The sequence below is a fragment of the Alligator mississippiensis genome, chromosome 14 (genome assembly GCF_030867095.1).
Source record: "Alligator mississippiensis isolate rAllMis1 chromosome 14, rAllMis1, whole genome shotgun sequence".
NCBI classification, from domain to species: domain Eukaryota; kingdom Metazoa; phylum Chordata; order Crocodylia; family Alligatoridae; genus Alligator; species Alligator mississippiensis.
Window position 1 is genome coordinate 35,208,585 of NC_081837.1, and position 58,347 is coordinate 35,266,931.

Here is a 58,347-nt window from a genome sequence, read left to right on the forward strand (position 1 = left end):
ATATTTATACTGCTGTAAAGGTAGTTTAAGTGAGAAGTAATCAGGCCTGTTACCTTGAACTCTTTCTCAGAGCACTTAAGGATGTTCTGTAACGATGTTTCATTTTATTGTTGCATTCGCTTCTCATCTTGTAAAATGGAAGCTCCCTGTTAGAGACGGTCAACAAGGCCTTTTGAAATATGGAAAGGAAAAAAAAAAAGCAAACAAACACAGATAAAAACCATTTGATCAATTTTCTGAAGACAGATGCGTTGAAGGCCGGCAGCTTTTCACTGCGCTAAGTGGTTTATAGATTTCCTTTAATAGACAAATGGGACTATAGGTGTGGGGGAAGCAAATCTGCCTGTTTGATAGGCATCACTACCTTTCTCATCTCACCCCTTCACAGCCACCAAGTACCACCAACAGTGTGTGGTTTGCAGGGGGTTAAGGAGCTCCCTGCACGTCCTCCTACTGCTGCAGCAGAAGCCCAGCACAATTGCAGAGCTACAGTTTGGGTCTGGCCCATTATTGCAAAACCACTGCGTGCCTTAATGCAATCCAGAGAACTGATCAGCTGTGTTCAAAGAGATGGACTGGAGGGGCTGGGGGAAGGGACTGAGATGCATTGAATGGGACTGAAGGAGTCACTTAGGGTTTGAATCATAGGATGATTCAGATACCTAAGTCCCATCAGTCAAATACTTTTAGTATCTTGCCCTTGATCTCTCTGGGCCTCCATTCCCCATCAGGGATAAGGACATTGCCCTACTATGTGGGGCTGGGAGGAGAAGTACACTAAAAATGTTCCCAGAACTCTTGGATGCTGTGGCAATAGGGCCTCTATTTTGGATAGGACTGGCCTATCTGGGGGGGATACAGGCGGGGGTTGTAGGACTTGGCTTAGCTGTGTAGGGCCCTAGAGTAGAATAAAAGGAGGGGCCAGTAGATCAGGACTAAAATGTGTTGACTGGCAGAGATGAGGGATGAGCAGAGGTGACATTCCTACCCTACTCTAAATAAAGTCTAGGCACACTGGGAAGACCAAAGTTCCCCTTTCCTGAGTAACTCCAGTAAGAAACAATAGAAAATAAATCCTTGTCCCCAAGCACTGCTGCTCTTACAGCAACCTGCCCCTGTTTCCTTCACATGGAGGTCACAGCCTGTCACCCTCTGCTCTCACTGACCTGCCAATGGGACAATGAGCAATGAAACTGGGTCAGCAACTTTATGCAGGCGGCTGATTTCTGCTAAGAGGGGTGGGATGGATTGGCAGCATAGTCCTGCCTCTCCCCCACAGGGCCACTGGCCTTGCTGCTGTGTTGCAGGCATCTTGCATGAACCCCGTACTCACGCAGCCTTTTCCTGCTTGCTTGCCATGAGAGCTGTAACTGGGGGTGGAGGCAGAGCGGCTGCCTTGTGTTGTGCTAAGTGACACTGATGTTATGCTGTCTTTTCTCTGGCTATGGAAGAGTGTGGGTTAGAAATGGGCATCCCCCCACCATGCTCTGCCTGCTACTCTGCAACCCTCCAATAAAATCATCCTGGGTTCTCCTGGGAGCCTAACAGTGCAGCTGTGCTCCCCCCTCCCAGCCACTGCTCTCCTGGCACCTGGGCAGGGGCTGAGCCCCAGCTGCCAGTATTGCCTCTTTAGCTGAAGGAGGCTGTCACCCACTCTCTAGATCACACTGTAGCTCACGCAGTGTGTTGGCGACACACTGGCAGCGTGGGCGAGCAGTCAGCCCGCATCCCACTAATGTGTTTGACAGGAGCTGTTGGGAAATTCTCTCCCCACGGTTGTGTGGAGTCTGTGGGCTCTAAATAGAGGGCTTTCCTCTTCCGTGTCTGCTCTGCGATGTGATGAGCAGCCTCGGGGGTGCATCACCAATCAGTTATTCTGGTTGCTTTCAGGGCTTTTCTTATGCTTAATATTTTATTAATTTTCACATGCTTTCAGGCTTCAAATCACGTAGATATATGTCTACATGCCTGTATATAAATAGGATATATGGTTATAGGTCTATGGATGCACTTAACCTGAATTTATGTATTAAAAGATACTCTGTGTGTGTGTGTGTGTGTGTGTGTGTGTGTGTGTGTTGACAGATACTGTGTGCATGTGTACACACATGCTGGTGTCTATTTTTAGATAGGTATATCTGTGTATGGATATACGTAAATAGAGATGGATATCTGTGTGTATGGAGACAAATAGCTACTGGTGTGTGAGTCTCTGTTTAGACAGGTACATGAGTAGATAGTGTGTGCATAAGTAAGTCAAATGATGAAAACCTCCATTTTGTCTGATGGAGGGTGTGCGCGTGTACACATTGTGTGCCTATCCTTTGGTCTGTTTGAACTGTAGTAAGGGAAAGGGAAGAATCAGAGAAGCCAAACACATTTGCAGCAAGCAAATAATCCAGCTCTGCAAGTGTCTCACCTGGCTAGACTCACATCTGTAGCCAGGGATCCCAACTAGAGCCAAATGATCACTGCAGAGATATGCTCCATAGAGCAGCTTGTAGGATAAGGGTGATGGAGTGCACCATAATGCAGAAGAGCAGCACAGGATCCATTCACTGCTTAAGTTTTATTAAGCCCATGAGACAAAATGTATCTCTGTGGGATGGAGCAGGACAAAGAGAGAAGGATGTAGCTGGTGCATCCCTGTTCCTACCGCAGTGGGGGCTGGTTGTCAGCATGGTGCTTAGTTGCTGCTCCCTTCCCTGATAGCCCATGCTGGGCCTCCAGTAGCAAGGTATCAACAGGTCAGGTCAGCCACCCTAGCTACACACCTTTATTTCTCTGGCCAGTCCCACCTTGGAAGACACCTTGCAGGGGAAGAAGAGGTGCTTGGGCATGCTCAGTAGGGTTGTGGCACAACTGAAGGACACAGTATTGGCCAGTGGATGAATAAAGAGGAGAAAGAATATTAGCACCAAAAGAGAGGGGAAGGAGGGAGCACTGAAGGGAAAGATACCAAACTAATCCCAAGGGGAACTTACCCAGATGCCATCTAGAAGGGCTTTGAAAGGAAAAGTCTACATTTATGCCAACTAACCGCCACACGCAAAGAAGCAGAAGGGCACAGATTGGATTGGATAGAGGGAACTGCCTGCAATCAATTCAGATGTCCATTATTTATACATATGGCAGTGGCAGCAGAAAGGATTTTTGGACAGAATTTGGGGGAGGAAATAAACAAGGCTGGCAATAATTGTTGGAGGAACATCCACTGCATGGGTAATGGGATCGATAAGAAAAGGCCTCTGGAGGGCCATAGAAATCGCTTACTGTCCATTGTGATCTCTCATCCCTTCAGATGTCTGCAGGATGCTCTCCTGGACTAAACAAGGGGTGGCCAAAGCCAAGTGGGCTTGGCAGGATGGGATGAGAAAGAAGAGCATTCACAGTTCACAAGAGAGCTTAGTTCCAGTCTGGTTCACCCTGTAGATGACTGTCTACCTGTGTTGTCCTTGGAGCTTACACTGATACCAGCAGCAGTTCTGCAGGCAGCACAGTGCAGAGGCTTTGTAGCATTGTCCCATGCAAAGAAAAACAGGAAGATGATTTCAGTCTGAACAATCTGTGTTTGATATGTAAGGGAACAACAAACAAGGACACCCCTGGGACACAGGTTATGTGCATCTCCTGTATAGAACTGAACAGAAAATGGTCACTACCTCCTGACACAACCAAAGGCTGGAATCTGCAAAGGTGCCCAGTTCTTGAGTTTCAACAGGGCTTGGCCACCTACATCATTTATGCTCTTTAGTAGATCTCAGCCCTGCTGAAGTCAATAGGGCTTTTTGATTTCATCTCAGAGGCTGTGCATGGACATGTAACTTGATTCTGAGTTCACCACTATATAAATCAGGAGGCACTTTGCAGAACTCACTAGAGGTACACCAATATACATATGGGGTTAGTGACAGAAAGCCCCAGAGTCATAGCAGTGACCCAGCCGAATGTCCCATTCTCTACCTTAATAAGTCTACGCTGCAAAGATTTTGCTGCTGTATGATGGGGGAAGGCTGAGTCAGACACTTAGCTGATGCCATAGACACAGAAGATACAGCACAAGCTGTGAATGGCCTTAGGCCTGTACTACCTAGCTAAGTGATCTCCCAGGGCATTGGTTCATCCGCTTGGCACCAGTCACAGTGCAGAAGCAATGGCTGTCACCCTGGGCTGCAAAGCCTAATGAGAGGTTTCTGGGCACTGATTCAAACGAACAATGATTGCTGGCCCCCCAGGGAAGGGTTCAAATGGGCAGCGGAGTTAAATATATTCCAGTCACTCCCTCTACAAGAAGAAGGCCACACACACGCTCACACAGGTTACTTCCCATGGGCAGGGGAACTGTCCACAGCCACTGTTCCCAAGGAGAGTTTGCCAGCGTTACATGTCCTCATAGCTCTGTCTGCACAGGCCTTGTTTAGGTGCTGCCTTAAAATACCATGGACTAGTCTGTTTGCTGTGAAATTCACTGTTCCTTCCAGCCAGCAGGCTGCTCTTCCACCATCTGTTTGTAATGGGTCTATCAGAACTGGATCACATCGCAAAAACCATATCTACACAATATACAAGAAGGCAATGTTGGCTAGTGGTTTGAACACTGGGGTGCAGCTACATGTGCACATTTACTGCACAGTAATTTAGGTTACTGTGCAGTAATCGAAAATTACCGCACAGCATGGGCATGCACCTATACGTGCACACCTGTACTGTGCAGTAACCATGGCAATGTATGCCATCTTGGCATTCATCATTCAGGTATCAAATTTATGTCTGATTAGTTACTGCACAGTAATGCACATGTAGATGCCTTATTGTGCAGTAACACTGTGTGTGTGTGGACTGACTTGGGACTAACTTTAGTCCCAAGTCAGTCCACACACAGCGTTACTGCACGTTATCAGGTGGGTGTCAATGCCCACCTAAAAGGTGCTTACTGCACAGTAAATGCATGTGTAGATGCACCCAGGCAGTTGGAAGCCCTGGGTTTTATTTCCAGGCTTGCCACTGATTGGCTGCATGCCCTTGGGCAAGTCCCCTTGCCTCTCCACTTACCCAGTTCCTCTCCTACTCTTTTCGGCCTTGTAAGTTCCTTAAGGCACTTCTTTCACTACGATGTGCCAGAGGAGTGGTTAGCACAGCATGGGCTCTCAGTGGAACCATCATACTGTCCTATTGTAGCAGCAGAGGCTTTTCTTAGAAGCGAAGGGCTCGTCATGCATCCAAGGGTGGATCTGATTGAATGAAGATGTCCTGCAGGAGCACCAGCCATACTCATGGTTTCATGTGCTAGGAACTGGCCAAACACAGCCAGAGACAGGCCTAGTCCAGCAAAGCTCATTGTATAAGTGTAGGAGGAAGGCTGGACCATACCTGAATGTACTGGGGGAGGCTGAATGATTTGCATACTGTCTGCTGCAAGTCTGTGGCACAGCAGGGAACTGAATGCAGATCACCTAAGACCTAGTTTAGTATTTGGCCACACAAGCTATCTTTTCCTTTCCAGGTGCAAAGGTTTGAGTTTTCTGCCCACGTCCTCTTGTGACGGTTGTTTGCAAGTGTGTTTTCCTTGAAATTACTCTCCTGATTTCCCTTTGCATACTGAGTTAGCACAGGAGGGACAAGTTCCATTATCTTCTATGGTCCTTCTCCATTGCTACCCACTGTAACCATTGTTCCTTATGGAAATAATGGCTTCTCACAGTAGCAGTGCAACATGCACTGGCTGGAAAGATAAAATGGTGTCACTCAGCCTGGCTACAAAGCTGCCCTTGTTACTCTGCTCATGTGCTTTTAGCTTCTGAACTTGTATGCTCTTATTTTAGAACAGCCGAAGCTGGGAAGCTGCATTGCTGAGAATCAGGCTTGCAGGGCTTGCTCTGTCAGCTGCTCTACTGCAAGGTTTACTGTGTCTTGAGTGGATATATTCATGTGCCTCCTAGGCTGAGTTCCTGCAGGCCCAAGACTTTCTAGTTTCTGTTGAACAAATGCATCCGATAGCTAGCTTAGAAGTTTGCCCGCATATTGCCTGTTTGGCTTACTAAGCAGCAGCAAGGTTAATGGAACGGGGAGGAAGTTGTACAACTGGGAATCCAGCCGATGCATTTGTTTTGCCAGGCATGTACCTTAAGTTGCATGCAGCACTTTGGCTAGGAGTCATGATGAAGTAGGACATCATCTCTTCATCTGTGGTTTGGGCTGCTAACCAGTCAGCCTATTGCCTTTTGAGCTGCCAACGATGTTGGCCTAGTTTTGTCCTGCTAGTAACAGGTTTGTTTGCCTGGCAGGAAGGTCCAGCATTCCTGGGTGTAGCATTTCTGGGAATTCCACCCCATCCCCACGTGACAGTGGCAAATATAGTGGCTGCTTCATAAAAAGAGTGTAAGAAGTGGGACATGCAACCCATTCCCTGTCAAATCCTCCCTGTTATCAGCAGTCGTAGGGTGACTGAGGTTGCACCCCTAATTGCTGTGCTTCCTAGCCCCTGATTAACCTGTCCTCAGGGATATGATGCAGGTGGCTCAGGGTGTCTCTCTAAACTAGTTACTGGCCACATGCCCCAGCTTACAAAAAAGAAAAAATCATAAAGACTTTCTCTCCATGTCCTTTTTGACACATGACTGACTCCACCCAGTTAGCCCACACTGACCCACAACTCTGCCCCATGGCCAGTCATCCCAAACCAGGAGGATGTGCTGTGTGGTCACACTTCTTGCTTTTGACCACCCAGGCTGTTATGAGGCAGCTTGGGATACTGTGAGCCCAAGATCCCAGCTTCTAGTTAACTGCTTGAAGGTGATGTTTCAGCCACCCCCATTCATCAGGCTCCCAGCAGGAAACAGCACCTGGAGTGTTATCCTGGTAGGCCATCGAAACCTTTGTTCCTTTGGGAAGAGCCTGCCTTGGAAACCGCAGCACCAAAAAAGTGGGACTGAGCACAGTGCCATGTTACCAGACAGCTGGGAGTGTGGGCAGCCATCAGGCAGTGCATGAGCATTAAGTGCATATGCTAAAAACATGAGTTCCAGAAGAAAGCATCTAAAGGGGTCTACGGATGCTTTGCAGAGGGCAAGCATGATGGTCTGTGTAGCACCCAGACCATCACGGCTTCTATGATTTCACCCAGAGAGAGGCAACACTACATTCTGGAAAGCAGCAGATACTTCAGGTTCATAGTTCAGGGGAAGATGTCATGATCTGTAGGGACTAGAAGCCACAAAATTAATCTCTGGATTTTTGAAGTCCTAAAGCTCAGAGGTGGGGCTTGCCTCTCACTGCATCCACAGTACAATAAACACAGTTCACTATACTTTGATATAGCATCTGCCCTCGGAGACTCTCAAAGCCCTAGCAGGCCTGAATAGAGATCTCAGGCTTCACATGTGTCCCTCCCATGGCCATGTTAGGAAAGTCTGCAACCTGCAGTTGTTTTAGGATGTTGCTGCTGACTTTGGGGGGTTCTCCAGATTTGGATGAATTTTAGCCACCTCAATTTTTGATGTCCAGCCTGTGACCAGATTTGCTGAAGAGCTTTGAGCCATGCTGTAAAGTGCTTAAAACCCATAATCAGTATCATGACTGATCCCTTTGAAAATCTAGCTGCAGTGAGTTTGTTGGAGTGTGGAGGTTGCTGGCCTCTTCCTCCAGCTCTGGAAGAACTAACACTAGGCTGAGCATCTTTACAAGCCCTTCTTTCAGGGTAGAGTTTATATTTCAAACACAATAAAACATGGCAATGTGCATTCCACACACAAGCCTGGGCTATTCCTCTGAACCACGATCTGCTGCAAGGGCTTCAGGGCCTGAGGCTTTGTATTTCTCTCTCCCTGCTGCCCTAAACATCATTACAAAATCCACTCTGCTTCCTACAGCACCACCTTCAACTGATCTTCCAGCCCTTCATGAACCCCTTAACCTGACTCCTTCTCAGCCCAAGCAGCTGTTGGTCTGGGGTTTTTTTAAGTGTTGATAGGACTTCACTGATCCAGTTCGCATTGTGAGAAGCCCAGCACAGCTATGTGGGGAGGTTTGCATGAGCCTGCCAACACCATGATTGCAATCCTGTCCCTAAAACGCCCACTGAGCTTGATGTCCTTGTTTCACATAGGAAGCATTAAGTGGTTCTCTGTGGTATGACTGTAATGTGCCATGTTACCATATGCCAAGGCTGCAGATATGTTCCCATCACTTTTGGGTCTACACCTTGGGCAGACTTTTGTTACCCTTTGTGCACCTAAACAGGTGACATTATTGCCCCATACACACAGAGCGTGAGCATACATAGGAGGCTAAGCATCATCTAGGCAGATACCCCAATAGCCCAGTGGTTAGGACATTCACCTAGGAAGCAAGGAACCCAGTTTATAACCCTCCCCTCTTGCCTAGAGGAGGTTTAGACCTGCAGCTCTTTGACTTCCCAGGATAGTGTTCTAGCCACTGTGTGTCAGGTATTATCCAGCCACCCTCATCCATGCTCCTTTTGAAGCTGACTCCAAGGTAAGCAAGCTCTCTGACTGCCAGGTTGGGATTGCTACTTGCCATAATTCAACAAGTGAGAAAGGGAGAGGACAGAAGAGGGTGATCGATAGCAAGCTCAAGTTCTTCTGCATCAGCAGTACCTGGAAATATATTTAATATGCTAAAATGTGCTACCCCCATTTTCTATTTATGGCAAATGAGCGTCTAATCCTTCAGTCGTGATTCTGCGTTTTGTGCTGAGCCGGCAGTTCTGCTGGTGCCACTGGGGAGGGAGCTGAGCTCCAGGGCTCGGCAAATTGCAGTGCAAGCTACAAAACAGAGCAGAGCCGCTATTGAGCCCATTCTGAAATCGGGGGAGAATCAGGCAAATCGAAGGCACTGAGACGCTGAAGTCTGGGAGGGCGCGCTGCTCGGTTCCATTTGTAGCTGAGCTGTAACTTGTCCTGCACTTTAAAGTGAAAATCAATGGTTTATTTTTAAAGATGCATTTGTTTCTATTGCTTTGCTTCCCTGGGCCCTTAACAGTTGGACTTATACAGCATAGACTGATCTGTTATCAGCCTTACACAGTAAGCAAAGCCTTCACAGTGAAGAGCTCTTTTAGGCATACAGGTGACCAATACCGGAACCAGTCCGATGTTTCCAGTGGATCTGAAGAGACCACTGAAAGTCAGGCTGCATGCACAGGCACCTGAACAAATACATTTGCCAAAGTTTTGAGTTGCACCTGTGTGTGTCTGAGTTAATACTTGTATACACAAATGAGTGCATGGTTATGTAGGCACATGTCTATATGGTTGACAGCCAGCATTTTAGTCAATACACCAAAAACCGGACTGGAGAAATCTAGAGCTACAACTATAAGCAGCTACAGCTTGAATTCAGTTTACTTACCCAGGGCTGTGCAGACTGAGCACAGAGCAGGGAATCTGTAACAAATGCTTGCCTGTGGGTTAACACATGCATATAGGAGTGTGTGCATATTTATCTTCCCATTCAGGTATACAGTAGTCTAGGTGCCCGTGTGTCTCCCTGTGTGGGAGTGTGTATGTGTGCCTGTGTGTAAGGTTGTGACATATGTGGGTGCTAGAAGAAATGTCTGATAACAGTGAGTGTCCAGCATTGAAAAAGTTAACCGTAGAACATGTGGCTTTTGAAATTCACAGCTACCAGCTTTCCTGGCTCCTTGAAGCCCTTAACACCATGTGCCACAGGGTACATTGCACACAATTGTTGGGTTCTGAATTGTCTACAGATCAGCTGCAGCCTATAGGCAAATCTCCCAGGCCTCTTGGGGCACATCCTCACCAGCATGCACATGTGGTTTGCAGCACTGCAAACCACACGTGCCGCATATGCACACGTTTGCTGCACAGCTAATTAGCAGCGCAACAGGGTTTTTTGACAGCAGGAAATCCCAGTGTCAAAAAAAAACATTGGCAGAAAAAAGCAGATTGTTGCACATGGCTGCAGCATGTGCTGCCCAAAACTGGAGCCTGGCCAGCTACAGCCATGCTCAGACTGCTGGCCAGGCTCTGCACAGCCGGATTTCTGCCACTGCAGCTCTGGGAAGCCCCCAGGATCCCAGGTACGGCTACTGGGGCCAGCACCTGGGCTCCAAGTGGGACCAGCCTCCCCTACCCCACCTGGGGAAACCTGCCATACACCAGAGCGCGTTTGCAGGGGTGTGCCTGGGGACAACTAGCAGCAGCACAAATACGTGGCACTGCTATGTATCCCCAGGAAAATGTACGCTCCTATTCGTGCGGATGCACCCTTGATGTCAGCAGTTTGCCTGTTCCTGTCTATACTGAATGCCTCCGACAGCACAGAGCTCGTGTTATGAATACACCCAGGATGTGATGCAACTAAGACACACACCAGCTGTTTTTTTGCCAAAACAGACCAGACCCACTTCATCACCTTGCAACCAACTCTTCAACATATGGATATTCCAGCCGCAGAGCAGAGGCAAGACTGAACTTGTGCTGGCAAAGGCTGCTTGGCTTTTGCTTGATGTTAAAAGGGGCCAAATTAAAGAAGGTGCTTACTCAGCTGCATGCTACTGTTCCTTGTTATAGCAACTGGTGATTAGCCAAGGCTTCCCTGTGTCTGTTAGCATTCTCCGATTCTCTTCTACCATTATGTGAACTGCAGTTCAGGTTGCCCTGCATTCACAACAAGGACGAAGAATGATGGTGAACCTGTCCTGCGGAGCTTTGCTCACAAGTTCTTTATACCAATCTCTATGTTTTCAATTCCTTGCTTGCCCTCTGATTGAGCACATGAACCTAATTGCTAAAGCACACCAGGCCAAAGGATCAGAGATCCTCCCACCTGAATCTGCCAATGTGACACCTCAGAATGAATAATTGGATGCCTCAGTATCTATTTCCCATACAAAGGTTGGGGCTCAGATAAATGTATAAAGAGGCCAAAATTTCAGGCCAATTCAATCTGTTGTGTTTCTTTAGAGGTAGATGGAGGAGGCTTAAAGACGAGGCTTCTATTAATTAAAACCAGATGTTAACTACAGACAAAGAAAGAGGCTTTTCTGCACAATTTGTGTTCCAGCTATTTACTAGGGACCACATTGAGTCTGGAACCCTGCACAGCACAGAGCCCCCTAGTCACAAGTCTACCTGACGTGACCACTCATTGGGCCAGTGTGGCTAATATACACCCATTTATAGCCAGCAGCACACAAGGAAGAGAAGTGCCTTCTGCCCACCTTCAACTGTTCAGCCCAAAAGATGAGGTGCCCAATTACAGCTGGACCAACCGGGAGTAGCTGCTGGAATAAGTCTAGAGAGGGGTATGAACTTGTGTCTCTGCACCTATGGAAAACCCTTTACAAATACAGCCACTGCACCACAGCAGAGACATTCAGGAGCTGAATGATATCCTGAAAGTCAACATAGAATTATAGTATTTAAGAGATAAATAGAGGAAGCCCTCGAAATGTTCTCAGCTCTGAAAACAGGAAAAGTAGCAATAAAAGCTTCCCCATGCTGTAAGTGTTCTCTGTACTTTGATAATGAAGTTATTGCAAGAGTCTTGGAAGCATCCCTCCTTTGTAATGGAAATCTACTGAAGAGAACCACTATGAGATTTGGGAGTTGCTGTGCATGCCTACTTCTTGCCATCAGCATTTGATACCCCAGAGTTTCGTAGTTTCATAGTCGGTAGTCAGAAGAATTGTTTTGCTCTTAGTGAAAATGTAGACTTTGGGATGAATGCAAGGTGTGATAAACTTTTTTCCATATAGTTACGACAACCAAAAATACATAGTATTTAATATTTGCTAAGTATATTAGGCTTCTTGGATAATACAGTATTCCTACTGTTTTGTTCAGATGGGTTAGGGTTATCTGTCTTTTTAAAAGCTGGAAGGCTTAATATATGAGAATTTAAATATATATATGAGAATTTAAATATATATATATATTAAATATATATATTTAAATTCTCATATATTGAGTATTCCAGCTTTTATAAAGACAGATAACCCTAACCCATCTGAACAAAACAGTAGGAATACTGTATTATCCAAGAAGCCATATATATATATATTTATAATATATATTTTTATATATTTATAATATATACACATATATATAATATTTATAATATATAAATATATATATTTATATATATAATATATAATATTTATATATATATAATATATTTATATATATTTTTTATATATATATGACTAATTTGAGGGTAAAGGAAACAGTAAATTAACTCCACGTGCATATGTGCTTCTTCCAGAGGAAGAATGCCTTGTTCTTTTTTTTTTTCCATTGAGCCCAGGGCTGGACAGAGAACTTGATGGGAGCTGTCCAGCACACAAATACCATCCCTACCTGCCGATCCTTTCATTTACACGTGTAACGATCTTCCACATGGGTTGTCAGCAGGGTTTGAATCTGGGATGTTCAATTTTATAGCAAATTGCTACTACTTGAGTGAAAGGAAATAACATTAAGAAGTAACCGTAATCGGTTCTGATCTTTGAGTGGACCAGTCACCTGAGGGAGAGGCAATACATGGTTGGCCAGTGTGTTTAGAGCATGATGTAGGGCTGGTGGAAGACATCTGGAACCAAGGGAGTCTCCGATGTCCTCGACACAAAGGAGTTCTCTATATCACTGTACTGGGGCTGGGGACACCTCAAGCGTGCCCCACACCCTGGGTCCACAGACACACTCCAAACCTAGGAGTTTACCAGTGAGGCTGCTTCAGGCTTCTCCCAGTACCTGCTTTCAGGCCCACCGCAGACTGAGGGCTTAGATTCATAGATGCTAGGGTCAGAAGGAACCTCAACAGATCATCGAGTCCGACCCCCTGCCTGGGCAGGAAAGTGTGCTGGGGTCAGATGACCCCAGGCAGATGCCTATCTAGCTTTCTCTTAAAGACTTCCGAGGTAGGGGAGAGCACCACCTCCCTTGGAAACCCATTCCAAATTTTGGCTTCCCTAAGTGGCCTGAGAGATGAGCCCAGAGAAGCCTCATGGGTTGGGGGTTTTTTGTTGCAGGGGGTTTTTGGTTTGTTTGTCAGGGTTTTTTTGGATTGGAGTGTGCTTATGAACTTGGTGGGGTAAGGACCAAGGTCCCTGTAATTACAGTTGCTGCAGCAGCTATAGGCTTGTCTACACCAGCAAAGGGCACAACTAGTTTGGGTTAAATCCTGTGCTGATTGAAGGAATTAAGTCAGTGCCTTAAACCCAGAAGCCAGAGCTATGTGTGAGGGGAAGAGCTGACATTACTCCCTAAAGTTGGGAGACTTTACCCACAGAGCAAAGGCTGGTGAGCTCCAAGATGAAAGCTGTCTTGATCTGGACATCTGCAACTGCCATCAAGTATACTCAGCTGCTTTCAAGTTATTAGCGATTGGGCCTGAAAATGCGAATTCTTGTCCAGTGATTTGCTTCTAACAAGCCAAGGGTAAAAGGACATATGGGAGCTAGTGGGAGTTGAGTGGTGAGCCTAGTGGAAAGACGTTACACTTCCAAAATCTGCACCATTAGCATTTTTGCAAGGAGAGGAGGCAGGTGCCGAGTGAAATAAGCTTGTTCTTCCCCCTGGGTAAAACATGTCCTTGGGGGGTCTGATTTTGCTTTAACATGCACAGGTGCATGGAAACCTGAGAGGAGGAAGCAGGGGCGGGTCCACGGTGGAAGGTTGTTGAGAAGGCTGAAGGCCGGCATCTCACTCATGGGGAATTGTTGGGTAAGTTTGTGACGCTCAGCTCCTCTGAGGTTGTAGGCACAGATGACCTTGAGCTGGTGTCTCCTGCTTTGCAGTCCCTGTAGTGTCTATCTTTTCTGAGCTGATTTGTGCCTCGTGAAAGGGGAGGGAAAGGGGTAAAATCATCTGGTTTTGTGATTTAGTGATGTGCATCACCACAGAAAATTCCCTGCAGTATTTTTCTCTCCTGAGATTTTCCTACTGCACCTGCTAATCCAAACTGTGATGTTCAGTGGGTTTAGGTGCCGTGGAGTCCAGCAAACCATTGTCCAAGCAAAGACCCCCTACTTTCTCCGTGTCCCACAGCCACAAAGGCTCAATTCAGCTGTGTTGCACCATTATGGTCAGAGCTAGCAATATTGCCCCTGTGCTGATCTGGGGAGGAGAAATGAATGCACATCTCTACCCAAGGTTGCCCCAAAGGTTTACAAATTGGAGGGGAGAGGGGAACCTTTTGCCAAACATGAACTACATTTCAGGGGGACTCTGAGTCCTGCAGTTCTGAATGTGGTTTTGAAGGGTCACACAGCTGTGCTGCAGTGTACTTGGCATCTTTCTTCATTTCAGTGACTGTGATTTGGCTTGAGACACAGTAGTAAGATGGCATCAGAGGCATTTGTGCATCTAGAAGTCTGGGCTGTGTTCTTGGCTCAGACACAAACTCTCTGAGTGACCTTAGTTGAATCACAGAAGGTGAATTCGGTCCCATCTTTGTGCATCCAAAATAGCAGTTTTCTAGCTGCCTGCCCAGCTGTTTTTGGCACTGGTTTTACATTGTGCATGAGTAAGCTACCATATATAGACAGGTCACGGCAAGTTGGGCTACACGCTAGCCAGGTACATGCAAGCATACCCAAGCATAAGTTCTTGAAAAGCGATGGGAGGAGGACCCTCTCACGTTTTAAACCTGATAGCTGCATGGGTAGGGCACTCACCCAGGAAGCTGGAGACAGAACTGAACAATATCTGACCTGAGGTGTGGTCAGAGAGATGCAGATTTAACCCCCTGATGGGTGAGGATAAGGGGGCTGTATCTTTGTATCCTGGTTCCTGGGTGATTGGCTACATTTTCGTGCCTGGCTGGCTATATTTTCATGCTATGCGCTCAGAATAGGTGTGTGTGTTTGGACACTTACCTGCCCAGCCATGGTTTAGCCTAGTGTACATGTTCATTCTGCGCCTGAACACTCCTGCATTCCCACTGCAAGGGCAGAAGAATTGCTTCCTGTGTGAGTCATTTACACCAGGGGTTGTCAACCTGGGGGCACGCGTACCCCCGGGAGTACTTGGAAAGGCCCCAGGAGGTATGCACAGGTGGGCAGGGAGCTTGCACATGGTGGTCACCACTGCCATTCACCACCCTGTGCCACCGCTGTGCATCGCTTCCCCCGCACCCCACTCTGCATCTGGCTGCCTCCATCCCCTACCCCCACTCTGCGTGCAGCTGAAGGGGTACACTCCTTAAAAAAAGGTTGAAAACTCCTGAGTTATACAGCGAGGAGAATGCTGTTTAGACTCACAAAGGGAAATAAACTCCCACCCTTAATGTCCTTGGTCCCAATTCATGCATGCACAGAAGCACACACTTAAATATCTTCTTGAACAGGGATGGATTTTAACACAAGCCTAAGTGAGTCAGGTCCTTGGGGTCTTCATTTCCAATCTGTAAAATGGGGATATTAGTGTTTCATCTTTCATGCTCTGTGTCTTGTCTTGCTTAGACTCCAGTCCACTCAGGGCCATGCTATTTTGCTGTGCATTGGTAATGCACCTTGCCCGAGGGGTCCTTAAATTGGTCGGTGCCTCCAGGTACTCCTATAAAGTAAAAACAGATGCACTCTGTTTAGACTCTGCAGCAGGCTGTCAACCTCCGCCTGACGTTTCCGTCCTAGTTATGTGGTGCACATCCTGCTGGAGCTCAGTTAAGTAGGCTCTGCCTACTCCTAAAAACAGGTGTTTTCTTGTTGTCTACAAATACAAGGAAGGTAGGAGCCTTTCTGAAGAGAGAGAAGATCTAGGGTATGGGCTGAGTAGGCCTGAGGGAGGGAGTTCCAGATGATCTATATGTTCTCTTGCTGCTAATTTCTATTCTGCAGAGAGGGCTGAGTTTTGCAATCCTATACAGTATGAGGACATTATTTTACAACAGGTTGGGAGAGATCTGTTTACAGGTACCTGAATCAGTGCCCTGATTTTTAGAGCAATCGCAATTCCTATTGACTTCAGTAGGAGATGTAGGCATTCGGAGCCTCTACATTTTCATTTGGGCTACCTAAATATAGTGGGGGTGAGGTGGCATGGGCGCGAAGGCGCGTGGTTGACAGCAAGTTGTGCCCATAGCAGAAGCGTTCGCTGTGTGGCCTGTCAGATTTCAACAAATCTGCGAATTCTGCTAAGTAGCTTCTCACAAGGACATGAAAAAAAGAAGAACCTAAATATAGATTTAGGGAGACATATTTTTGGCGCCCAATTTGCAAAGTTGATACTTGACTTGGACTGAGGCAAGAGGCTGAGTCTTTGGACTACCCCCAGGGATTAATTTGTCCTTTTGTGCATCTACTTCCATTTGGATAATACTTCTATACAATATTAAATCATTAATGCTCTTCATGATCCCTGAATGGATGTCACTAGAGTGAAGCAGAGAGGGATGTGCAATGTGTTTCACTAGTATCCTTGTCAAATTAGCCCACACCATGCACAATTAACTTAATGGCTTTTTATATCCTTCCAAGGCCCATGTTGTTGGAGGTGCTTTAAAGGATCTGGGTGTCCACTTTGCCAAATGGAGGTAGCATCAATAATGAGAAGTCAGGAGAACTAAAAATCCCTGCACGCCCCTTGGGACAGAGATGATGGATCGTAATGGAGCTCTTCCATGCTCTGCTTTTTGGCACAATCCCATTGAGAGGGAGAGTGCTGCCTTAAGTCTGTATGATTCAGAAAAGGAAATAATGAAGCAAGCTGAAGATCAGGCCAGGTTTTCAATGGCTGAGCCTGCCTGAACCCCTGGGAATGGGAACTTAATGCAAAGCTCCAATCAACATGGAACTCCAGCTCCATCAAGACAAAGAGCATGAAGGTTCATCTGGGGTTTGCCTTAGAGGGCTCTTTAATTTATGAACCGGAGTGGGTCTGGGAGGGTTTCATGGAGCTTTGGCTGACAGTGAGGCAGCACTCAGTGAAGAAAGTGCAGGAAAGTAGGTCATTTACCACAAGCCTAACCAGCCAGCCCACACTCAGCAGGGATCAGCTGTTCTCAGCAATCAAGATCATAGGCTCGAAGCAGCCACTGTGTAGCTTGGAGCCAAAAGGCCTTTGCTAAAGTTAAGGGAGCCCTGTGTATGATTGTGCCTAGCTGGCTCTGTCAGAATAATTATTCTACCAATATTATCACCTATTTTGTACTATGTAAATAATGCCAAACAGACTTCTTATCAGAAGGATGTGTACTCCCGCTTGTAGTACCCATGTATTTTAAGCATGCCAGTGCCAATGCAGCTTGCTAATAGTTCAGCAATTTGGAATAGTTACTGTATACGTCTCAGACTCGTTCTGACATTCCTCCTAAGAGATTGTGCCGAACTGGCTGAATTTATTATGTAAACTGCTTGCACCAATTTAGGATTATATATTTATGAGCCCACAATCTAAATGGACACAAGTAATAGAAAGGGCTCAGGGTAGCTGTGGGCATGCTGGATTCTAATGGGCTTAGATCACAGGGATGATGAAAGCCACTGAGGCCAGCTCTGATCTGACTTCCTTTCCCGCTTTCCATCACCGACTGGGAGAATTCTGCCACCGGTTTCAATGTCACCCTGGGTAAACTGGGAAAGGATTTCTAGTATTCAGTGTTATTACTCATTTGTAGATTCAAATTGTTTAGAACTAATCAACCTCAGGTACGGACATCGTTGTAAGGCACTTTGAGATCGCTAGCACCCTTCTATCCATATATCCCCGCCACTGAATGTCATGCACAACTTTATGATGTGTGAGCTCAGGTCTAAGCTTGCAAGTCGGCTAGGAAGCAGAGAAGTCATATTTTTCTTATCCTGTAGATGGGGAAACTGAGGCACAGAAGGGCAGTAAGTGACATGTCTGAGGCTTACACAGCAAGTCAGTGGCAGAAATACAGCTAGACTTCTACAACTGTGCTTTGATGATAAGTTTATCTTTCTTCCCTACCAGAGGCCCTTCAGTATCAGATGATCACTCAGAGCTCTATATACAGGTAAAAAGAGAACACAGCCTATGAGCTGAAAAACTTAAGGTTCACCAGTCACCTTACGCTCTATTTTTTGCAGTGGCTGCACAGTAGCACCCAATGCATTTATTATTTACCTGGTGTTTCCAACAGTTATCACCACAGTATCAAAGCAACTCAGGTGCCTTCATGGATTTTTTCCTCAGCATACTCCCACGAGACAGGGAAATACGGTCACCCCCAATTTTGCAATTCAGAAACTCAGCCGGAGAGATCTGGAGCTGAATCAAAACTCACTGAAGCTCATAGAAAGGGTCCCACTGGTTGCAGTGAGCTTCTGATTAACTATATAGTGAGATCCCCTAGATCCCCATGCTTTATGTACCCAAAGACCCAGGTCTTCATTCAGAGGCAGAGCTTCGTGCATGTAGAGATAAAGTGAAATACGTGAGACTGGGTGCTGAGGTCTACCTACATACCAAGTATAGCAAGACTGGGATAGAGGACTCGTGTCTAGTGAAACAACTGACAATGCCACAATGCAAGTAGCTTGCTGGCAGGACCTCTGCAAGGACTTTTCACAGTAGATCAGTAGCAGCCAGGATTTCTTCAGAGCTGATTTCTCCTTCTGCTCCACCCTCCGGGAAGGCATCTTTATGATCTACCATTTCAAGTTACATCCAAATATATGAACAGAAACAGAGCTGCAGGACCCCAGCTGAGGTCTTGGCACTGCAGCAGGAAGGCTCTAGTCCATACTCTCAACCTACCCCTGTTTCTTTGAAAATAAATACTTAACATCACAAGGAAGAAGCTATATGATTCACCACAAAGACTCTGGAACTGGTTGTGGCAGTCTCCTTCAAGACAGGGGAGGATCTGGACTGGGAATTGTATCATCATGGCAGAGGAATAGATAGAAATAGAGAGCTTCATATAGCTTGGGTTTGATGACTGTTGCATCTACAGTCTATAGCAGTAATTCCTAATGAGGGTGTCATCACACCCTGGGGTGTGTGCGATCCTTTTAAGGTGCTGAAGGGTGCCACATGATTCACAGCATGAACCCAGGAGTTTCAAGTAGGAATCCCTAGGGTCTAAAACACGCTGACCTGTTGTAGTTTCTCTGAGTTCATTACATCAGAAGGATTGCTCTAGTATTTTTCCATAGACAGAAAAAGAGTGAAGGGTAAGACCTGGCATTTTCTGCGAGGTACCTCGATTCTAAAATGATTGAGAACCACTAGTCTATTGTCTTTTCAGTATAAATCCTGTGACCCACAGTCCTGCTTCCACCCTGCAGAGCACACAGCTCTCTCTCTCTCACACACAACCACACACTTGCAAGTTCATGATAATAGAGATTTTCCCTCCCACCTTTGCCCTCAACCTAGGGCCTCCTGCTTCTCTGTCAGGTACTTGGCATACAGGAAAAAATATCTTCATAAGGAGCATGAGATGGATGTAGCTCAATGCATAAGAGCTCAACCAATTATGCAATAGGGATGGTCATTATTCAGCAACCCTAGATTGGCATGCCTGAGCTATTTAGTAAAAAAAATTACCCAGCAGCATGGATTGGATGATGACTAGGCTCCAGTTTATGAAGTTAACTGTTCCTGACAAGTGTGGGAAGTCTGGCTACCTCCAAGGCTCTGGAATTGCTCTGCGGTGGCAGCACAAAGTATTTTGTCTTTGCCAGGGTGTTTATGACAAAATCAACCTCCGACCACGATCCAAACTCCTAACCAGGCCTCAGCCATTCCTGCCTGGTAGCACATCAACTGCAGACAGATTTCAACTGTATCTCATCTTTAAAGAGTCTTTGTAGTCACTAGGATGCCTGTTTTGGGGGAGGGTGGTTTTAAAGAACCCACTAGTCACTCACATTAGGTAACTGATCTGAGTTTTTGCATAATCTGATTTGTGCAAAGTGGTAGTGTTATGGAAGGCTGAGAGCAAAAAAGCGGAGAATTTTGAGTTCGGCTGCTGGCCGTGCTACTGAATCACTGTGTGAGCCTATGTCACTTCACCTACTTTGGCCAAAATTGCCCAATCTGCAAAAAGGAGATTAAATACTCAGTGCACTTGGATCACAATACCAGACACAGTGAATATTAGCGATTGGCTTTGAGATGGTCAACTCCTCAAAGTTTGGGTTGACTAAAACTGGGCCTTTGCTTTGACTTTTTGTTAGAATCTAGCCCAAAACTTTCTAATGCAGAGTGCAGTGGAGGAACATCTATCTTTTTTGTCTCTGTCTTCATGTACTGTTAGTCTGCTACTGACTGCTTGGTCCTTCACATATTGGGTGCCCCACTGGTTGAGGCTCCTGGTAAATGATATCAGGCCATGATAAATAGTAAGTTCACTGGCTACAAAGCTCTGAAAACGCCAAATGATGCCCCTCTTTCTGGAGAAATTTTAATATACACTGAGCAGCCCCAGGGCACCATGGGCAGAAAGGGGAAAAGGCCCTGGGAATCAAGCAGCCATTAAAAATGAACAAATATCTGAAGCTTTCCCCAATAACTCTTGATTTTACTGGCTCACTAGCTCACAAATGACTCTGTGAGCCCAGGATTAAAAGCCTGCTGAATTGTCATTCACAGAAAGCAACGCTTAAATGCTTACATGTTGTACATGCCATTTATGACCTTCCTCGTTAAGAAAAAAAGGGGAAAAAAAACTAGATTTTGTTCCGGATTCCGACCCATAAACAACTGAGAGAATAAGGAATAAATTGGCCGTGGAGAATCCATTTTATAAGATGGTAAAGGCAAGACAGTACTTCCAAGATGGTGAACTGGCATGTTTGTGGGCCAGATCTGGAAGTTTCTGACTCTTTTGTACTCTGTTGAGTTGGTAAAGCTAATGTCAGTGTGTTGGTTTCTACAGCCTCTTTATAAAATAAAAGATCAACTCTTTGAAGGATGTTTCAAATGAAAGAAAGGAGGGGCCAGAAGCTGGAAGTCTAGTCTGGGATTCTGGGGACACTAGTTCAATGTCCTGCCTTGACACACGTGCAAGCCGGTCAGTCACTAATGGGAACATCTGTACTGCAATGACTGTAACTCTGCTACATGCATACGTGCTAACCTTAAAACTAGCTAGCTCAAGTACTGCTAACAGTGACACTGCACCAGTGTGGAAGTCAGCACATATGAGAAAGCCTGCCCAAGGAGCTGGGTAAATACTCAGGCAGTGGGCCCACAGTAGGCTCTGCGCTATCACAGCTACACTGCTAGCAATATATGCACTGCAGTGACAATGTTGTTAATATATCCTTAAGGCTTTCTGCTTTTTGTCAGTAAAATGATCACATTATCCTCACAACCCCCCTGTGGGGTAGGAAATTAAACACTTCAAAATGAGTGTCAATCATATGGCCCAAGGTCCAAATCAGGCCTGCAGAGCTTCTCTATTTGCCCCAGCAGGCTCCTAGGAATTGGGACAGGGGACTTTGGCCCACTGGCTGTGGCCACCAGAGGCAAGCTTAGCTAGCTGCCATGGCTGTCCTCAGACCCTTGCTTCCCCCTCCCCAACCCTGGACCCTGTTTCTATCTCTGGACCTGCCCTTGTCACCTCCAGACACAATGCCACTAGACCTGCCACCACCTCCAGACCTGTGGTCACTGCCTCTGCAGTAGCCACAGCAGCCACCCCTGTGCCCCAGGCTGGATCAGGCCTGTGAGGAGTCCTGTGGTCCAGATCTAGCTTGGGGCCTAAGTAAATATGACATTCCTCATTTAAAAGTTTATAAAGTCCTCAGGCACTAATCTAAGAAGAACCATAAAAGTATCTACCATAGATAAGAATCCAGCCTATAAAGTAATGAAAGGCAGAGCGAGAATTAAAGTTTAATAAATAAGCCTAGTGTTGAAGAATTATTCTCTCTGATTCTACAGAGTGTGGAATAAATGGAAGATGAGCACATTCGCTGCCTCAGGCTGAGTGGTAAAATATCTTTCTCTGTAGTCTTCAGAGCCAAATGTAGTCTGCGTGTGGAAAATGCAGTGGGTCAGGTCTTTAGCTGGTGTAAATCAGCTTAGGTCTCCTAATGCTTACAGAAATATACAATAACCAAGGATCTAGCCCATTGCTTTTATATTTCAAAAAACAGTGAGTAGATTGAAATTTGGTTTGGCTTATAAAGCATTATCTTCACGCCTTGTTCCCCAATAGGTATCACCCTAGGCACTTGCACTAGGGGATCCACTGGGTAAGGGGTCCAATTGGCAGTAGGGGGTCCAACTAGCCACTTGACTAATTAGAGCACTGTGCTTATGATCCAAGCTTCTTCAAAGCCTCTCAGCCAAGATCCACTAAGATACTGAAATCAGTGGGTGGTAGGTGCCAACATATGTGAATCTGAACCCTTGGGATTTTGGATGACCAACACGATACATTATTAAGGAGTCTTGCTTTTCAGAGGCAAAGAGATCAACGCTTTCTGAAAACCAGGTTCCACCAGCCTATCGCAAATGCTCAGTTTTGAGCACTCGGGCTTGCTAAGTGCTTTGGGCAAGCTTAGCCAATGAGTGCTGCATGTCCCCTCTTACACAAATGCCTCTTCTCAAGAGTTTGGAAGCACTGATTGATCCAGATGTCAAGGAGCAAAAGATGCCACTAACAAATTTTATACCAAACTGTGCTAGAAATCTGTCATCCTAACATACTGGAGTTATCACCTCCATCAAAAGGAGGTATGTAAACAGGGATGCAGGTGGCAAAAATGTTGGTACTCAATCCCACTAATCATGGTTGAACCAGCCTGCTGGCCCAGCACATGAGAAGCAAAAACCCATAGGAGTCAAGGGGAGCCTTTACTTAAACTTCAGATGACTCTAATTAGCTCATGGGAAAGGTGATGGGAATGACAGCATATTCCAACCCTCCATCCTTGAAGCATGCAAGATGGAGAACACTGCACATTCAGGCCCTTGAGACGGTGCCTCTGTGAAAGAAGAGTGAAAAACTGATAACATAGATGACATTTTTAATTGCCTCATATACCCCGTTACTGAAGCTGCCAATGCCCACCCCACTCCGATTCATATGAGCACCACCAGCACCCCCCCAATTCATGCAAGCACCACCAGCAGAAATGAGATAGATTACTGACCATTAACTTTTGGCCAAGCATTAAATCATTCAGTATAATGTTTAAACTATGGAACAATTACTTTTGAGGTGTACTCAATTGTTGAACGCATAGTCCATTTGGATCAATCCATTTAACAGCCAAAATCAGCCTAGAGATATATGCAGGCAGACTCCTACTGGAATCAGTGGGACTCCTGGCTGGACTGAGAGTGTAATTTGATGGCTATCATGGCTTCTAGGCTGAAACCTTAATTTTTATGCCCAGATTTTGTCCAGATTGCTGATCAAGGCATATTATTTCCTTTACTCTCTAGGGATGTTCTGAAGACTGCGAAACATTTAACTTAATTATTTGAACACAAGCACACTGAGGTCAGACATACAAGGAGAGCAGCAATCTCTTTTCTGTTTTAATAATAGCAACTGGCATTGATACAGCCAAGGAATTCAACATGTTTTGTAAGTGTTAACAAATTAATCCTCATTGCATCTTTGTGTTAGAAGTCATTACTATCTGAGACACGAGTTTACTAAGGCATTGAGAAATTAAGATCTACGTTTTCAAAAGTTGCCTTGATGTTTGGGAGCTATGGGACACTTAGATCTGGATTTTCAGAGATGCCTGCCAACCATACCTCCCTTTGCCATTTGTCCTGGTTGTGGGTGCTTAGTACCTTTGAAACCGAGTCTTGGGTTTCAGGAAACCCAAAGTGGAGCCCCCTCCCCCCCAAATAAGAGGTCATTCTGAAAGATTTGCACCTAAGTACAAGGACTTAACACACAGCTATGTGTGTGCAGACCCAAGCATAAGTCTCACACAATGAGGAGGAGGAGGGATGGTAAAAGTGGGCAGTGCAGGAGTAAGAGTATTACAACCTGCACATAAGTGCCAAAAATGCCACTCATGCAGCTAAAAAGCTGCCATTGAGAGCACAAAAGGAAATAGAATTACAGCCTGAATACAAAGTACTTGAAAATCTGGCTTTAAGCATGCAGCAGAAAGTTAAGGAAGAAAGGATAACCTCAAGGATATAGACATTAACGGTGACACTATTAAGACATTCATGTGTAATGGTGTCCATCACATGCTCTTCACTGCTTTCTCACGAGCATTAAGGATGCGTTATATCACAACCTTAACTCTGTTTAAACACAGAACTGGAGTTGGGTCTTGATACATTTTTCTTTTAATCTATTGATGAATTACTTGTCAAAATCAACGCTGATGTCATGTACTGAATCAGTTATAAGCAGAGTCAAAGCTAGGAGTGTTGCAGGACTGTTAGGATTCCTGTGAAGGATGCTTAGATTATAGACGGGATGATATTTATAGCATCTATACAAACCAGCAACTTTCCCAGCACAGTGATTTGTTTCCAGGTTTTGAAAATGGAGATTCTAAAAGGTCAGTAAATCTCTATGAGATTTGATATTCCTTCAATAAAACAAAAATAGTCTATTACTATATTGTCAATGTCACCTATAGTGCAGAAGGGATTAATTCTGCTGTGCTGAATGATGCATCCCCAAAAAAGCATAATGTCATCATGCATTTACAATGGCTACTGCAGGCAACTTCTTTTCTCCCAGGGAGGAATCTGTTACAGGTTTACAGATAACACAGATTTGGTTTTGTTTGCACAGCATTACAAATGATACATCTTTTGACTTTGCTGATCCAGTTACCTAAGTTGGATGAAGTTTCTTTTTACAAGGTTCACTGTTGTCTAACTTCCTTATTTAGAAAATATCCCACCCTAGCAGCATTACCTGGTTTAGTAAGAGAGCCGGGCACACTGGAGAGGCTTGTTAGGTTCGAATACAGAGCACAGGTTTCTATTCCCAGCCACCAGCCAGATCAGTGCCTAACACAATTATTTTTTTTAAAGTCAACCCTAACAAAACATTGTCTTCACCTAAGCATGATTTCTTTGCAATTATGTATATGGTTCCTGTATGGTACAAGCAGATGTACTGCAGTGTATCCATCCTGTACAATGAATACTAATAGTCTGTACTTAAATCTTATGTGACATCCCCTGGCCTCAGATGAACTAAATATCATCATCTCCATTTTGTAGCAGGAGAAACTGAGGCCTGGGGGATAGACTTGAGATCACTCAGCAAATCTGTAACAGACTCATGAACAGAAACAAAATTCTTGACTTCCCGGTCTGTGCACTATTAGACACACGACTACCTTTGGCAGGTTAATAGTCTCTGATGGCATTGTTCTCCGATTCTGTTCTGAAATCTTCGCTTAGTGGAAGTTTTGGCTTAGCTTCATGAGAATTAACAGGTAAGAGGGTTAGCGAAGTGTGACCTGACAAAATTCAAACAGGCCTTTCCAATATAGTTATTGGAAAGTGATTTTTTTTGGTAACAGGAAATCATTTGACACCAAGAAATCAATAGAATACTATCAGTTGACACAATAGCAGTGCAGGCATTGTCAAATGGGATTCAACTTGAGGCCCAGCTAAGTCATCATCACCCTGTCTCGAGTGACCAGTGCAAGATACCAGGCATAAGAGCCCTGCCATTAGCAGGCACAGAATAAGCTAAACCACACCTTAACTCTCATTCTGAGCTCTCTTAGGTAGAGACTGCCTGAAGCATAGGCAGCAGCTGAGGATCTGCCCCCAGTCTTTTTTTTTTTTCCAAGTAAGGATCATGCATTTCCAAAATACAATGCAGCAGGGATAAATACTGCTCCATTTCAACCTTGTATGCTGAGTTACTGGAGAGAATTATAGCTCTTTTCATGAAGAGAGTTCATATTCTTCAGTGAATTAATCTTAGCTTCCTACGGACTCTATGGAAAATCATTCAGAGCCTTGCAAGCCTATTAACAGACATTAGTGGGGTCCAGCAGGAACTCACAGTTTATTTTCCCATAGGCAACTCATTGCTAACACAGTCACTTGCTCATTTCTCAAGCGTGTTTCCCAGTCTTCTTGCCAGCCTTTTAAAATAAACACCCCCCCCACCACCCCACACGCATTCTTTTCCCCTAAAGCAAGGCTCCTTAGAAGGGGAATATCAATAATCCAGAGCAAAAATTCCCTTTGCACAGAATATTGAGTGGATACATGGTAACACCCGATACTGACTGAGCTTTGGTCATAGACTGGGAATCCAGGCAGATATCCATGCCATTCCCAGCTTTGCCAAGTGACCTTGGGCAGCTCTTTGTGCTCCGCCCACCCTTTATCTGTCTTGCCCATGAAGCTCAACAGCTGTTTGGTACAGAGAATGGCTCTCACTATGTCTGCAACTTGCAAAGTGACCTAGGGGACCCAGGATCCTGAATTTCAAGGGAATTTAAGCATGCAACTCCTTTAAGCTCTTTTAAAATGTCTGGCTTACGTATCTATATGGAACACAATGACGTGGGTTAGATCTCAGCCAGGGCTTATACAGGCCAATGCAATACAAAGAAATTTCAACAATGTCTTTGAAATATCCCCATACAGCCACACAGGAAAAAAACCCATTATTTCTCCTTTGAGTCCTTTCCAATAAGCAACTCAGCATTTGTCCTAAGATCCCTGTGGTTGTAGAAGGCAATGAGATGCATCCACTGCTTTTCTGTTGCTCTGCTGAAACAATTGGGATTTTCAAAGGTGAGGTTGTTTCATTCCTTAGATTTATGCTATTGTAATTACTATGGATGGACTAGACAACATTTCTCCATCACACAATATGTCTTCCTTCTACATTGTTTGAAAATGAATTAAGTCACGTTCATCCTCTTCAATATTTTTCCTGCAAAAGACCTCTCTGGGAAAATCTCGAAGTGAGAAAATACCTCTGAATTTTTGGTCAGGGAATGTTCAGATCAACAAAAATGACCAGTCTGTCAAAAATTTATTTGCTTTTCTTTTCTTTTTTTCCACACAGAACTGATGTCAAAATAAATCTTCAATAATATACATATTTATTTTCTCTTAATTAGTGCCGATATTTACAAAATCTGTGATACTCTATGAAGAATAAATTATGTACACTCATGATAAACCAGACAGCAAATGTGGATTTGGACTATGTATGTACATGGATATGTATATCTATATACAAGGCTCCAGTCTTATTGACCTGGGATCTCGCAGCTACCAGTGTCCACTCGACACCGAGAACTCCCACAAGATGTCAATAAGAACAATAATGTCTATACACACTGTGCAATTCAGATAAAGCTGGTGTCTAAATTCTTGTCTAGCAAACACATGGTTAAATGACTTGGAATTCCCATGAGTCCTCGAATAACAGTTTATAGGCCTCACTCCATTATTGGTCCCATTTCTCCAGTAACCATGGAGACAAAACGTTCGGTTCCAGCATCATTATTATAAGTCCTTCTTGGATTTCCTCTTCCTATTGATTCTCTCGAATTAGGCAACACATACTTATTTGATCCAACATCCATTTTTGAGCTTCCAGTAATGGTTAGTAATATGACATTGTAAGACAACTGCAAAGTCTTAGGCAATGGGGAAGCAGGTGCAAACTAGTAATTAGTCTTTATACTCAGTAAAAAAAAAAAAACAACCGAAAAACAGCCATACGAGTCTTGAAATAAAATGCAGCTCCCATATATATTTATACACGCACAGACCTTGGTATGGAAACCATTGTCACACAACATTCAACATCTCATAGAAGCCAAAACATACCCAAGAAGAGAAACGTGAACTAAGAGATTCATCTGTTGCCACTTTCCAAGTATCTGATGGACCGGACTCTCAGCTGAGGTAAATCAGTGAAGACTGACGTCTGCTGATGATCCAGCCCAAAGTCCCATGACCAGAGCACCTGCAGCTCCTCCTCCTGTCTCAGGAATTGGGGATGTTCAGTGCCAGGCAAAGTTGACGACTGAGATTGTGACTGCAGATGGAAGGTTTCAGGAAGGCTCTAATGCAGGGGTGCTGGAGGCCATGTCATCTTGCCTGGCGGTCTTCCCATGGGGCCAAAACATTGGCAGCAGGAGAGCAGTGGCAGTGTTAATTGCTGCTCCCCCTGCAATTTCTGGACCCATGAGGAACCCCCCAGGCTAGAGGACATGGCCTTGTGTGTTAGATTGCACCACACATGGTGGGCCCATTGTGCGGGGTCAGACAGGCACACAGTTGGATCCAATGCGTGGGCTCAAGCAGATTTGGGGCCTGGCTGGCACATGGCCAGATCCAGTGCATGGGCTCAGGCTGGCATAAGCAGCCAGATCTAGTGTGCAGGTATGGGCACATGCACCAGATCACACCCTCAGACCAACCCCACGCGTGGGATCCGGCCAATGGATTTGTCCCATGGCACTCAAGTGGCCTGCGGACCCTGAATTTTGAGCACCACGTCTCTATTGCAATGAGAAACAAGAGGTGATTTTGTTGGTCGAATGTGATCGCTACATTGCACTGGACACTGGGGGACAAAGGGGGGTGCAGCATTGAACTTAGACAAAAGCAGTGTAGGGTTTGCTTTGAAGCAGTGATGCACAGATTGGCATAAAAATGAACTGAGGCCAAGGTGTTCCTGTGCGGCAATTGTCAGCTCTCTGTGGTGGGGATTGTCTTTGTGTTGTTTGGTTGGACAGTGCCTAGTGCAATGAGGCCCTGATCCCTGCTTGGGGTCCTCTAACACAATGAATTTTAATAGCAACAACTGCTTGCCAGACAGAAGGCAGGAGCTCTGAAAACAGGAAAAGGCTGTGACTATAAGGAAGAGATTAGTAGAGACAAGGTCCAGGAAGAAGCATAGTCTCTTATTCATGTTGTATCTCAAGATCCCTGGTGAATACCAAGCCAAAGATACATCTCATGTCTTCCAGGCCACCTTCCACCAGTATGGCAGATGACCATTTGGTCCTGCACTGAGCACATACATGGTCCACACACCTTTGGGGAGGGCAGAGGGCATGGAGCGGGGAAGCTCACGGGCTTCCCTGGTGGACATAATCCCTTATATTGCCTCTCCTCAACTCAAATTGTGCATGCTGTTTCCACACTCTTAAGTACCTCGTTCCACAGTCTGCCATAAGTCCTGCTCCATCTGGGGAATGGGGAAAAGAGCCCATCTTTCTAGGGCTCTGGGACCTGTAAGCCATTAACATTTCATGGGATTGATACTCACAACAGTAATAGAGAGAGAAAGAGAGAGAATAGCACATCCCACAAAGACTGCATCTTGAATACAAACAAATCCCTTAGGAATAGTTCCACTTCCCCTGCATAGTAGCATAAATACTAGCAATGGGCCCAAACCATGGACTTTGGATCCAGATCAGAGATCTCCTGATGTTTTAGTGGGAGGGGAAGAGAAAGAAGGAAAGGGAACATCTGCAAAACTGGAATTCAGACACTCGCAGTTTTGAGAAGGGGTGATGTTTGGTTCCTGAGCATCATCTCACCCATTTCCAGCTGAGATCTGGATCAGTTTTTCAGTCTGGGCCCATCTCTATATGTATTGCAAACTCCAGAAAGGCTAGAAGATTTTGGCAGTAATTTCAATGGATGACCTAGGAGGATTATCTGGTAATAATACAAGACCCTTCCTGAAATACCTCCTCCTCTGTCTTTTTCTCTCCTTCTGTGTATTTATGCACAAATATGCCCATATTTATACACCCACATGCTACACTCAACCAATCTTGGGATCTTTTTCCTGGTATAGCATAAAATTAGTATTTGTGTAGGCCTTAGACATAAAAACAGAGCTGCAGAGAGAAGTACCCCTGATAAATCCTGTAACCACAGTTATATCTATGCACAGATACCTTTTCCTGACAACTAGAATAATTTGATAGACTGACCAGTACATTCAGCTCTATATGGGTGCCCTCACTACCAATCATTCAAGGTATTAAAGAGATAGCATGTCGCCTAGTGATTTCAGTATCAGGGCTGGGTGTCAGAAAGTGACCTCCATGCTAATCCTGATTCTGACACTGCCTCTCACTACAGCTTTGGACAAGTTACAAGTCACCAAGCTAGACACTCATTTTGGCTACCACAATTTTAGGATGCCCACTTTGAGACACCTCAGATCTGATTTTCAATTCCATTTGATGTCAAGGAGAACTGTAGTTGTCCGATATCTCTGAAAACCAGGCCTCAGCTAGGCTCCCAAGATCATTTTTGACAGCTTGTTCCTAGTGACATGAGAGAGTCCGAAGCCAACAGCACCTACAGCTCTGGCCTGTAAGCACAAGCCGCACACAAGTTAACAGAAGTGTCCTCTTCTCAAGGCTAAGGTAAATTTGATTCCTCCTGCTTGCTGTAGTTTATTGTAGTCTATTAGATCACAGCAGCCTTTATGATCATAAAGACAGTGTTCCCAGTGAATCCACTAAAAACTGTGAGCATTCTCTGAACACCCTGTCCCATTGTGCATTCTTCTATATCTGGCATTTGGCTGCTTTTCCAAATTGTGCCATTGCCTATGTCTGTCTCCCCAGAGCAGATCACTAGCCACATATAATTTTTCATGCCTGAGGTGCTCTGGGCTAGATGGCAATATATTTAGTCTTGGCCACAGCTGATTAGAAAGGATTACTTCATCACTTTAAGTTACTTCAAAGTTAACAAAACTTTGTTGAAAGTTACAGTGTTTGGTAGCAAGCATGGTTCAGGATTTTGTTGGTTGAAGGTTTGGACAAATGAGCATTTTATCCCGAACGGGTCATCTGTCTGCAGGACAAGATGGACATTGATAGGTGCACCTGCATGTAAGGACAGCAGCGCACTTTCTTTGGGGATAGCCCTTACGCATTATAGTTCAGCATTCTACAGTAATGGCCCAAAACATTGTGGCTTTCAATAGCCCTCCTAGACCAAAGCCTGCAGTTTTGACTCAGGCAAAAAAAAGTGGTTCCTAGTTTCTACTCACATAGGTTCAAATTCATTTTTTATAAAAAAGGTCCAGCACAAGATCTTTTAAGTTCCACTTAAGCCCTCCAGAAAAGTAATGTGTAAGACTGCACTAGTCTTCAACACAAGGATAAAATTCATCCATGCAGCATTTCTCCACATCAGCGGAAGCTCCATCTGAATAAGGACTGTAAGAACACACAGAAAGGGAACACACTGAAAATGGGCATCCTAAAATCGTGGTGCCCAAAATTAGTGTCTAGCTTGGTGACTTGTGACTTGTCCATCATCAGGACACTTGCCTGCAATTCAGGGGTGCATACACAAATACTAAGTCAATTTAAAATAAGGTGACTTAACTAAGCCACATCAGACCATACACACATACAACCCCTTGACTTGGTGGCAGCCATCTTGTGAGCTAAGTTGACTTAACTACTGCAATTCAAGATAATATACTTCAGAGGTGTATTATCTTGTGTCGCTTTTAAGTCAACTCTGCTCCATGTACATGTGTATGCTCTGACTTTAAAAAGTGTTTAACTGTGAGAAAGTTAATATGCATGTGAGACCTGAGCTCATTTCCCTGTTCCACTAACAGCTTCCTGCAGGATTGTACGTGATGTTCGGGGTAAACACTTTCAAAACTACCTACCTGACTTAGGAGTCAGAATGTCAATGAGATTTAGGCACTTCTGCAAATGTTACCCACTGTTTTTCTGTGGCTGATTTCTTCAGTTCACAACCTTGTTCTACCACAGATGTCCTCAGTGACCTCGGGAAAGTCACGTAGAGCCAGATTTTTAAAGGTATTTAGTGCCTGAAGATGCAGTGGGCACCTACTTTGAAATCAGTGAGTTAAGGACTCAGGCACTTTTGAGAATTCCACTACATGCTGATCTGCATCTTTAGGCACCTATACGTATATCTATAACAGCCTGGCTCTTACCCCATCCCTCCCCCCCTTTCCCATGCAAACAGTAAAACCTCACAGGGGCGTTGCCAGAATAAATGCATCAGAGGTCAAAAGGTGCCAATGTCCTACGGTAAAGAGAGCCAAAGATGCTTTGAGACTTGTCTACACAAGGGAGTTAGCGAACAGCCAGCTAGGGTGAATTTCCAGTGCACTTTTATGCCCTATTGTGGATACTCTTCATGCTGGCTTCACTGGGAGTTCTGGCAGAGGTGCAAATAATGCTGGTTTGGGACCATTACTATACAATACTACAGCATTGTCCTGAATAAAGTTTTTATTGCTTTTGATTTTCTTTCATTGCATTTTAGAAGTTAAAAAAAAATATTTCGGTGCAAATAAGAAGACAGAGGAAAAAATGCTTTCCCATAGCTGCACCAGTGAAGGAGAAGGATCCCTTAGCAAAATAAATGCATCCAATGCAGTGCTGATGCCCAGGGCCACATGGCACTCAGCACCCTGCTGTGCCACTGAAATGCATTACAGTTGACAGCATCTACACCTTGCAGGGGTTGGGGGCCCATGCGATAGATGCACAAAGCCCTGTAGTACCACTGCTATTGGGGCTGATTCAATCTATCCTCATTTGCGCAGCTACAAATAAGGAACAAATCCATTTGGCTCAGAGGAGGTGAGTCAGGCCCCTGGCAGTATTTTGATCCACTACTGTAGAACAGGGTAGGAATCAAAGAAATCACAGGGGAAAAAAAGTAGGGCTGGAAGGGATCTCCGAAGGTCATCAACTCCAGCCCCCTGCCTAAGGCAGGATCATCCCTATCCCATACAAATCCATTGTCTAACCTCTTAGCAAAATGACACCGTCAATCCTGACACAACCACAGGATGTAACACCCTAACCTGCCACAGGTAAAGCAGGTGGACCAACAGGGTAGCACCCTTTTTTTGCACTTGCAAGTGTCGGAATAAATCCCATCAGCCATGGCAATCTATAAAATGACAAATGCCAGGAATTTCCTCAATATACTCTTGGCTTTGTATCAGCCCTAAGAGCCTGATCCCGTACTGAAGTCAATGGGTGTCTAAAGGCTGAATCGTATTCCCCTTTATACACCTAAATATAGGTGCATAGCCATGTACCTGCAGTTTGGGGCACTTACACAGCTGTGTCCCATCTAGGTACATCAATGGGAAATAAGATGTAGCCCTAAGCCTCCAATTCAGCATACTGCTTAAGTGCATGCTTCTTTTTAAATACTTACGCAGTACTTTGCTGGACTGGGCCCCAAAACAAATTTGGCACTATCGTTCCTGTATCTAGTCAACAGTTGTTGGTCTCAGAAGACAGATGACCAACAAGCTGCTTGAGATCTCACTGCACAGCTCTCTCTCAGAGACCTTTCCAAGAGTTTCACCAGTGGAAAAACATTTCCCTTCTCTCCTGCTGCTGTTCAGCCTGTCAGCTCTGCTACTGGACCTTGCAGCTACTGAAAAACAGAAATCAATGTGGCAAAGGGAAACAAATATAATCCGTTTAAAACATTCTTGGGGGGTAATTGTTGGCCCCCCAACTATTCCTGAATAAGCCTGAGACTGGAAAGGGAATGGTACAAATCCTGCAGTCACTACTCAGGAGAAATTCCCATTGAAATCCCTGGGGCAGAGGAGGCTGTGGGAGAGTAAAGACAGAGTACAGACTTCAGGATTTGGTCCAGTTTGAGGACTCACTAGGCCAGCCTGAAGATCAAGCCCTACATTCACTCGGAGGCAGAAGGTTAGTATAAAATATGTACTGCAAGCCAGGCCTGTGAGCTGACTGTGGAAATGAAGTCTCTGCACCCGAATGTAGCTCACCTGTGGCCCTCAGGGAAAAGTCACATCAAGTTCAAAGGAAGTTTTCTATTTAGTTGGGGTTAAAAAAATCTGACCCTAAGCAAAACAGCTCTGCTTTGGGCTGAGTGGGCAGCATTCCCTTGGAAATAAAACAAAGTGAGGTACATCCGCAATACAATCAAAGATGTGATTGTGGCTTGCATAGTGTAGTTTTAATCTTGCTAGCTCCGGCACCAATAGCGGTAAAGTCACAGGGTATCTGTGCTAAAATCCAGAGATGTAATTGCAGCGTGAACATACCGACACTAGCTTTAAACTTGCTAGCAGGACTTTCAGTGACAGTGTAGTTGTAGCAGCATAGACATCACAGGCACTGAATACTTACTCAGGGGTGCCTATGTAGACATGCTGAAGCTCAGGATGCCATGGCTAAAATGCTATTGAGACCCGAGCTGACCAGTGCTGAGCTAGCTCATGAGCTCCAATCACACTTCTGGATTGCAGTTGTAGACATCATACCCAGAGTGACCTGGGCTCTGGTGTAAACAGTTCAAAGGAGCCCAGCACCCTGGCTTCTTACTTAGGTGGCTAGCCAGCATTGACATCCCTGTGTGCACTGGTTCACTGAGATCGCTACCTGTGTTAGCTACATTAAAGCCAGCTCCAGTATGCCCACCTATGCGGCAATCAAACCTCAGATTGCAGTGTAGACATGGCCACAGAAAGGCTCAGAAGAGGCTGGCTGAGGCTGCAGCACAGTTAGGGCAAGGATGCATTTGTAAATGGTAGAAGTAATCTGAAGATCAGGGGTCGTGAAAAACTTCTGCCCCACTGACTGACAACAAAGGGCCCTTAGAGGACCTGAGGCCTGAACCTGCCTTCAGTGATACCTGTATGATCGAACTGAGTTCAGCAGATGTAAGCAAGGGCAGGGGTTGAATTTTCATGCCCCAAAGCAGCCGGCTGTCTGGTATCTGCGTTGTAATACAGGTCAATCACAGGGCAATAGCTTTCCATGACAAAACTTAACACTTAAACCCAGCACTGCACACAGTCACACAAAAATCACCTCCTCTGCTAGGGCAAATTAGTCTAGCTCCATTTCAGCCAGCGTACACCAACAGTAGATCTCACCCATACATTTCCTTGTATTGGTATTACATTGCATAAACTTAGCCAAAGTCCAAATTCGCGTCACAGGTATATTGCACACGCAAGGCCAAATCCCCCAAAAGCGTAAATTGGTGTTGTTCTGAAGTGCTACAGATTCACACTAGCTAAGGATCTGGCTCCACCTCTCTCTGTATATACAATATGAGAATATACAATAAAGCTCATGGGTGCTGAACAATAGTGTCAGAAAAGCCTTCACCTTTGTACCGTCTCTGGGCAGCTCTAGAATTTTGCTCATGATGCTAAGATTAATTACAAGTTGGACCCCCACAGGATGAGCACAGGTGTCTCACTTTCAGGTCACCTTCCTTCGTTTGCACTATTCTGCACTCGTGGCTGTAAATACTGTGAGCACACAGCGCCTTTCCCTTGCTTATCCATCAGATTATAGTCAGCACATGCCTTTCTCTGATCCAGCCTTTGTTTTCCCACACATCTCCTTCTAACCATTGGAGAATCTATAAACACTATAAACATGAATACTGTATAGTCTACTAAGAAAATATATATTTTTGTGTGTATTCAATATTAAGATTCATGCAACAAATATCCATGCAGCTGTACTGTATTACTGATTAATTTTCACTGCAGTATAAATATATTATAGGCCACAGCATACTTGCTCCAGTTTTATTAAAAAAAAGATGCTTTTTCAACTCATTTGAAAAGTGTCAATGGATGTGTCTTTGGTGACCCTGGAACCAGTGACAATGGAAGAGTCTTCTAAATAAATAAATAAAATCCAGGCTTTTGATTTATTGATTTGTCCCTCCCTATGACTGGAATAGAAATTTTAAGACTTAATAAATAAGGTCTCTGTCATATTAATTGTCGCTCCCTTGGGTCTCACACCGATATACTGCAGTGGATGAAACCATTGCAGCATGCAGCATTTTCAGTTATGAAACCCGAGCCTGCATGATGTGCTCTCACTTGGCAATTCTGAGTCAGAAATCTGAACCTTAAAGTAATTCAGACACGTGGATGTATGGCCCTTTAATTAAATTATGCACGACCTTTCATATAATTCCATAAGCTTGGAAGCGAGACGCATACTATTTTTGTGGGATATATTTTTGTACGTGTTGAGTGCAACGAAATGTTACATGTCTGTTTGACATTTCTTAGTGCTGCTGTTTACATGAGGTTCCTGGAATAACTTTTTGTTCAATATCCCTGGTATTGCAATGATATAACTTTGCTCTAAATGCTCAGATGCTTCATATCTTTGGAAACCCATAAGCCTGTGATGGACAAAAACAATTGTTGCGTGAAAGCTTATTCGGCGTATAAATAAAATGGTAGAAAGTCACTTACACAACTATTGCTTCCCATGCAGAACCAAATACACACTGTAGAACATACTGTATTAACTACAATGCAGGGTATTATGCAAGATCTGCAATTGTTCCACTTCAGCTTTAAATATGTTAATAGGTTTTCCGGACTAGACATCGGTTAACATTTTGGTGATATTAACATAGTTTGTGTTAGCTAGGGTGCAATTGGCTGTTTTCAAGTTCTCCTCTCTAAAATCTTCATTGCTATTGTTTACACCTTCCTGAATCTCCATATAATCCGACTTACTAATTGTGGAGGCACTTCTGCTTTTCTTTAGGTCAGGGGAAGAAGGGATCTTTGGGCAGCTGGTTACTTGCAAGTATTGTGCTTGCTCCTCTCCCTCGGTCTCACGGTGGTAGAAGTAGTTGAAGTTGGACACTATGACCGGCACTGGTAAGGCAATCGTTAATACACCTGCAATGGCACACAAGGAGCCCACTATTTTACCACCGATGGTCGTGGGGACCATGTCTCCATAGCCAACTGTTGTCATGGAAACCACTGCCCACCAGAATGCATCTGGGATGCTGGGGAACTGAGATGCGCTCTCATCAGCCTCTGCAAAGTAGACAGCGCTGGAGAACAGGATGACACCGATGAAGAGGAAAAATATCAAGAGGCCCAGCTCCCTCATACTGGCCTTGAGGGTCTGCCCCAGGATCTGCAGCCCCTTGGAGTGCCGGGACAGTTTGAAGATCCTGAAGACCCTCACCAAGCGGATAACTCGAAGGATGGCCAGAGACATTGCCTGCTGGCCTTGCTGGCCATCCTCTGGTTTTTCAGCCAGTTCGGTCCCCAAGGTGATGAAGTAGGGAATGATGGCTACAATGTCAATAATGTTCATGATGTTGGTAAAAAACCCAGCCTTGCTGGGACAGGCGAAAAACCTCACCAAAAACTCGAAGGAGAACCAAATGATGCAAAGTGTCTCTACTATAAAGAAGGGGTCTGTGAATGAGGTGGATTGCTGGTAGCCCATGGTGCTGTTGGAGTAGGGATGATAGCTCACCCCGCTGCCATGCATGTCTTCATTCTCATCCCGAAAAATGGGAAGTGTCTCCAGGCAAAAGCTCACGATAGAAATTAAAATCACCATGACAGAGACAATAGCGATAATCCTGGCAGGTCCTGAACTTTCAGGATACTCAAAGAGCAGCCATACTTGTCTCTGAAACTCATTCTCAGGAAGAGGCCTCTCTTCTTCTTTAATGTAGCCTTCGTCCTCCCGGAACATCTCCATAGCTTCTTCCCCGAGTTCGTAAAACCGGATCTCTTCAGAGAAGATGTCTAAGGGCACATTAACAGGCCTTCTTAGCCTGCCACCGGATTGGTAGTAGTACAAAATAGCATCAAAGCTGGGTCTGTTTCGGTCAAAGAAATACTCATTCCGGAGAGGATCAAAATATCTCATCCTCTTTTTAGGGTCCCCTAGCAAGGTCTCTGGAAACTGAGCGAGTGTCTTGAGTTGCGTTTCAAACCGTAGCCCCGAGATGTTAATGACCACCCTCTCACAGCACTCATGATCGGTCTCGGGATTATACGTGTCCTGAGGGTGACCGGGCAAAGCTGCCGCTTCATCCGTGGGGTCTCCAGTAGCAACTGTCATATTTAGGTTTACAGGGAATCTTTAATCTAAACTCTTCCAATTGCCCGGTGGTAGATTCGGGTTCAGGGAAAAGCTACTATCCTGTGGAAGGACAGGTACGTAGGTTTGGAAGTGGTTCATGAAAAGGCGAAGGGATGATCAAAACAGAAAAAAAAAAATTTACCCTGCTGAGAAAGAGAGAGAGATGAAATAAAGTTGTGTGTATTAAAGGTCGCCTTTGTTAGAAAACACCTCATTTCCTTCTGATTTTAGTTTACCCTCTTTATGCAGAGTTGGAAAACCCATCTCAAGATCCAGTGCTGAGAAAGAAAAAAAAAAGCACTTGAGAAAATCTATATCCCTTCAAAACATGAAGGAAAACATTTGCATTGGCAAAACAGAACTTTTTTTCTTTTTTTGCAACTTGTTAAAAAGCAAAGAAAGGAAAAAAAAAAACCCTTTAGAACAAGCTGCTTTTCTATTCAAAAGAATAAACTCTTTGTGCCAATGGGAAGCAAATGCAAGGCAAAATAAATTCTATCCATGCAAGTAAGGGTTAACATTTAACCATGCAATACGAGGCAAGTCAGTGTTACTGTCAAGGAACACACTCACACTAATGCCTCCAATCTAAAGTTAAACACATTCACAATTTTTTTGCACTGGAAATCAAATTGCAAGCCAAAATGCTGCAGCATATATACATTTCCACTTCAGGCTTTAAAGCTAGCCAAGGGTTTAGTGGCTAAGTTAAGTTACAAACACCTGTGCTAGCTGGCAAACTGACTACTGCATTCCCCTGCTCAAGATCTGTGTTTTGGCTCCTCTCTTCTCATTCCCTGCAAACGACCATTGCGCACAGAAAACAAATCATATTACCTGGAGAAGCAAATCTCAGTGTCTCTTAGTAACACAGATTATTTGACTCGGGGGAAATCCTAGAGAGAAATACAGGCTTCCAAGGTCCCCATAACTTCCTCTCTTCAGAGTTAAAAATAATGGTGAGCCATCAACGGAAAAGCGGGGGAAAAGGGGTAGCTCTCCAGACTGTGGAAGCCAGGTCTGGAAATGGGGCTGGATTGAATTGAGAGAGGAAGAAAAGCCTCTTGGTGGCTGTTGCAGCTCTTTACTTCAGGGTAGATGAGCGTCTGTCTGAAGCCTCTGTACGATGGAGGAAAGATGCTAAGCTCAGCAAAATGCTGATGTCCCCAGTGTCCTCAGAAGGTGTGGCATCTCCTGGAAAAAACAGCGGTAAGGTAGAAAGCTGAAGGGTGCTTTAAACCAGCATCTGCAAAGACCCAGCTTCTAGAGGCAACCCCCTTTCTTCAGCAAGCTGGTTTATGATTCCTCACTAACCTGCACTACAACAAGAGAGAGGGGGAGAGAGTACCCGTGGCGATGTGGGAAAAGAGTCGCATCTCTCGAGCACACTGCTTGCGGCACAGGGCAAAAGCCACCCCGCACGTGGGAGCTGGTACTGGGGGGTCACAGACACAGCCCGATGGTGGGTGCTCTGCAATATGATCTTGATCTTCTTCCTCCTCACCAAGGCAAACAGCAGATGATGCTCCCTGCCATGCTCAGCCACCAAGCGCCAGGGTCCAAGTCAAGCTGGCGCACAAGTTCATTCTGCACACACGAGTTGCCTTGGGATCCAACCTACGATCAGTTGGCTGGTTGGCTCCAGTGCACTAACAGCTCCACCGAGGCAGTAGGGGACAGCTGGGGAAGGCGCTCAGCGGCTTTCCCTGAGCTCCACTTTCCCAGCAGCCTGCAGAAAACCCCAAGTGAGTTCAACTTTTGCAGCCAGAAATTCTCCCTGAGACTTTCACACTCAAGATCCTGGCACAACATTGTGTCATCGACTTCTTCCATCTCACTTAGGCAAACTAGACAGTCACAGATGGCCAGGACATTTCTTGGGAGGATGGTGTTTCTTATTGCGGAGAAGTCCAACCAACCATTTTCCCTCTCAAAGACAGAACCTCTAACCTCCTTCCTTTCGCTGCAGACAGCCGCTGGCTTCTCTCCTCTGAGCCAGGATTATAGAACCAGGTAGGGGAGTCAAGCAGAATATAACCCATAGCTCTTAGTTTCCCAGGCAGAGATTTCTACCTATGTCTGGGCAGTAACATCTCCTGGCCTGCCTCTTCATCATTAACCTCAGAGAATTTGGTTCAGATCCCCCTCTTGTTTGAAATTTCCCCTTTCTGTCGAATCCTCCTCTCCCTTCTCCTTATGCACTAGAAAAAATAGTACAATCCTGACAAGGCTTGCAGCATTCACTTAACCCTTTTTTATCAGGCCCAAATAGGAGAAGGTTATAATTTGTCCCATTTTTCTCCCCCTCTTCTCTCTCTCCCTCCCCAGTTAATGCATGGAGGACCTAAAGGATCCGATCCTCCTAGCTATTTAGAAGAATCATAATAAAAAACTATGAACACAATTCATTTATTGCTGCAAAAAACGACAGGCGTCTTATTGGACCAAATTTCATCTGGGAAACAAAACAGCCAACCGAACAAGCAAACCTGCATGTTTCTTAATAGCATCATTTTCCCTCTGTCCATAAAATAACTAGGTTAATTTAACTGCACAGAGATTTTTTTTTTGATTTTTTTTTAGCATGGTTATTTTTTATTTCACTTGAGATCCAGGTTCATCTCTCTGCCTCCAAATCAAAACAACAACTGCTAGTGCTTATCGGACATTGCTATGGTGTCATCTGAGCTTAGCATCTTTTAAATCATGCCGCCCGGTTCTCTCTATTTCTCTTACCATTTCATGCATTCCCAAATTGTTTCGGTTATAAGCAAACAAAGCCCCCATCTTTTGGTCTACTTCATGCTAATTGAGGTTTCTAAGGTTGGGAGGGAGATTTTGCAAAAAACACCAATTTTAGTTACATGCACAGACCTGACTCAAATCAAGCTCACTGCAGGCATGAGACATTCCACACATTTCAGAGTGTTTAGCATGATTTCAGACAACGGAGGTAAGACTGCATGCATTGAGGAAAAGGTCGTGTTTGCTTTACCCTTTTCAATCGAAATACGAAGCATCCATTTTCACAGTTTGTGGTAAACCTCTATTTAACAGGAAAAAAAAAGAGAGAGAGAGAGGCAACGACTTACAATTGGTTCTGCAGTCAGGCATGCAGTGAATACATAAGGAGCTCGCTGCACTGTCGTACCACTCCTTACCTGGAAACAGTAGAGGCTCACTTAAAGGGGACACTGCTTGAAGAGGGGATTAAAAAATAGATGGCCAGAACTGCACTGCTGCTTCTCACAACGAACCTCCCAACAAAAAAAAAAAATCCTTTAAATGAATGCTTCTAAGATTTTCTCCCTTCAAAGCATAGACATGGATGTCAACTCCAGGGCAATAATAAAATCTTTTGATATATGATGTTGCTGTAACATACAGGTTAGGATCTTCACCATATTCTTAATATATAGCTTAGATTTGTACCGTTGGCATTTGAAAGGTACACAATAGTAAATTACCCACAGCTTTGGGCAGAAAAATGTGGTAGGGTGATCATAGCCAAGAGGGAATACGGGGCCAGGTTCAGCCATCTGTCACTGTTATGAGTACTGGAGTGAAGGGTATTTATGGTCCAATGGTTAGGAAACTGGTCTGGGAATAAGAAGACTTGAGCCTTATTCCTAGCTCTGCCACTGATTTGCTGCAAGATATTGGTCAAATCACTTCAATTCTGCATAGGCAGTGATGGCTCAGAGGGAGGGGCTAGCTCTCTGTATAAAGGACTGAGGTTAGATATAAGGAAAAACTCTCTAATTGAAGGATAGTTGAACCCTAGCTGGGAAATCTCTTTATTGGCAGTTTCAGAACAGGTTAGACATACATCTGTCAGGCATGTCTTAGTTTGTCCTGCCTTGGGGTAGAGCGATGCATTGGATGATCTCTCAAGGACCCTTCCAGCTCTCTGTTTGGAGAGTAGCACACTGGGACCCTGATTTTACTGCCTCTAGACACTGCAATTCGACTTCCAATACCGTTTATATTGAAAGAGTGCCTCGTAACCTCGCTCGTGGATCCCTTTATGCTAGGTATGGCACATACACAGAACCAAAAGTTGTTCCTGACTCCATGTGACTTCCAGTCTCAGGATGGACAATAGACAACAGGTAGGCAAAGGTAAAGAGATAAGAAGGAAATGGTGCAACAATATATGTAGGAATCTCAGCATATTAGCACCCTGCCCATTGTCACCCCAGCAAAGGAGTGTTTAGAAGGGTTTGAAATGAGGACACTTAAAGGTAGCTTTGCTCTCTTGCTACCGTGCTCTGCTCCTGCAGTGGGAAGGCTCAAATTCTGTATTTGCCAGGCTGTGCAATTTATGTTTCATTCATGAATGAGCTATTTTAATGCCTGTGGATGTGTAACGTACATTGTGACAGCCATAGTTTGGTAATTGCTATTCCTCTACTGTTTGCTATTGTGGAAGTTGAAAATACAAATAAATAAAAGAATATTCACATCTTCCCTTTCTGCTAGTGAGATGTGCACCTCAGCCATCTGCAGATTGGAGAAACTTTATTTCACAAGATGCCTGCTTTGGGATCCAGCTACCTCGCATTGATTAGTGAATTTTCTCAGATTTTATAAACTAAGCCAGGTCAGACCAGGTCAACTCTGGGATGGGAGACCTTCAAGGAAAACCCCAGCTCTGTCAAAATGGCAGAAAATCGGTTTCAATTGGTGGCACTAAGTCAATGAGCCAGTATGGTGCGAGGGGGTGCTAAGGTGCTATATTCATTGGGATTTAGAACTGAGACCGTGACCATTTCTGGGCACTGTAGATTGAAAAGTAGTTTAGAAGCAAAGCTGTATTTCATTGCTAAACTGAACCTCAGCCAAATTCCAATTCTGTGAGTAATTTTTTTCACAATCTAAATTTTTCTAGCATTAAAACTGGAAATTAGATTACTTGCGATTTTCCTGTCCAACACAGCTGCTTTACTTATAAGGGATCATTTCCTGATTGGGGAGCCTTCAGGAGACGTGCTGCAGTAGAGGTTCTTGTCTTCATGTCACCTGAATAATCTTAGCCTTTTTCTGACGGCAGATTAGCTGTATCGGAGCTGGGAAAGCTGTAGCCTAAACATTGTTTGCCTCAGGCTCATGTTTATGAAAAACTCAGAAACTGGGACTGGATTGAGTGCAGTTCATGAAGACAAAAAGAGGACTGAATTTGGAACTAATTATCCCAAGCTGCTCAATTGCTATGATTTCGTAAAAGGCACCTCATTTTCTCAGAGCCTCTCTCTATAAAGAGCAAGAAAGTTAGCTAGTGTAAATGGATGGGATGTCATTGAAGTAAACTGCGCTCATCTGCAACATCTGAAGATCAGGTCAAGTTATTTTCCTGAACCATTAAGGCTCAGAACTGTTTATCATGATCATCATCATCGTCACCATCATCATAATTTATTATTATTATTATTATTTCATTGAATAACCATAATAATAATAGTGATGGTGCTAATAATGATGATGGTGATGATGATACTAACAGACAACAATAAGGATAATAATAATTATTAGTATTGCTGTTATTACCATTGTTGTTATCATTACTAATGCATAGATCTGAACTTGGCTCTTTCACGTACAATTCAAATTCTGACCAAGCATTTCAGGAAATGAAGCCTTTCCATGCATGGTTCCCCACCCCCACCTTGTCCATTTTTATGTACATTGCTATCATAATAATATCAGAATTTTCAGCATTGTAATTAAAACTCAAGGAATAAAACCAAATCCACTGTGCACTCCCCCAGAAGCACAAAGGGATTTCAAAGTTGCCCCCATAGGACAGCTGGGGACTGCTAAGAAAGGTCAGACCACCTTTCTTAGCCCCTCTCTCCCTCTTATGTGAAACAATCTTTTTCAGAAATGCCCTTTAACTACAAGATCTGTAGTTATAGCATGGAATTGGGAATCAGGAGATCCGTGGTCAGGTGCTGGTTCTGCCTTGAGTCATTCAGGCTGAGATTTTTACAGGGATCCAAGGGAATTAGTTGTCCAATTTCCATTGACCCAGCCACCTCACTTTGAGTTACTGTGCAACCTGACCTCCAATCCATATGGGCCAGCTACCTGGAGTTCAAAGCATCATCATACTTAGATGTGAGAGTTTTGCTTGTGGACAGAAAGAAGCTAAAGAGTAATACCCATCTGACAGCCTGAGATAACGGCAGTGGAGCCACAGCCCTAGTCTGACTGTTTAATCCTGGGATTTTCAAGAGCCTGTGGGAGTTCGATACCCAGTTCTCTTTTAACCACAGCTGAAGTTGGGTGGCTCACTTCCTCAGTCTCCTTCAAAAAATCCCAGCCTGGATCTCACAGTTACATGGTCAAGGCAATCATGTAGCAGCTAGAAGGTATTATAGCTACTGGACCATGCTAAGCAGCCAAAAATCAGCCAATGGAGTTTGCTTTTCAGTTTGGATCAGTGCATTTCACTGCCACCTGGACCATTTTAGGATAACTGGGCCTGTAATTTTAGTAGGTGTGAAAAATGAAAGCAAGTTACAAGGATTTTGAGTCACCTACAGAGAAATCAGCCGAGCCCCAACCCTCCAATAAAACCATTACATGCATCATAGGAAAGAGCAGGTGCGTCCAGGTCTTTTGGATTCTTTCAGTGCTAACTCTTGAGTTTGTGTGTGTAATCCCAGGATGTGAGGTGGTACACAAATGTTGTTGCTGATGCTTATGCTCTGCCTACCCTAGGGTCTAAGCATGTGGAAGGCTGGTGCTGAGAACAAATGAACTCCAATCTGAGAAGGAGACTGGCCAGTGGTTCATTAGGAATGCAGAAGACTCTGCTTTTCATATAGCTGCTGCAAATCAATGATCCCAAATCACTTGTGTAAAGTAGGTCAGAATGACTGTATGCCCATTTTACAAATAGAGACACTGAGGTTCAGCAAGCTTAAGCGACTTGCCTAAGACTTTGGATGAAGGCAGTGGCAGAGCCAAAAGTGGAACTCTGCTCTTCCCACAGGGGATACTTTGAGCTACTGTACCCCAGCTAAGATATGCCCAGCTGCCATCATAATCAGTGTCAAAGATTTCATATCAGCCCTTCACTGATATACAGAGTGTTTATAAAGTGCTTGCGCAGCTTTAAACTTTGATAACTTTGAATGTACACGTGATAGAAGCACGCTGTCAAAGGCAATTGAAAACATAATTCATTAAGTTTAAACACAATACAGCTCAAATTTCTAGACTTCAACGTAACTGCCATCTTTTGTGATACATTGCTCAACCCAATTTTCCAACTTGTAGAAAACATTTTCCAGTCGCTGCTGAATGATTTCATGAATTGCATTTGTGATCCTTACCCTATGCACTGCTTATACCATGCTAAAAAACCTTAATGAATTATGCTTCCAATTGCCATTTACAGTTTGCTTCTATCATGTGTATATCCAAAGTTGTTACAGTTTAAAGTTGCACAAGGACTTCATAAACACCCTATATAAAACACGTGGCCCTGCCATGGAGTTCACATCTAAATCTGCATCTGAATCTCTCCAGTGTCTGGCAGTGTCCTGAATCCAGGCCTCTGGTTTAGACTCTTCTGTGGTTACTAGGATGACTTTTACCACCAGTAGAGAGTCCAACTGGGCTCATCTACACGTGATACTACATCTCTGTAACAACACGCTACAGTGACAGTGTAGGCGGGCACAAGCCATGATGCCGTAGCAAAGCGCTCCTGCGGTATAGCGCATTTCTACAGTGACATAGGGGCTAAAAATAACCATGTGCCACCGGCACAGCGCAGTTCAGGCTGTTCCTCACTGCCATTTAGTACTTCCAAAAAGAAGTACTAAATGACAGTGCAGTAGTACTAAATGACAGTGCAGTAACAGTGGTGCCATAGGGGCACGTGTAGATGCGCCCACTAAAAGGAAGTATACTCTATCAAGATTTAATCAGGGAACTCCAGCTTTGGAGGGTTTTGAAATCCACATGATTGTGAATATTTCATGCCACCCACTACAGGAAAGTTAATGGATTTGCAGGAGAATTCGCTCCTCCAGGCTCTCAGCTAATGCTGTGATGAACACCATATAATCATACTGATAGATACTAGCCAAGGAAGCAGGAATGTTTTACAGCTTATTAGCTCTGGTTTCTGTAGCCAAGTTTTTCTCCCAACTTCAGACACAGTACTGGGGCTTGGTTTTCAGAGAGGGCCACGCAGGGCCTTTCTGCAAATCAGCTCCCTTTTGCAGTGGTTCGTGGGGAGCACTTCAAAGCTGATGTCTCCTAAATCACTAGACCCTTTTGAAAGTCTTATCCTGGATTTAGAGCCATAAGTTTCAATGGTAGTGCTGGCCAGTCTGAAGTGCAGTGCAGGAATGCTACCGTGTTCCTGAGCTGTCACAGATTAGTGCCAGCTGTTAGCTTGAACTAACAGGAACCTGAGGCATGATGGTGAGTATGAAGATAATCAGTATGTTATTAACTTGGAGTAGAATGAGACATTACAGTTTAGATACCACTGCCCTCTACTGGAATAGTGCAGCCTCTTCATGTGAATCGCTCTTTCCCCGTGTGCATTGCCAGCTGAATAGCTTGACGTACAGAGAGATTTCCAGCCCTGTGCTGCTGGTTCAAATCTAGCTCGGTTAACAGTGAAAGGCAGTTCCTTCAAACTTTTTAGAGCTTGTAGGAACTACCAGATTAAATCAGCCTCAAGGCCCATCCCACCTTAGACCTTGTCTCTGACCCTGCCGACACCTCCCGCCTTCAGAAGAAGGAAAGATGAACCCCACAGTTGGCAGATGTGAAACAACTGTTTCCTGCTCTATTATTGACAACTGCCTTGCCATGAAGTTTTATATCCTTTCCATAACATGTGTTGTGCCTGAGTGAACCACAATATCTGTCTCACTCTAGCTCTTAATGGCCAAGTGTCCTCAGGACAGAGCCTTTCCACCTCAGCAGGCACGAGGGTGGTGGTCCTAGAAGAGATGTTAAGCGAGCCTAATATTGTGGGAAGATGGACAATGCAGAGAAGAAACCTGTACCCCCAAAACAGGACTTCAGCCTCTGTGGCTGGCACACTTTACATTCATTTTGAAGAGCTCTGATTCTCACAGTAGTGGGTCCCATTCCTGTGTGCCACAGCCATGCCTGATAGGGCTCTAACGGGCTATTAGATTATCCATGACATTGCATCCCAGCTGCTCCAGCAATAGCTGGAGAAATAGCCAGAGCTATTTCTGTCTACCTGAGTGTCTTCTGCGTGAGGGTGTTCAGCGCACATCTGTCATTCACTGGTGACCCCCTGTGCAAGCCTGGTCTGCTGAAGCTGCTAGAGGAATGGGTATCTGAAGTATTCGCATCCACCTGAAGGTAGAGAAGAGAGGGCACAATAGTTTTTGAATCTACAGGTGCTGTAATATAGTAACAGTAACACCGAGAAATTATCCCTTGACTGCAAGCATCCTCTCTGGGGATGGCCTGTTCCCTAATTCTCCCTACTGCAGGCTTACCCCCTCCTAGGCTTACCCCTCTTCCTGAGGCTGAACCCAAGCAAACCTGGCCTAAAGAAAGCCTAGCCACTGCCACTGCCTTGCTTTTCCCTCTGGTGCTTGCACTTACTTTCTGCTGTGACTCTGCACTGTGGGCCTTGCGATCACATTGGGGTGGAATTTTGTTCACCTACACAGCAGGTTTCTTGCCCTGTAAGTGATATTGTTGCCACTTACCAGCCCGTAGCAATTCTGTTTCTCCTACGTGTAAGTCATGCAAATGTAACCACCCAGGAACACACAATGAGCATGTTGTTGGAGGAGGAAGAAGCCCTCCCAGGTTAAGATACACACCCAAGAAACCAGAGACCACAGCTTGAAGCCCCACCTTGCACAGGGGATCTTGAATCTACATCTCTGACCATCACATCATAGACAGGCATTACTTGGAACTGTCTTCAGCCCTCCTTTTGAATCTGGCATCCTAGGCAGCCAAAAGAGGGAGATACATGCAGATAGGGCAAAGAGACCAAGCCAGAGGGTGTATGGTTCAGTGAAATGCCTGCTATTCTGCTGGACCCTTGCTCCCAAAAGGGCAGAAACTTCCCCACTGCACAGCTTACCAGCCATTTTATCTAATGACTATTACATGAAAAGGGAAGTGTTTCAGCCGCAAAAGGAAAGGAGCCTTAGTGATATTCAACTTGTGGCCTGGTGGTTGGAGCACTGTGCTGGGGAGTCAGAGAGATGCAGGTTCAGACACGCACTAGGTGAAGGCATTCAAGCCTCCATCTCCTGCTTCCTGGACAAGCACCCCGAGCACTCAACTACTAGAGCTAACACATGATGGGGAGGGTCCCTTCACTCCCCCATGCTTGTCCAGGACTTACACTGTAGATGTGTAAGCATGAGCAGTAGCACAGGTCAGGTGCATGCATGCCTGAGTGTAAGGCCAGGGCCAAAACTAACCAGGTAAATAGCTTAAAAACTGCCACTGAGACATGTAGAGGGAAAGAGAATTCCTTCTGGCTCTGTTCTTTATGGCTTGAGACAGAAATTACATATAAACTGTTAAAAATGATCAGAAACTGGTTCAAATCTGTAACACAACAGAAGTTCAGCACATATAAATCACTTTCAAAATGGCCAAAACTGGTTTAAGATAAACCTGGATGGATGTAATATCAGACTTAACTGATTTAGTTTAAATCAGTTTATTGAGCTTCTGTCCCAGATCCCCTCCAGATTCAAGTTAACTTACAGTCCCCCAGCATCCCAAGATGCTTTGCACCACCCCTGCAAACTGCCCCTCACAGGGTAGGTGGGCTAGCATTGGCCCAAGCTGTCTGCTCCAGCCCAACAGGGAAATGTGCTCTAGTGACCCACGGCTTCTGACCTGGGCTATTGGAGGCATGTGGCTACATTTCTGGAATCAAAAGTGAATGTTTGTTCAATTGCTTATTGGTTCAATCTTTGCAGCCAAGACTAATCTAAGAAGCTTGAATCAATTCAGCCTCAGGCTTTTTGACTGTCTGTACTTAGCCCTCTCAATCTCAAAGCACTTTAAAAAATATGGGTACATGTCCAGGTCCTTGTTTCAAAGATGGGATAACTCTGGAACAGAGGAAGGAAGCAAGTGGCTTGCCTAAGAACCTGTAATTCAGAGACCTACTGTCTGCTAATAATACTTGGCAGTTACAGAGAGCTTTTAAGCTAACATATTAGATAGGAATATTGGGACCCCTCCTGAGACTATCAGTCCACACACCTTCTCCAATTTTTAAAGCTGCTGAACCTTTGGGGCTAGGGACAGAAGTTACACATAAACCAGTTTAAGTAATCAAAAACTGGTTTAAACCTGTAACAGAACAGAAGTTCAGTGCACATAAACCAGTTTCAAAATGGATGAAACTGGTTTAAGATAAACCTGGTTGAATGTAGTATCAGACTTGAATGATTTAGGACAAACCAATTTATGAAACTTATGTCCCAGACCCCTTCCTGGTTCAAGTTAAATCAGAGTCCCCCAGCATGCTTTGCAGCCCTGGGCTGTGCTGTGCTTCAGAGAGCAGAGCTGCCCCCACCCCTCAGCTCACTGCCCCACCCAGGCAAACCCTAGATGGGGTCTGGGGCCAGGGAGGGGGGTTAAACTCACTTTCCCCTGAGTACAGAGCTGCCTTGCCTTGCCAGCTTATTGACTGCAACTGTGGACTACAAATCCCAGGGGCACCTGGAAGCAGGAAGAGGAAGTGATGAGCAACCCTGCGGAGGCCTGCTGCTGCGATTGTGGACTGCAAATCCCAGAGGCAGCAGGAAGAGGAAACGAACACACAGTTCATTTTGGCTATGTGCCAAAGAGCCATGCTCTAGCACCCTTCAGCTTCTAGCTTGAGCCACTGCAGACATGTGGCTGCATTTCCTGAATCAAAAGTGGATGTCTATGTATTTGCTTATTGGTTCAATTTTTGCAGTTTTAACTAACCCACAAAGACTGAATCGATTCAGCCTCGGGCATTTTGACTGTCTCTACTTAGCCCTGAGTTTCCTGCAAACACCAGTTCTAGGAACCAGCGCAAAGCACAGCACATGGAGGGGCTAAATAAGAATCCCCTAGCACATATTACCTGTCTTCATTACCACATCCCTATACAGTAGCATTGACCAAGTCAGAGTCCAGATGTGCTAAGTACAAACACATGGTAAGAGAAGCTGCCATGAAGAGGTTGCTGTCTAAAACAGAAAGGCAGACAGATGAAATGATTTACATCCTGTCACAGTACAGCTCTGAATCCAGCCTCTGACTCATAAAATAGCGTCCTACCCTCTGGACTACACTGTTGTCAAATTAGCGAGAAGCATGGTCTCCTTCTACTTCTCCTTCACTTCCCCTGGAGCAATGAGCAGGGGTCACCTGTGCAGATCAGGTAATTATATCACACACAATCAATATCAGGAGGGGTGCTGGGTACAGCCAAGCCTGCATGGTTCCTCAGGCAGATAGGACATGAGTTATACAGGTTAGTTCCTTTATTCACTGAAGCTCATGACTTTTCACTGCCCATCTTCACATATGATGCAAAAGAGGATTCCCTAGTCACCGCAGGCTAAAGCGTGACGCTGATTTGGAGCACGTCGCTGTAGGTTATTAGAAAATCCCGGGGAAGCAGCGTGTGGTTTTTAATTAAACTGAACACCTCTGCCAGTCAGGCTAATTTGTTAAGTCAGGCTTGCTGAAGAGTTCTGTTGTCAGGCTGCCATCCTATTCATTATCGTCTCAGCCTGTGTGTGTGTTTGTCCGGCGGGGGGGGTGCTTTTAAAAGCACAGGTCAGCACCCAGCAGATGGCCTGTATATGAGCCTTCTCCAATGTTAGTCGCATACAAACAGCGCACATAGCAAAAATTAGTTATTTTTAGAGTAGGGCGTGGTAACCCTTTCACTGCTGGTCCCCTAGTCCAAGGCTGCTTGTACATGTGATGGGGGTTTACTTTTCCTAAATTGAAACAGTGGGTTCTTAATTGTGATGATTTAAAACCCACCATTTCAATTTAGGGGCCTCCATCACTGTTATGGCGAGGGGCCCGATCCGTTTTTTTTTTCCCCTCGAGGAACCTACCCGCAGCCAGGGGGCAAACTGCCAGTGGGCCCTGAGCTGCAGATAGAGCCGGTCCTTCCCTCCACAGTGGCAGCACATCCTGGGGCTGCCCAGGTGGACTGCTAGTGGGCTGGATGCTGCCCCAGCTTGGGGTCAGGGAAGAGTTAGGTTGGGCCAGGTGCTGTCTCTGAGCTGGGCAACACCCGGCCCACTAGCAGCCCATCTTGGTGGCCCTGGGGGGTGCCACCACCATGCAGGGAAGGGAAGGACTGCCCCCCAGCAGCTCAGGGGCTGCTCAGCCTGCCAAAAGCTCACTCCCCGGTTGCAAGCAGACTCCATGGGGGAAAAAAAGCAGCAAGAGACTTAGCAGGCTTCCAGCATCCCATTCACTGTCCCCACCACATTGCTGACACCTGGGGGACCTGAGAATGAGCCGGCTTGCCCTTGGGGAAGTGCAGGAAGGTGGCAGGAGGGCAGCTGGGTGTACTGGCAGCTGGAGAAGGTGGGGGGGGGTGCACAGGGTGCTGGAAGCCTGGGTGGACTTGGGAAAGCTTGGGCTTGGCAGGCTTCCAGCACCCTATGTGCCTTCCCTGCCACCTTCTCTGGCCATCAGCACATCCAGCCACCCTCCTGCCACCTTCCTACACTGCCCCTGAGGCAAGTGGTCCCAGGCAGCGGGAAGGTGGCAGGGACAGTGAACAGGGTGCTGGAAGCCTGCCAAGCCTCTTGCCCCCCGCCCCATTTTTTCCCCCCACAGAGCCTGCCTGCAGGCAGGGAGTGAGCTGCCAGCGGGCTGAGTGGTCCCTGAGCTGCAGGGGGGCCCAGGGATGGATATATTGCTGCAATTTGTTATATAGCAAACTAAAATTCATCAGGATGTTTTAGTTTCCTGCATAACAAAGTCATTTAATTTGCAATACACCATTGCTCATGTACAGTGAGAACAAATTAAAGCACAATACACTGCCACATGTGTAAAGCGTGACATGATTAATCTGCTTTAAAACAGGAATTAAACCACTAAAAAAGGCAATTTTGTCATGTGTACAAGTGCCCCAAATGCATAGCAGCAGTGGTCTGAGGATTTCAGCTGAAAATCAAGTCTGGTCCATTCAGCTGTGTGGAAAGTCCAAGTCAGATGTACAGAAAAAAAATCATAAATACTTATTCGTAGAGCCAGCTGCCTTCGCTCTCCATGGGCAGATGAACTATCAGACCAGATCAAACCAGGGGTCTGTCTCCAGGAAGATCCTGTCTCTGACAGTGACTGACAACAGCTGCTTCAGGTGAAGAGGCAAGAAACTGCAAAAGCCAATGCTCAGCTGAAAGGATCCTCCTAAACCTTAGGACTTAGATGCCATCATATGCTCTAAAGCAGCTGTTCTGAACCTTTTTCAGTCAACGTACCCATTGGTCTCAGAATGAGACTTCACATACCCCCTTTCAATGGGAAATTAATTTTTTAGGCCCTTTCACCTGTGTTAGACAACGTATGAAATATATCTCACTTACCCCGATGAGGCTTCCCGTACCCCCGGGGGTACATGTACTCCCGGTTCAGAACCGCTGCTCTAAAGCAAAGGGAACTGGAGCCCTTCCAACTTCCTTTTTTTTAAATTCTTGCTCTTTAACTTCGGACATGCTTTTGCCCCATGAAATTGTCCAACCCCTTTGAATTTTGCACTGCCTTAGTACATCACTGTGGCAGTGAGATGCACAAGCTCATTCTGTGTTGTTTTAAAAGGCTGCTCTTCTCTCTCTCAAAGTTGCTTTCCCTGTGCTCATGAATGCAAACTTTACTATTTCAGATACTTGGGGAAAGTACATTTTAATCTCAAAGAGTCATCAAGTGGGAACATCCTACTTATGCAAGTGTAAAGTTCTTTATCTGTACTATGTAGGTTAGTTACAGGAGTCAGAGGATATTCTTGTCTCCTGATTGGATCATAACGAGAACAGTTTCCCATGATTTCTGTTTCTAGCCAATGCAATGTGAATGGCAAATGTTTTCAATGAATGCTTTGCAATCAATGTAGTAGGCAAGAACGTACGGCTGCAGAGAATCCAGAAATCATTTTGAATTGCAAATAAGGTGGAAGATTCTGTCATCTATTTGTGGGTAATTCTCCAGGAGGAAATGAAGGGCCAAGTTTTAGGCAGAGCTCTGTTTTGCAATTGAAGGCAAGGAAAGGGCATGATGGGTGGCTTGCAGGGCATAAAGATAGAAGCCTGTCAGCACAGGAAGGCGGCAGGATGGCTAGGTGAGATCTCTGAGGTTGCATACAGACACGAGAGCCTAGAGCTTGCTGATGCAGGTTTGAATATGTATTGAATCCTTGTGCTGCTGCTTGTTGTGAATCGGGATGATAAGCCAAGTGTAGTGGACTGCATTGTCATGGCAACCCGGGATGAACAGAGTACTGCAGGAGGCCGAGATCCCTTTATGGAGCTGTATAAGGAGGGAGCCCAGATCTGTCCAGAAGCAGTTTGTTATCAATCCTTTGCCACAACCTGTGCTGATCTGCTACAGGATAGTGGCTAACATGCTTGGTATTGAGAAGCCAACTGTTGGTGAGGTGGTGGTTGAGTTTATTATTGCTGTGGTTACCTGCAGGTGGGGAAGGTTACCAGTGTCCTTGAAACAAGTGCTGGGTTGGAGAGACCAAGGTTCCCACAATGGCAGTCATACAGGTGCCCACTGTCTGCAGAGCAGAGGAAGAACTAATATAATTTATGCCCTGGGCAAAGCCCTGCTGGAGTGGGGAGGGGAGAGTGCAGCGCTGCTGCTGCATTGCTGTCTGCCTGCTCTAGCTGCTGCTCCAACAGCTGCTGCAGTGGCCTGGTATCCTCCACACTGGGCCACTACTGCTGTGGCCTTGGCAAACACTCCCCAGGGGGCTGTCATTTTAGCGCCCCTATAACTTGGGGTCCAGAGCTGCTGCCCCACTCACCCACCCCTACTTACACTACTGACTGTCTGATTCCCGTGGGTACATACATACAAATATGTCACGTGGAAAGGATACCAATGCTATTGCACGGGTCTTAGTGTGGCAGGAACAGGATTCCCGAGATCAACCCTCACCTTCACATCAGCAAAATTCTCCACTCAGCGCACTTTGAAGGCCAAGTGGCCGTCTCAGTAGTCTACCACGAGGTGGCAATATATAGCACGACAGAAACCCCATCCTGATGTGTAATCTCTATTGTAGAAGGAACTGTGTTCAGCCCTGGGAAGAGTGAGCCTCTTCAAAACCAAACTTTAAAGTTGCAGACTGCGTTCAAATCCCTCCCAAGCCCTTAACGTTTCCCTAATACAACATGACTTTATTGCGTAGAGATTCTTTTGCAGAAACTGTCTCCCCAAACCTCTCCCTTCTGGCAAAGCCCTGTGGAATGGGAGAGAAAATCATTAGGTTTCTTAGCTGGTCTAATAAAAGGGATCATCTCTGAACCAAGAGATCTAGAGGTTTGCATTCTTTCTGTCTCAGACCAACACGGCTACAAAATACATCCTTGAAACATGGAAGATGCCAAATTTTGGCTGATTTTGGATTGAAACTTCATTGCTGAACAACACAAAAGATTTCTACACCTCCCTGCCTTTCTGCCATCTGACACCTTCAGGGAAGGAATCCTGCCTTATCTGCACATCAAAGAGCAACTCACAAAGACAGTCTCTTGGGCCCAAAGGAACAGACTTAAATCTTCAGCTTTTTCTGTGCAAAAGTGAGGTTTATTTTCTACCTATGGGGACTTTTTACCATCTTTAATTTTCCCTGAGCCTGAGTACATGTGCCCGAAAGCTTGCAGAAAAAGATTTTTTTTTTTGCAATTTCTTAGTTGGTCTAATAAAAGGTAGCATCTCTGAACCAAGAGTTCTGGAGTTTTGCATTTCTTTTAGGTTTCTCCTGGCTTTTTGACACACCCTACAATATGTAATAATTATAGCTATGCTGCAGAAATGTATAGTATGGCTACAAATACCCTGTCATATTCCATAGGCTCTAAAGGAATTTCTGCTTCATGAAAATTTCAATTGCCCACATCCTACTTCAGCTCTGTAAAGTTTGCAATCAAAGCTAAACAGTAAAAGACAGAAGCAGGAGTCAAGAGATCTGAAGTACAAGCAAAGGTTAAAAGGTATCATCTGAAAGCAGGTGGAAAATCAATGTGTTTATATAGCTCCTAGTACAACAGAGGCCGTCAGCAAGATGAGAACTTCTAGGCACTACTGACATCCAGGAAAGCAAATACACTTGTTCTTTTCCATTCTATATTTTTAAGGTAGTAAATATCTGATGGCAGCGCTCAAAGGCTGCTATCAGAATTGGGGCCTCATGGTGCTAGACCAGGGCTGGGCAAAATGCAGCCCATCGAGCCATTCTATCCGGCCCACAGAGCCCCTAAAAAATTTAGAAAATTAATATTTATCTGCCCCTACCTGCCTGTCATGCGGCCCTTGATGGCTTGCCAAAACTCAATAAGCGGCCCTCCACCCAAAATAATTGCCCACCCATGTGCTAGACACTGTACATGGAAGAGAAACAATCCTGTGGCCTTACACTGTGGTTGGAAGGTTTCAGCAGGTCCCCTGCTGACTTTAGTTGGATGTTTGGCACGCAACATCCCAGCAAATCAGCTGTCATTGTCTCAGTTTTGTTCCCACAAAATCAAAAGTACCCTCAGAATAATTGGATGCATTTGAGACTCTTGACCTTGGTTCTTCTCAGAAAGCTACTGTCACTGCCAGCTTTCACCATTTTATCACAAGCCTCCTAATATTTACGTAGTGATTAGATTTTTATCCTGCTCTTCCCAAGAAAGGTTCCCATGAAAGCCATTCATAAAACTAGATAAATAAGAAAACAATTCCCCAGACAATGTCCCAGAACTTAACTCTGCTTGCTAAATGCCTACCTAAAACGAAAGTCCTCCAAGTGCTTCCAGAAATGTTCAGTCTCAGGCTCTGGGGGACCTCAAGTGGGACTCAGTCCCAGAGCTGAGAAGTGAGGTCCTACTAATGACCTCCCTTGTGTTTTTGCCAAAAAAACTTGGCGTACTGATGATACTTGCAGGAAGTTGCTCCCAGTGGACCACAGGGATCATAATGGAATATGAGGAGGTGGTCTTGGATATGTAGGGCCTGGGCCACATTTGTTCCTTGTTGTCCTTAACTCTCAAAGTCCTGGTGGTAGGCCATTCAATTAGCATCTCAGCTTTCATTACAAAAGCCGGTAAGTTTGCACTCTTGGGACCGCAGGGAAAAAGCTCAACAATTTTGAACCCTAACATCCCTAATCACGAAGGAAACTAGAAAGACTCCATCCTTTTGGGGGTCCCAATTCATTGTTGTTTTTTTTTAATGTTTCCAATGCCGGCAATAACATGACATCCCAAGAGAGCTCAGGTTGTCTTAAATGATTTTAAAAGGCCAGGCAGGATGCCGATCTCAGCCTGATTTCTCTACAGGAAATAAACAGGAAACTAAACAACAGTATGTGCCAAAAAAAACCCCCGAAACAAAACGGAGTCACAGGATGGCTTGAAGCTAGTTGGATGGATCTGGGACTGCAGCGCATTAGTTTCATTTGCAACATAGCCCCAAAGCTTTACATTTCTCTGTTCTCATTCAGCAAAACATCCCTTATCAAAGAACTAAACCTGCAGTCCTTAACCTCTGGACTGGACCAAACACAGTAATGACAGTTTTGCTTGAGATAATGATAGCAGAGTGCTCTCATGGAGAACCTTCCCATCCCACTGCTTGCAAGGGAGACAGGTGGATGCTTTTGAAAATCGGACCCCTGTATTTCTTTGTGAATAATCTGTATAAAGGCATGTAAATATACATCTAAACGCCTAAATTAGCAGCCTTACTGCTTAAAAGGGAATTGAGTTAGTCTGATAATCTAGGTCAGATTGTGGGCACTGAGCCTTTGAAAATCTCACGTGATGCTGTCAGAAGTTTGGTAATTTCTTAACACCTTTTTGAACCATGTTCTGAATACCTCGTTCACTCTTAGTAAAGACTTTTGTTGTCATTTGTACAGTGGCAGCACAGGAACCTAGGCAGGAACCAGGATCCCAGTGTGCTCTGTGCTGTATACCTACAGGACAACAAGACAGTGCCTGCCCCTAAGACAGCAGTTCCCAAACTGTGGGTTGTCACCCCAAGTGGGGTCGCAACATCCGCGGATGGGGTCATTGGGATGGGGGGCTGTGGGTTGGGAGTGAGGAAATGGAGCCATCAATGGGACCATGCTGAAGACAAGTTTGGGAAGCACTACCCTAAGCACTTAACTCTGGCAGTCGGCCCAGTTGTAGGTGAATAAGAAATGAGCCCACTTGTTCAGGTACCTAATGGAGGTGTACAACTATACATATTATTCACAATCATTAGCTATCAGATGCTGCATCCACTATTCAGTATTCAAATGGAGTAAGCCTGTTCTTTTAAATCCCTTTTGAGGGCTTACTCTTTTTCTTTTCATCCAACTGTTCATTGCTCCCTTCCTCTCTAACTAAAAATACCTAGCAGCATGACCTGGTGAAGAGAATGGCAAAAAAATTAACGGGGCATTTGGGTAAAGAGGGATTGTCCCACGGGAGTTTTAAATGCTCCCAAAAAAGAAAGCAAGGGGAAGAGGAAGTAAGTTGTGAAGGGAACAGCTTGCTGTAAGGAGAAGCCCGGCTGCTGTGCTGGGACCAGAGTAGAACTGGCTCTTCTCCAAGTCCCTGCGAGAGGACAGAGGATTTTGTTCTTGTTTGTTTATTGAACTTTTGCTTTGGAGAATTGGCTGAGGAGCTCATAAGGGAGCCAATTCTCATGTAGAAGCCAGCAGGATAAATGATCCGCTTGCAAACGTCTGCTTTTTTAAAAAATATATTTTTTTATGGTACTAAACACTGCACAGGCAAATTTCCAGGAGAGCACAGATCCCTTGAATGCCTGAATGGAAGCTACTGGATGCTGAGGCCTTTTGAAAATCTTGACCATAAAGTCTCAGGGACCTTTCCTTAATCATGAGGAGTCATTGCATTGACTTCAATAGATACTGGGTCAGTCCCTGAGACTTAGTCAAGTGAAATTGTTGGCCATTTCACTAGAATGCTTGGCTAGGGACAGAAATTATGCGTACACTGGTGTAAGTGATCAGAAACTGTTTTAAGTGATGGGAAAATCCCAGCAAATCAGCTGTCATTGTCTCAGTTTTGTCCGATCACTTACATCGGTTCAAATCAGTAACACAACAGAAGTTCAGTGCACATAAACCACTTTCCTAATGGTTGAAACCAGTTTATGATAAACCTGGATAGATGTAGTATCAGACTTAACTGATTTCAGTTAAATCAGTTTATTGAACTTCTGTCCCAGACCTCCTCCAGATTCAAGTTAACTCACAGTCCCCCAACATCTCAGGATGCTTTGCACCTTCTCAGAATGCCCCCCTCTCA

General features: G+C 45.0%; 1 protein-coding gene across 1 annotated transcript; it reads right to left on the reverse strand.

The window, feature by feature from the left end:
• Positions 1-26,896: 26,896 nt before the first annotated feature.
• On the reverse strand, positions 26,897-39,912 carry KCNA2 (potassium voltage-gated channel subfamily A member 2). The gene is made up of 2 exons (XM_019492536.2): positions 38,648-39,912; positions 26,897-37,956 (listed from the first exon to the last, which is right to left on the reverse strand). The coding sequence occupies exon 2, from the start codon at positions 37,787-37,789 to the stop codon at positions 36,290-36,292; it is 1,500 nt and encodes a 499-aa protein (XP_019348081.1). The 5' UTR covers positions 37,790-37,956; positions 38,648-39,912; the 3' UTR covers positions 26,897-36,289.
• Positions 39,913-58,347: the final 18,435 nt, after the last annotated feature.

Excerpts from the sequence above, each read along its gene's own strand:
- KCNA2 (XM_019492536.2), bottom strand. The coding sequence starts at position 37,789 with ATGACAGTTGCTACTGGAGACCCCACGGATGAAGCGGCAGCTTTGCCC.